The 71,637-nt window shown below is 49.1% G+C and overlaps 3 protein-coding genes across 4 annotated transcripts; 2 read left to right on the top strand and 1 right to left on the bottom strand.

Annotated features, from left to right (window-relative positions):
- Positions 1-29,971: 29,971 nt before the first annotated feature.
- Positions 29,972-32,945, bottom strand: LOC125545467 (SUN domain-containing protein 4). 2 transcript variants are annotated; one of them, XM_048709412.1, is made up of 4 exons: positions 32,488-32,945; positions 30,604-32,111; positions 30,429-30,514; positions 29,972-30,324 (listed from the first exon to the last, which is right to left on the bottom strand). In XM_048709412.1, exons 1-4 carry the CDS (start codon positions 32,681-32,683, stop codon positions 30,093-30,095), a joined length of 2,022 nt encoding a protein of 673 aa, XP_048565369.1. In that variant the 5' UTR covers positions 32,684-32,945; the 3' UTR covers positions 29,972-30,092. The 2 variants fall into 2 exon arrangements, with proteins under 2 accessions (XP_048565369.1, XP_048565371.1); XM_048709414.1 differs by having other exon boundaries at positions 32,497-32,943.
- Positions 32,946-33,900: 955 nt separating this feature from the next.
- Positions 33,901-36,296, top strand: LOC125545466 (splicing regulator RBM11-like). The gene is made up of 4 exons (XM_048709411.1): positions 33,901-34,208; positions 35,125-35,336; positions 35,539-35,743; positions 35,831-36,296. Exons 1-4 carry the CDS (start codon positions 34,175-34,177, stop codon positions 35,995-35,997), a joined length of 618 nt encoding a protein of 205 aa, XP_048565368.1. The 5' UTR covers positions 33,901-34,174; the 3' UTR covers positions 35,998-36,296.
- Positions 36,297-36,450: 154 nt separating this feature from the next.
- On the top strand, positions 36,451-38,864 carry LOC125545465 (phytolongin Phyl1.2-like). The gene is made up of 2 exons (XM_048709410.1): positions 36,451-37,533; positions 37,646-38,864. The coding sequence occupies exon 2, from the start codon at positions 37,861-37,863 to the stop codon at positions 38,578-38,580; it is 720 nt and encodes a 239-aa protein (XP_048565367.1). The 5' UTR covers positions 36,451-37,533; positions 37,646-37,860; the 3' UTR covers positions 38,581-38,864.
- The last annotated feature ends 32,773 nt before the right edge of the window (positions 38,865-71,637 follow it).

Here is a 71,637-nt window from a genome sequence, read left to right as displayed (position 1 = left end):
CCCATTTATCTATCCATGTGTGTGTTTCCGTGTGCCACATATTGCTATTGGTCTACTTGTTTCACTTGCGAATTTGTGAATCTCTTTCAACATTATTGACTCTTGCTAACATTTTTCATAAAAAAATTTGTGCCACTATCCTCACCGAGCTCCACCATAAGCCTTATTTGTGTAGGTGTGAGAAACCGACAAGAATTGGTACCAATTGTGTTATTTCCTTGTCCACATTGGAGTGATCATTGATCGACTTTCAAATTCGGTCAAGGTACATTTGGTATTCGTTCTTCTCTTTCTACCACTCACATTTTTCTCTTGGGGTGATGGATAGGCAAGGCATTTCATCTCCGGTCTTCCACAACAACGACGGCGTGAACAACTACATCACCAAAGCGTCAATCTTCGATCTACAACGACAAATGCAAGGCGCACAATCAAGATTGCGTGAGCGCATCAAGAACCTCTCCATCGACATTCGTCACTCCGAAGCAAGGAAAAGGGACTACATCGACAACAAGCTTTCTGCACAAAAGGAGGAGCAAGATGCAAGGATGGAGGAGATTCAGACCTTGTTGATCAACTGTTCTTCCCCTTCATCATCCTCAAGGCGGTGACGTTCAAGTCACAAGTCTTTGGAGCGCAAAAATGATGCAAGCGCAAGTCGTCCACGTCCACATCTCCATGGCGACCACCATCACGTTCGTGATCCACATCGTCATGAAGGGCAAGTCACCTCCAAGCAACATGTGCAAGACGACGACGAACGACATCTACTACGAGCTCAAGTGCGACAACGCCAACATCATCATGACGATGCTCACCAAGCGCAAATGCACAAGTCCCAACAAGCCCTACTTCACGCCAAGTCCAAACTTCATGAGCACAAGGAAAGACAGTGAGACAAGCACCACCAAGATGGAGATATGGCTACAACAACCACTTCGGCATCTTCGCCTACTTCCCGTGAGTTCGCCCCCATCGACATCTTCAACAATGAGGCGACCACCTACGAGCGAGGGCGACACTTCCATCTTCGGAATCCCCTCAAGGAAGATGGCCGAGCATGGGACATTCCCTTCGGTCATGGAGATGAGCTACGAGGTGCCACATCATATGGTCCTCCTACAACAACAAGACAGTGACAAGACGGTCGAGCTAGGGCCATCCCCTTCGACAACGGCGACGAGCATGAACCTCTTCAACAACATGAAGATGGCGCCCATATTGGACTCATACTCCAAGTCAAGCTACGAGACCGCACATGAGACCTTATCTTTGGTCTTGGAGGAGAGTGATGATGTGCCATCTTCGGCCTTCATCCATGGCTATGACTACGACATGATTGAGCATGGAGACATTTGCACCTACATCCCTCCGACACCCACATATGACGAGATGCCCCAATTACCATGTGAGGAGAGCCACCACCACATGAGTGACATGAGTGACTCCACCCTGCATGACATTGAGAGCATTTCCTATGAGATGATGAGTGTGACCACCACTAGCCCCACACTTGAGAGCATGCCACACATCATATGTGAGGTTGAGAGCCATTTGAGTGACTCCACCAACCATATGAGTGAGATCATCCAAGAGGGAATGAGTGAGCCACAACACTTAGTGAGTGAGGTAGTTGAGACGGCATGTGAGGCCACTATGATTTCTAACGACTTAACCTCTACTCCGAGTGTGTTTTATTCCTTGGTGCTAGGTCTCCTACATGACGACATGCCTATCCTCAACGAGTCCATACCTCTAATGGAGACAACGATGGCCATGGTGGACGATGATGCACCCCCCACATGGTTCCATCAAGATTAAGTTGACCACGACTTGGTCTTCAACACCTCACCTACAACACATGAGCGACCTTCCAAAGGTAACATAGGTGATGGTACTTCTCTTGTCCCACTAGTGGACTATCTTGACATCGATTGCTTGCATGATGTTGATCCACCTATTCCCATGCTTCATGATAGTGCGACTTCTTCATGTCATGACTTACCTATTTATGATGAATATGATGATGAGCATGTTGAATTACCTAGTTGTGAGGCTATGTTCCATAGGATATCATGTGAAAATTCTTTTGGTCACATCATGTTTGACAATCCATTAACCTTGTCATATGCCATGAGTGAGATATCCCATATTGCATCATTTCAATCTCAACATAGTAACTATGCATGCCCCATTCAAATCAATCCCATTTGCACTTATGGCATAGATGACGAGATGATGGTCATTGGCTTTTGTTCTTCATGTGATGATATTGCCATGCTTCCTTTACATGATTTGTGCAATTCATCTACTATGCCATGCCATGATCACATTGTTCCAAATATGCATTGTTTTCGATGTTGTTAATATTCTCCGTGTGATGTTTCCATTAATGATCATGAGGAGACTCCCATAGTTTCCTCATACATATTAAGAGATTTTGATGCATTCCATACATTGCATGATTCTCATAATTGCTTGCACCGTATGCATTCCATGAATAACAATGCTCTACATATTTCTTGTGATGCATTACACAATTTGAGTCTCCATTATGCTATACATAACAACAAACCTATCATGATGGATGGCATGTTTTTATATCACGCATCTCATTTATTTGAGCATTGGCTATTTTGTGCTAACCAACACAAGCACGTGCGCATCATGATGGATGATGTGTACATCTACCACGCACACAGAATTTTCCCTTTGTCTTTGTTTTGTGTAGGTACTCACGTATACTCGTCAACCTCTCAATCCCAAGAGTTGACGAAACGAGCTCTTGAGAGCATAGATGACTTGGGATCCCGTGAACTACCCTTCCCACCGCTCTCTTCGCGCAACAACTACGCACATCTCTCTCACTTGGATCTCACACGGCTATGGGCTATATACCGCTTCTCGCTTCTTGCTCATTTTATCGTGTTCACTTTGCATGCTATGCTTGCTTCTATGCCTTTGCCATGCAATTGTGACCCTTGCTTGCATCTACCCATGATTCACCATTATGCTACTCCTATGTGTATTTGCATGCTTGGTGGAGATCCTTGTTGCTATTGCCATGTTTATCATGTGCCTCAAGCTATTGATGCTATTTTGCTCATATCCTCCTTTCATGCTTGTGCCATGTCATGTGAATTATTCATGCACACTATTTGCACCCATGACATGCTTGCCATGATTCCTTCTAGTATGTTGCATCTTCGCACTACTAGCTTGCTTGACTTGATCACCATGATTGGTTGCTTTGTAGCATCGCCCATGTTCAACTCTTACTTGCTTTCTTGGGTTGATGACATATATGCTCGTGCCTCTCACATGATACATCTTGTTCATTGTCGCTTGCCTCCAATTGTTGCATCTATGATTATTGACCTTGGAGACTTGGACACTTTACTTGTTATGCATGCTTGCTTGATTGCGCCTATTCTATTTGGTTGTTCTCGCATCATATGCCTCCATACTATGAAATGCTCCCTTGTCCTTTCTTATGATGAGCATGATGCATCCACTTGTTGGGTATTTTACCACACGAATGATAGGTTTTGCATCTCCGATAACCTCATTTGTTTTTCCAAGTGTTTGTCATGTTCTTTCATGTTGAAGGATTCACAAGGCGATACCGTCATGACACAATTTAGTCATGTGACGGCGTACACGATGTGCAACACCAACATTTGCAAGAATCTCCTAAAGGTGAACTCCTTCCCTTTGAGCCATCCTCAAATATGCATATTGGATGGGTCACTCTTTCATTGTTGTTTCCTTCTTGTTGTCTACATGGTACATCTCGCGAACGGAGGAGCGACATTGAAGATTGACTCTATGGACCTTCACATTAAGGAGCGCTCGGACTTAGTGGATTCACCATAGGACCACCACTTCTACCACAACATTGAGCTATGGTACAACACCACCCATAACAAATTTGCATCTTATGCATGGATTGACTCACATTATGATTGCCTTGTTGCATCTATTTCCATGTCATCCATGATATATGAGCTGGTGCATTTCCTTAGCAAATTTGTTGTGATCTTTCTTGATGGCATATTCATACATCATGATCATATTGCCTACCATCAATTGCATGATCACATAGTCACATTGAGCACCAATTACCATGTTCATGCTTTTGATACACCGTCCCATTATGACATCATTTTGCACCGTGGTTGCATTGATCATATTCACAACACATTTGTGTGCACAATGAATGCTTTTGCTCCCATGAATGCTTTGCATATCATTCTATATCATCTTACTAAGCTCCATGCGCTTTGCCACGAACAATCTTGCCACACGGACTCATTCTCACATGATGGACACTTTGTGTGCGCTAACCATTGTATTTCCGAGTGTTGTTTGTGTTTGCTCTTTTTGCATGTATACCACTCCGGCGACACCTTGGAGTACTTGGATTGCGCAATGTCTTCAACTCCGTCCAACTACAAGTCCGTCCACAACAACCATTCCCATGGTGATGAGGATCACGATCCGAGGTCGGATCTTTCCCAAGGGAGGGGAGATGATGCGGAGCATCCTACGATCATCCCCATGTACACTACGACGAGACCTCGACCTGGAGCATACGCCTTTGGACACAAGGTGAACTCGTTCCTAAGTCCTTTCCCTTTCCATTCTTCCGATACATGGTTGCTACCTAATGCCAAGACACTACATCTTCTCAGGAATCAAGGACTCAAGGAGAAGTGAGGGAGTCCGGGATTAGGGGGTCTCCGCACAGCCGAACTCTATCCTTCGGCCGGACTATTGGACTATGAAGATACTAAATTGAAGACTTCGTCTCGTGTCCAGATGGGACTCTACTTGGCGTGGAAGGCAAGCTAGGCAGTACGGATATGGATATCTCCTCCTTTGTAACTGACCTTGTGTAACCCTAACCCTCTCCAGTGTCTATATAAACCGGAGGGTTTTAGTCCGTAGGACACAATAACATACAATCATACCATAGGCTAGCTTCTAGGGTTTAGCCTCTTCGATCTCGTGGTAGATCAACTCTTGTAATACTCATATCATCAAGAATAAATCAAGTAGGACGTAGGGTTTTACCTCCATCAAGAGGGCCCGAACCTGGGTAAAACATTGTGTCCCCTGCCTCCCGTTACCATCCGCCTTAGACGCACAGTTCGGGACCCCCTACCCGAGATCCACCGGTTTTGGCACCGACATTGGTGCTTTCATTGAGAGTTCCTCTATGTCGTCGCCGTTAGGCTTGATGGCTCCTACGATCATCGATAGTGATGCAGTCCAGGGTGATACTTTTCTCCCAGGACAGATCTTTGTGTTCGGCGGCTTCGCACTGCGGGCCAACTCGCTTGGCCATCTGGAGCAGATCGAAAGTTACGCCCCTAGCCACCAGGTCAGGTTTGGAAGCTTAAACTACACGGCCGATATCCGTGGAGACTTGATATTCGATGGATTCGAGCCCCTGCCTTGTGCGTCACACGGTCACGATGAGTACGATTTAGCTCTACCATCGGACAGTGTTCAGGAGATCGCACCGGCAGCCGCTCCGACCCTCAATTCGGAGCCAGTTCCGCCGTCCATAGACGGGTGGATGGACCCCGCCACGGAGGCCTTATCCTCAGCGGCGATCGAGCCGAACATCGACCTTACCCTGCACGAGAGTCGTGTTGTCAAACTGCCGGATCCTTCTCCGGCCACGGACTCCAAACCGCCTGCGCCCGTTCCTAGCGAATCCGATTGGGCGCCGATCATGGAGTTTACCTTCGTGGATATTTTTCAGCACTCGCCCTTTGGCGACATACTGAACTCATTAAGGTCTCTCTCCTTGTCAGGAGGATCCTAACCGAACTATGTCCGGCAGGATTGGGATGCGGATGACGAAGAAATTCGCTTCCCACCCACCACCCACTTAGTAGCCACTATCGACGATTTAACCGACATGCTCGACTTTGACTCCGAAGACATCGACGGTATGGACGACGATGCCGGAGACAAAGAGGAACCACTGCCCACAGGGCACTGGACAGCCACCTCATCATACGATATATACATGGTGGACACACCCAAAGAAGGCAATGGCGACAAGAAAGTGGAGGATGACCCCTCCAAGAAGCAACCCAAGCGCCGACGTCAGCAACGCCGCTCTAAGTCCCGCCAAAGCAAAAGTGGTGATACCGGCACAGGAGATAATAGCACTCCGGATAGTGCCGAAGATGGCAATAATCCCCTCCAGCACGATTTAGGGCAGGAGGATGGAGAGGCCAGCCCTCCTGAGAGAGCGACAGATGAGGAGGATGATAATTACATGCCTCCCTCCGAAGACGAGGCAAGCCTCGACGATGATGAATTCGTCGTGCCAGAGGATCCCGTCGAACAAGAGCGCTTCAAGCACCGGCTTATAGCCACGGCAAATAGCCTTCATAAAAAGCAGCAGCAGCTTCAAGCTGATCAAAATCTGCTAGCTGACAGATGGACTGAAGTTCTAGCGGCCGAGGAATATAAACTCGAACGCCCCTCCAAGAGTTACCCAAAATGCAGGTTGCTACCCCGACTGTAGGAAGAAGCGTATGACGCGACTGACCGGCCACCTCATGGCCGCGACAGAGAGGCATTCCAGCCAAAAGCTCAGCTTGCACCCCGACGCCATTCAAATAAAAAGGCATGGGGAAATACGCCAGACCTACGAGACGTATTGGAGGACAAATAAAAACACGCAAGATCGATCTACGGATCGCGGGGGCGCGCCACTACGCGAGACGATAATCGTCACGCCGGATACAGTAAAAGTAAATCCGGCCGGGCCGAGCACAGCGGGCAAGACTCATTGGAGCTGCATCGCGATATAGCCCAGTACAGAGGCGCCGCACACCCCTTATGATTCACAAACGAAGTAATGGATCATCAAATCCCAGAGGGTTTCAAACCCGTAAATATAGAATCATACGACGGCACAACAGATCCTGCGGTATGGATCGAGGATTTCCTCCTGCATATCCACATGGTCGCGGTGATGATCTACACGCCATTAAATACCTCCCACTCAAACTAAAAGGACCAGCTCGGCATTGGCTCAATAGCCTGCCAGCAGAGTCCATTGGCTGTTGGGAAGATCTGGAAGCCGCATTCCTCGACAACTTTCAGGGCACTTATGTGCGACCACCAGATGCCGATGACTTGAGCCACATAATTCAGCAGCCAGAGGAATCAGCCAGGCAATTCTGGACACGGTTCCTAACAAAGAAAAATCAAATCATCGACTGTCCGGATGCAGAGGCCCTAGCAGCTTTCAAGCACAACATCTATGACGAGTGGCTAGCCTGACACCTTGGTCAGGAAAAGCCGAAATATATGGCAGCCCTCACGACACTCATGACCCACTTTTGTGCGGGAGAAGACAGCTGGTTGGCTCGCAGTAATAACATATCAAAGAACCATGGTACTTCGGATACCAAGGACGGCAATAGCAGGTCACATCGCAACAAACATAAGCGCCACATTAACAGCGATAATACTGAGGATACGGCAGTCAATGCCGGATTCAAAGGCTCTAAACCCGGTCAGCGTAAAAAGCCATTCAAACGAAGCACTCCGGGCCCGTCCAGTTTGGACCGTATACTCGATCTCTCGTGTCAAATACACGGCACCTCAGACAAGCCAGCCAACCACACCAACAGGGATTGTTGGGTGTTCAAGCAGGCCGGCAAGTTAATTGCCGAAAACAAAGATAAGGGGCCACATAGCGATGACGAGGAAGAGCCCCGGCAGCCGAACACCGGAGGACAGAAGAGGTTCCCCCCACAAGTGCGGACGATGAACATGATATATGCAACCCACATCCCCAAGAGGGAGCGGAAGCGGGCGCTCAGGGACATGTATGCGTTGGAGCCAGTCGCCCCAAAGTTAAACCCATGGTCCTCCTGTCCAATCACCTTCGATCGCAGGGACCACCCCACTAGTGTCCATCATGGCGGATTTGCCACACTGGTCCTAGACCCAATCATTGATGAATTTCACCTCACTCGAGTCCTTATGGATGGCGGCAGCAGCCTGAACCTGCTTTATCAGGACACAGTGCGCAAAATGGGTATAGACCCCTCAAGGATCAAACCCACAAAAACGACCTTTCAAGGCATCATACCAGGTGTAGAGGCCCATTGCACAGGCTCAGTCACACTGGAAGTGGTCTTCGGATCCCCGGATAACTTCCGAAGCGAAGAGTTGATCTTCGATATAGTCCCGTTCCGCAGTGGTTATCATGCACTGCTCGGGCGAACCGCATTTGCGAGATTCAATGCGGTACCGCATTATGCATACCTCAAGCTCAAGATGCCAGGACCTCGGGGGGTCATTACAGTTAATGGAAACACAGAGCGCTCTCTCCGAACGGAGGAGCACACTGCGGCCCTCGCAACGGAAGCGCAAAGCAGCCTCTTAAGGCAATCCACTAGTTCGGCGTTTAAGGACCCGGACACCTTCAAGCGCGCCCGGAGTAATAGGCAACAAGACCGCCTGGCACGTTCCGAGCTCGCATAGCAATGCGGCCCCCACCCCGGTCCCAGCCAAACGGCGAAATCCGTGCCACGCGTACATAATTACACATTAAAAATACCATGGGCACATGCGGGGAGGGGGGCACGACGGTGGCACGCCCCAAGTCGCGGCTTAAACCGCACTAGGGGCTTCAAACTTTGTTATTTTTCTCTCTTTCAGGACATTAATCTCCGGAAACCTTGTCTGGCAGCATGATTGCCGAACACATGATGCAGCAACCAAGGAGGCAGCAAGCTACATCACACCACGGAACTCCCAGGTGGATTATGATAACGAGTGAAACACTTGCTTTAATATTATTCCTCAGCTTGCCCTTGGAGGGGACATAGTCCTACTTTTTGCTTATCGCACTACCTGTATCATTCTGCTCTAACGAACGTTTTTTAATAAACAATGCATTGCATTAAGGCTTTTATTGCATTCTTATTTATGTATATATATATATATATGTTCATTCGTGACATCCAGCACCCGTACACTCTGGTACGGCCAATACGCTAGGGTCTTAAGCATACCCCATAATACGGCGTGAGAAGTCCGAACACTTTCGACAGTGCAGCAACCCGAACTTATAGCATTATATGCATCAGCTCTGAATCATGTATTGGGTCAATAGTTGGGTTTGCTCGGCTCCCATGTTTTGGTACCTTACGTTCCGCTACATCGGCTAAGGTAGCACTGGGAGAACTACTGCGATTGTGCCCCGGTTCTGCTAGGCTAAGCACCTCAGTAGAGAAAGCTAAAACTGACTGTCATGATAAGGCGAGAGACTGGTCGCTGTTCGAGAGGTTTTCGAGTCCTTAAAGACTTATGCCGCTTAGAGCGAGGAGTCGGCCCTGTCCGGCTTAAGGCGTGCATCGCGCCCCAGATTCGGCCTTCTGAATACTAGGGGCTTCGCCGAAATTTAAAATTATAGAATTCTATGGCTAAGTGAGAGTGATAACGCATTATAGTCTGATTGCCTTGTTCGTTGTGCTGAGCACCTCCCTCGAAGGACCCAAAAATGGGAACAAGAGTGCTCAGGTTTATCCCGAACACCCCAGCACTCGTGGCATGGGGGCAGAAGCCGGCGACTAGCCATCTCTCAGATCTGATAAATAGCCGAACAGAAGGTAATATTTTAAATTCAAAAAAGCGTTGCATAGCGCATATGAACAAGTTTTCATGAATACAGGATTACACGAGTGGGTTTACTCAAATATTGTATCTTTGGTACACTCGTCCGCTACGAGGTGGGCACCCTTCAGGACACCCTCATAGTACATCTCGGGGTGGCGATGCTCCTTGCCCTCCGGCGGCCCTTCCTTGATCAGCTTCATGGCGTCTAGCTTGGCCCATTGCACCTTCACACGGGCGAAAGCCCGGCGTGCACCTTCGATGCAGACGGACCGCTTGACGACTTCCAGCCGTGGGCAGGCATCCACAAGCCGCCTCACCAGGCCGAAGTAGCTGTTCGGAAGGGCGTCGCCATGCCACAGCCAGACTATAAAGCCCTTCATGGCCTGTTCGGCCGCCTTGTGTAGCTCGACTAGCTGCTTTAGCTGGTCGCTCATAGGCACCGGGTGTTCGGTCCCAGTATATTGGGCCCAGAACAACTTCTTCGTTGAGATTCCCTCCTCGGCCTGGTAAAACGTTGCGGCATCCGACACGCTGCAGGGCAAATCTGCGAATGCTCCTGGAGAGCTCCGGATTCAGGTAAGTAACAAGTAATTTACTTTCACATGCTTGCTTTGCATATAGAATGCCTTACCCGCCGCTATCTTCTTCATCGCATCAATCTCCTGGAGGGCCTTTTGGGCTTCGGCCTTGGCACTCTTTGTGCTCTCGAGGGCCGCGGCAAGCTCAGACTCTCGCGTCTTCAAGTCAAGCTCCAACGCCTCGTGCTTCATCACGAAAGCGTGGAGCTCTTGCTGCACCTCGCCCACCCGTGCCTCATGTCTTTTCCGCTTGGTGCGCTCCTTGGCCGCTTTGTTTTTGGCCTCGGATAGCGCTTGCTTCATGGTCGCCACCTCGGTCGTGGCCCCTGGCAAATTTACGATGATCCTGTCATTTTGCAATCGCATTCTTTTTATACATATCCATAGACTAGGTACTACCTACCTTTGTTCTCCTCGAGCTGCCTCTTGGCAAGGCCGAGCTCGTCCTTGGACCCTTTAAGGTCCTGCTTCAGTGCGGCGACTTCCGCAGTCAGTGCTGCAGATGCCAGCAGCGAAGCCTGCATACGCATATTGACATACTTATATTAGACTCCTGCGATATTGTTTGATCCTCTGTTCGGCTTTTCCTTGTGAACACCGAACAGAGCATTAGGGGCTACTGTCTATGCGATAATATTTCTCCTATATTTCAAAAACTTACCTCAAAGCCTGTTAGAAGGCTGGCACAGGCTTCAGTCAGTCCACTCTTGGCGGACTGAACCTTCTGGACCACCACACTCATAATAGTGCGGTGCTCTTCGTCAATGGAAGCGCTGCGAGGCGCTCCCAGCAGATTGTCCGATGCCTCTGGATGGGCAGAGGTCACCGACACAGGTGTCTTGCCCCTCTTGGAAGGAGGCCGCCTGCCTGAGTCCGGAACCACTGGAGGTTCTGGCGCAGTGTTCGGCTTAGGGACGAACTCGGAGCCCTTGGGGGCTTTGCTCCCCCTGCTCCCGGAGTCCGGAAGGTCGCTTTGAGGCGCCTCCGGGATTGTCTCCCTCGACCCAGTGCCTCTTGAGACAACACCTCGGCGTTGTCCGTAGGGCAAGGGGAGGTGGCGGTCGGAAGCGGATCGCTATCCATATCCGACGAGCCCAGGGAGCTGTCCGACGAGGATACGTCGATACGGGTTTGGGGCGGTCTGCACAATCGTAATTCGGTGTTAGGAGAAGCAGTGCGACAAAGGAATGCTATGAGTTACTCTAGTATCCGAATACTTACGACTTCGCCAGGGACCTGGCCCTGAGCAGCCACTCGTCTTCGCCTTCGGCGGCGGTGGTGGAGTAGTCTGGAAGGAGAGTCCTTCCCTTCTTGGACCCTTCGGCCCCCTCAGTAGGCGTGGCCTTCCTTTTCTTGTCTCCCCCGACTGGAGGGGGAACATCTTCATCTTCCTCCTCGTCTTCGGGGGAGGAGTGCGTCGCGGAGTTATCGGACGATGAGTCCGATAACACCTGGTGTCGGGAACTCTTTCGGGTTCCCTTAGCCTCTTGGTCATCTCCGGCACCTTGTAAGGAGCCGGAGTCAGCATCTCCGTCAAGAGAGCGTCCGCAGTGTCTTCGGGCAAAGGGGCCGGACAGTTAATCTGCCCTGACGTCTCCACCCAGTCCTGTCAAAGGCATGGAGCTTAGACCCCGCACATGGTTAAGCTAGGGGAAATAGATATACTACCAGATGTATGGAACTCACCGAATGCGCTCGGGGCTTCGCGCTTAACCCGCGGTCCTCGGTGAGAGAGGGAGGGACCTTTGCGCCCTTGAACAGCACCTTCCAGACGTCCTTGTGTGTCGTGTCGAAGAGCTCGCTCAGAGTCTGGTGCTGGGCCGGGTCGAACTCCCACAAGTTGAAGTCCCGTTGTTGGCACGGGAGGATCCGGCGGACGAGCATGACCTGGACTATGTTGACAAGCTTGAGCTTCTTGCTTGCCATGTTCAGGATACATTTCTGGAGTCCATCCAGCTCCACCGATGAACCCCACAACAAGCCCTTCTCTTTCCAGGAAGTGAGCCGTGTGGGGAATCCGGATCGAAACTTGGGGGCAGCCACCCATTTGGTGTCGCGCGGCTCGGTGATGTAGAACCACGCCGATTGCCACCCCTTTATGGTCTCCACGAAGGAGCCTTCAAGCCATATAACGTTGGGCATCTTGCCCACATGGCTCCACCGCATTCTGCTTGTTGGCCGCCCACCACCTTCGGCTTGATATTGAAGGTCTTTAACCACAGGTCGAAGTGGGGCCGGATGCGGAGGAAAGCCTCACACACGACGATGAACGCCGAAATGTTGAGGACGAAGTTCGGGGCCAGATCATGAAAGTCCAGCCCGTAGTAGAACATGAGACCACGGACGAATGGATGGAGGGGAAACCCCAGTCCGCGGAGGAAGTGGTGGAGGAAAACTACCCTCTCATGAGGTTCAGGGGTAGGAACGATCTGCCCCGCAGCAGGAAGCCGATGCGCTATATTCGCGGCCAAGTATCCGGCTCCGCGCAGCTTCTTGATGTGTCCCTCCGTAATGGAGGAAGCCATCCATTTGCCTCCCGCTCCGGACATGATTGGAGAAGGTTGAGGGGAAGGATGTGGGCTTGGGCGTTGGAGCTCGAGTGCGCAAGAGTGGATGAGCAAGGAGGAAGAAGGCATGGGTAGAAAAAAAGGTTAAACCTTGTCCCTTTATAAGGGCGGCCGAAACTATGCGCCCCCACTAGCCTGGTAAAACTCGCTTATCCCCCAAGTGCCGTAATCGATGGCGCGATTGGGTTACCCACGCCCGTATTGATGAGACTCCCATAATAAGGGGAACACGATCTCTGCTTTGACAAGACATGTCAAGAAACTGCCTCGCGTTGTGTGCGGGGCTAGTTAAAGGAAACAGTTCGAATAATTACCGGGCCATGGCATAATGTCATGTTGCCAAAACGTGTCAGCAGATTAGATTTGTGGAAATATTATTCTCTCTATGGTGGTATGTGGAAATTATTTTGCAGGGTCGGACACTATCCTTGTATTCAAATTCTTCCATGATGTATTCGGAGGAGGAACCCGCCTTGCAATGCCGAAGACAATACTGCGCGCCGGACTCATCTTCATTGAAGCCTGGTTCAGGGGCTACTGATGGAGTCCGGGATTAGGGGGTCTCCGGACAGCCGGACTCTATCCTTCGGCCGGACTATTGGACTATGAAGATACTAAATTGAAGACTTCGTCTCGTGTCCGGATGGGACTTTACTTGGCGTGGAAGGCAAGCTAGGCAGTACGGATATGGATATCTCCTCCTTTGTAACCGACCTTGTGTAACCCTAACCCTCTCCGGAGTCTATATAAACCGGAGGGTTTTAGTCCGTAGGACACAATAACATACAATCATACCATAGGCTAGCTTCTAGGGTTTAGCCTCTCCGATCTCATGGTAGATCAACTCTTGTAATACTCATATCATCAAGAATAAATCAAGCAGGACGTAGGGTTTTACCTCCATTAAGAGGGCCCGAACCTGGGTAAAACATCGTGTCCCCTGCCTCCTGTTACCATCCTCCTTAGACGCACAGTTCGGGACCCCCTACCCGAGATCCGCCGGTTTTGACACCGACAAGAAGGAACAGCCGGCGTCAAGACTTGTGCGGAGTTTCTGCCAGGCCCGGACCTTCCGGCCACATCCTGAAACTTCCGAACCCCAGACCTTCCGGCCAGCCTGGAACCTCCAGCCCTCGTCACTCCAGACGATGCCCGGGCGTGCCAACTCTCTGCTCAGCCCGGAACCTGCCCGGAACCTTGCCCGGACCTTCCGGCCCCCGGACTCCAGCACAGCCTGCATTGCGCCAACTCTCGGCTTACACCGGAACCCACACGGAACTTCCGGAGCCCGTACCTTCCGTCCCTGCCCAGAACTTCCGGCCTGCCTGCGTGCAGAGTCTCAGGGCCGAGGCCCATGTACCTGTTTTGCCCCTCACTTACCCCTTCGTGGCCCTAGACTATATATACTCCTCCACCTCCACCATTTAAGGTTAGCGTTGGTTTAGCTCATTTGAGAGATAGAGCTACGCTCATCCATATCGGATCTACTCCACGAGAGAGACCGCGGCCTCTACGGAGAAGATCCATTTGGATTCAAGCCCCCTTTATAAGGGAAGATCCCCCCGTGGATTCAAGACCTCACGGAGAAGACCAGTTACCGTGTATCGTCCGTTGTTGACTTTGGATCGTGTATATTCTCTTATGTATTCGAGGATCTAGCACATGTGTGACTTATTCTTGTTGGTCTAGTGTTTCTCTTGTGTTCCCTTGTGATTTCCCTCTCTTTCCACCTCGTGTTCTTCGTGTTCTTCGTGGGATCCCACTCCTATCATGAAAGATCGGGCCACTAGGGTTCTACCCTACATCATCTTATGATTGAAGGGAAGCAGCATCAGATTGAGAGTCGCAAGAGGAAGTATGGACAAGGGAAGTACAATTCAGGAGCTCAGCAGAAACCCTGTTTCACCCCGAATCCAAGAGGATTTACCCATAACCATGGAGGCCATAACCACAATGGAGGAATTCCACATAACCACAATGGCTCTAGGAATGGAAGTGGGAATGGAGCAGGAAGCAATCAGAACCGCTCTAATCTAGACACACCCGCCAAGAAGGACCTAAGTCACATTACTTGTTTCAAGTGTGGGAAAACTAGACACTATGCCACCGAGTGCCCTGAAGCGAAGAACGGAAATGGCAATGGAGCTCTGGGAAGAAGCCCAACCCTTTCAACAAGGGACAAGTGAACCACGTGAACGTGGAGGAGGTTGAGGAGCAGCCAGATGCAATTATCGGTAAGTTTTTTGTTAAGTCATTTTCTGCAATAGTTCTTTTTGATACTGGTGCATCGCATCCATATATTTCAAGGGGATTCGTGGATAAATATAAGTTGTCCACTAAAGTACTTAGGACACCTATGTTAGTAAGCTCACCCGGAGCAGAGTATATGGAAAGCAGTGGATGTTTTCAGATGCCATTGACCATAGGTAGGCATGTTTTTCCCTCGGACTTGATAATTTTGGAATCCCAAGGATTGGATGTGATACTCGGTATGGATTGGCTATCGATGTATGGACGAAACATCGATTGCTTCAGTAAGTCAATTCTGCTCACCACACCGGAAGGAAAAAGGATTAAGTATGTATCCAGGTATACTCCTAAGAGTACTCACGTAAATTCCCTCACGGGAGTTGTTCAGGAAGAAGTGCCTGTAGTAAAGGATGACCCAGATGTATTTCCAGAGGAACTACCAAGCATGCCCCCGGATCGAGACATTGAGTTTTTGATAGAGTTATTGCCACGCACCGGACCAATATCAAAGAGACCATACCAGATGCCCTCAAATGATCTGGAGGAGATTAAGAAACAAATTAAGGAGTTATTGGAGAAAGGTTACATTCGACGAAGTTCATCACCATGGGGAGCCCCAGTGCTCTTGGTTGAGAAGAAGGATAAGTCTCTGAGAATGGTTGTTGATTATCGGGCATTGAATGAAGTGACGATCAAGAATAAGTACCCACTGCCGCTGATCAATGATTTGTTTGACCAGCTGCAAGGAGCTAAAGTCTTTTCCAAGGATATCAGCAGCTGAAGATACGAGAAAAGGATATACCAAAAACAGCTTTCACCACGAGGTACGGGTTATATGAGTATACGTTTATGTCATTTGGATTGACTAATGCCCCCGCCTATTTCATGAGCATGATGAACAAGGTATTCATGGAGTTCTTGGATAAGTTTGTCGTGGTGTTCATTGATGATATTTTGGTGTACTCGAAGAATGAAGAGGAACACAAGGAGCATTTGCGTTTAGTTCTCGAGAAGCTCAGAGAACATCAGTTGTATGCCAAATTCAGCAAATGTGATTTTTGGTTGAAGGAATTTGGATTTCTTGGACATGTTATATCAGGAGAAGGTATAGCAGTGGATCCTACCAAGGTTCAGTCAGTCACTGAGTGGTTGGCACCCACCTTAGTTGGAGAGATCCGCAGTTTTCTTGGACTCGCGGGATACTATCGAAGATTCATTGAGAATTTTTCCAAGATCGTGAAGCCTATGACGTCGTTGTTGAAGAAGGACACCAAGTTTCATTGGACGGAGGAATGTGAAGCAAGTTTTCAGGAGTTGAAGAAACGTTTGGTTACAGCCCCAGTGCTGGTTCTGCCGGATATACGTAAGGATTTCCAAGTGTATTGCGACGCATCTCGTTTAGGACTCGGAGGAGTACTTATGCAAGACGGAAGAGTTGTCTCTTATGCCTCACGTCAGCTTCGACCCCATGAGTTGAATTATGCTACCCATGATTTGGAGTTAGCAGCTGTAGTGCATGCACTCAAAACCTGGAGACATTTTCCTATTGGAAACCATTGTGATGTGTACACGAACCATAAGATTTTGAAGTACATTTTCACACAGAAGGAGCTGAACCTCAGGCAGAGGAGATGGTTGGAGCTCATAAAGGATTATGATATTAAGTTGCACTATCATCCAGGCAAGGCCAATGTAGTAGCAGACGCTTTGAGCCGGAAGAGTTATGCCAATACGCTCGTGAGTAGAGAGTTTCCAAAGGAGTTAGCCGAAGATCTCAGGGAGCTTCATTTGGAGATAGTCCCTAGAGGTTTTGTTGCAACAATGGAAGTTCAGTCGACATTATTGGGAAAATTCGAGAAGCTCAGAAGGATGATAAGGAAATTGCTGAGATAAAGGAGAAGATGAGTGAAGGAAAGGCCAAAGGTTTTCGTGAGGATGAGCACGACACCTTGTGGTTTGAGGACCGTGTTTACGTGCCCAATAATGCAGAAATCAGGAAGTTGATACTTCAGGAAGCTCACAACTCGCCATACTCGATACACCCTGGAAACACCAAGATGTATTTGGATTTCAAGGAGCGTTTCTGGTGGACGGGTATGAAGAAGGACATTGCCAAGTATGTAGCCGTGTGTGATGTATGTCAGAGAGTGAAGGTAGAACATCAGAAGCCAGCAGGATTACTACAGCCTATGCCGATACCCGAATGGAAGTGGGACAAGCTTGGCATGGATTTTATCACCGGATTACCCAGGACCCGATCAAGATACGATTCTATTTGGGTAGTAGTGGATCGCTTAACCAAAGTGGCTCACTTTATCCCAGTGAAAACCACCTATACCAGTGTGAAATTAGCCAAGATATATATGACCAGGATCGTATGTCTGCACGGAGTTCCGAGGACCATCGTATCAGATAGAGGAACACTGTTTACTTCAAAGTTTTGGCACCAGCTGCACCAGACCTTGGGCACCAGGCTAGAGTTCAGTATAGCTTTTCATCCGCAGATAGATGGACAGACCGAGAGAGTCAATCAGATTCTAGAGGACATGTTGAGAGCTTGTGCACTAGATTATGGATCTAGCTGGGATGACAATTTGCCCTACGCGGAGTTCTCATACAACAATAGCTACCAAGCCAGTTTGAAGATGGCACCTTTCGAAGCTTTGTACGGACGAAGGTGCAGAACATCGTTGATGTGGGATGAAGTTGGAGACCGTCAGTTGTTTGGACTGGATTTGATTAAAGAGTCAGAAGAAAAGGTTAAGTTGATCCAAGACAGACTAAAGGTAGCTCAGTCTAGACAGAAGAGCTATGCATACTCAAAATGCAAGGAGGTAGTCTATGGAATCGGAGATAGAGCATATCTTGTATGTCACCTCTACGAGGAGTTAAACATTTTGGAGTTAAGGGAAAGTTAGCCCCGAGATTCGTAGGACCATACCGTGTTTTGGAACGCATGGGAGAAGTAGCCTACAAGTTGGAGTTACACGAAGGACTGTCAGGAGTTCATGATGAGTTTCACGTTTCCCGGTTGAAGAAGTGCCATGCAGAAATGGCTGATATTCCTCTGAGAGACACAGTGCCCCTGGAAGCAATTCAGTTGCAAAGTGATCTGACCTACGAGGAGAAACCTGTCAAGATTCTCGAGTTTGCCAACGGAGTTACACGCAGTAAGGTTATCAAGTTTTGCAAAGTTCAGTGGAGCCACCATACCAAGGATGAAGCCACCTGGGAACGAGACGATGATCTACGCAAAGACCACCCACACCTATTTTCTAGCCAACCCAAATCTCGAGGGCGAGATTCATCTTAATCGGGGGTAGGTTTGTAACATCCCAAATTTTTAATTTGGAATGTTATACATAGGTCATCCATGCATATCATATTTTATTGCATTTCGTGTTGCGATCCTAAAAATTCTAAGCAACTCAAGGACCCACGGAGAGAGTTGGGGATTTCACGATTTTCACATTTGAATTTTTATCAAATATTGAAACGGGGATCATTTTCGGTTTTAATTATTTTTCTCTCCGAAAATATTTCATACTAAAATATATGAGAGGAGATAATATGACTTCTCCAAAATAAATGAAATATTGGAGGAAAATATTAAAATCAAATAAATAATTTTATTTGGATTTTATTGCTATTTAATTTGAATTAGAAAAATATGCATTTTTCAAAATTGTATTTTTGGGCCAAGAAAATGTTCACTTTGTTCTAAATATTCTATTTAGACGGTGAAAATTTGTTTTGTTATTTTCAGATTTTTATTTTATTTTCTAAGATTTTTCCGGCGAAATCTGTTTTAAAAAAATAAAAGTCAACGACCAACTGGGCCAAAGGCCCAGCCGAGTCGGGCCGGCCCGCACCGCGCCACAGCCTCCGCCGCCGTGCCCGAGTCCGGCCGGGACACGGGCGAGCCGCCGTCGCCGCCCGGGACTCCTCCCGAGGGCGAGGCCACCCTCCTTAAATAGCGCCGCCCGCACCCCCTGGACCCCAAGTCGTCGCCGCCACCGCCCCTCGCCGCAGCGCCGCCGCCCCCAAGTCGCGCCACCGCCGCCGCAAACCCCGCCGCCTAACGCCGCCGCCCGCCCCTGCTGCCGAGCTGCGCCGCCGCGAACCTCGCGCCTCGCCTCGCCACGCCGCCCGCGCAAGCCCGCCGGAGCCGCCGCCGTTCGCCGGAATCCGACGCCCGGTTTTTTTCGGTTTAGGTAAAACCGATCGGTTTTTCTTTAGAAACCCTAGATGCGGTTTTTTATTTTGTTCGGTTCGGTTTTTCTCGGTTTAGTTGTTTAGCGGACGTTCGTTCATTTTAACGAACGATGTTCGTCAGTTAACCGCACATAGCGAACGTTCGTTCGTTAGCCTGTTCGTCTCGTTTTATTTTCAAGGGTTTTCCCGCGATTATTTTCGATCGCGATTTCTGCCATGATCTTCGTTTTAGTTTATCTTTTCGCTCGTTTATCCAAATCAGGTGAAACAAGCGCCTAGATCTTCGTCTCGAAGCCCTCTTTCTGTTTAACCAACTTGAACAAGATTTTGGTACTGTAAAATTTGACTTTAGTTGAGATTAGTAAGCGGATCTTGTTTCTTTCGTAGTTTGAGTTTCGTTGCTTCGTTTGATTTGATTATTTTTGCAAACCGGAGTTGTTCAGTTGAACTTTCTGGTTAGATCTTTTTATTCGAGTTTTATCCGTGCTTCTAGATGAGTGCTTATATATGCTATTTTTTGTTTGCGATAGAATTTCCAGAGTGCGAAGCATGCTACTACGAGTCTCTAGGATTTGCAGATCATCAGCAAGGCAAGTAACACATTGATCATACCCCTTTACTACCCAGTTTTAATGCATTAGTTACAACCCTCACGCATTGCATGAGTAGGATCTCTTAACACGTGGGTTCTAGGAAGTAGATGATGAGGTAGAACCTATTACCTGTTTTATTATCAAACCCTTGGGAGTTACTTCTGCGCTATGCTTATATTGCCATGCTATGCTCGTAGACGTGGATTGGGTTTGAGTGTATCCATGACAGATGTGAGTTGTTAATTAATGGTTCAACTTAAGGTGGCAACTTTAATACACATCTGGGTGGATTGCTTGTGGACACCTGAAGAATCCAGTGTTGTCCTAGGATATCCCAGAGCACCTGTGTGATCATCCTACGGTCCGCCATCCAGGCTCAAAGGGATCATAAGATTATTCATGCTAGAAACTTTTGTGTGCAGTCACAAGCCATTATGGGCTCTGGCATAGTTGAGTATGTTGTGTGACCTCTTTAGGTGGTAGGCTAGCAGATGTAGAGGGAAAGTAGGTGTAACTGTCTACCCAGAGTAAAGAGTTAATGCTTCTGAAAGACTATGTCTTGGTCGTCCGTTTCTCAAACACCATGTAGTGCGAGAAATCCAACGAAGAAGATCGAGTCTTGTGAGGAAAAGTGCGCAAACCTCTGCAGAGTGTACAAACTAATCATGGTTAGCCGTGTCCCCGGTTATGGACATCTTGAGTATCTGGTACTTGAATTATTGGTTTGATCTCATCACTCTAAAAATTAATTTTTTGGGATGTTAATGATTACCTTAATTGGGATTGAGTTGGAGGAACCTTCTCAATGATGTTTTAACTACCATGATAGTTAAATAAAATATATTCCTTTGTTGTAGGGAGAAATTGGCTTTTCACAAAAATATTATAACCATAGAGCCTCCACCAGCCATATATGCATGTAGTGATAGCATTTATCTGTTCATTGCTCTACTGTGTTATATTGCCAGCATATTCCATGTGCTGACCCGTTACAGGCTGCAACATATCATGTTGCAGACTTTTCAGACGAGAAGTAAGGTGCGCTAGGTCGTTGCCATGCACTCAGCTATGCCGTTGGAGTTGATGGACTCACTTTATCTTCCAAGCTTTCCGTTGTTATCTCATTTAGATGGCCTTAAGCCATATTTATTGTAATAAGTTCTCTCTTGAGACATTCGATGTAATAAGTGTGTGATTGCTACTCTGTTATAAATCCTTCGAGTACTGTGTGTGTCAGCATTACCGATCCAGGAATGATACTGAAGTACAGAGACTTGACCGTCTGAGGTCGGGTCGCTACAACCTTGTTTGCAAAAAAATGTTCAAAAATTTATAATTTTATTGACGTTTTTGCAAAATGTTCTGAAATTTTTTAAAAAATAAAATTGCAAAAAATATTTGTGTTTTCAAATACTTATGAAGTTTTAAAAAAATGTTCATGAATTTGAAACTTATTTGCACGTTTAAAAACTGTTTGGAAATTAAAATTTGTTTAGAAAAATTCAAAATTTCAAAAATATTCCTATTTTCAGAATAATTTTCACGTTTTAAAAAACTATTCTCATTTTTGAAAGTTTGCTATAGTTTTTTTACGGTGCTACAGCAGGGTTATGCTCACCTGAACCATTTTATCAAATGAATAGAGTACATCTCTACTACTATAGTACAGGAAATTTTAAATGCCATCTATCCTGACACAGAGGCACTTCGTAGTCGTTGATTTTTATTAAGTAACATGATTGTATCAGAGAACATAAAATTAGACTAGGAATATTTTGATTTACCTTATACTTTAAATAGATCATGTATTTCTATATACATGTCCATAAAGATCAAGCAATACACCAACTATTGCATCAAATCCCTCTATCCCTTCTAACATGGTATCTATGACAAGTCGATTCTAAATCCTAGTCGCCGCCGCTTCCGCACTTGCGCGCCGCCTTTAGGGTGGTCGACCTTCATGACCGCCGCCCGTACCTAGGGTTCGTTCGCCGATCGTGTTGGCCGGCTGCCTTAAAGAGTCTTTTTTTCGAGCCCTTGCTCTGAGTTTTTCGCTCTTCTGCCGGTTTTTTTGATCGACGTTTTTTCTTTTTATCTTTCAATCTAATCTTGATCGATTTGCGTCGCCCATCACCGCCGTTGACCCCGTACGCCTCTATCAAACACCGACGTGATCGATCGGCTTCTTCATCGACCCGATGGCCACGCACGTCATCCACGCGTCTGCCCGCCAGTCGCCCCGACCCGGCGGCCTCACGCGTCGTTCGTGTGTCTGCCCGCCTGTCGCCCCGACCAGGCGGCCACGTGTCATGCGGCGGTCCTTCCCCGCCACCGTTCGCGCGATGGCCCGCCCGTCGATCTACGCCGACCGTCACCGCCTGCTCCGATCGGAACTCCTGCATCACCCCAACCCGGCGGCCTCGCGCCATGCGGCGGCCAATCATAGCCTCCCTGCCGCCCGCCGTCGTCGGCTTCATCTCGGACTCCGTCGCCACCCCGCCTCCTCCGAGCGGCGTCCTCGACCTCGCGCGCAATTGGATTGATCACCCGCCCGCCACCGCGATCCGCCTCAGCTACGCAGTGTGACCGACCTGGCCCGTCGGTTGCGCACGCCTTTGCAGGCCTCGTGAAGATCGTCCCCGAGTTCAGCACGCCTATCCACCGATCGAGCATCGGGTTGCCGCTGTGTCGCCCCGTCGGGCCGCAGCGCCGCTGCCCCGTGGTTCTCCCGCGCCCACGGCTGCGTCGACCCACATGCTGCCGCTGCGTCACCCCTTTGGGCCATAGTGCTGCGGCCCACGGTCTACCGCTGCCTCAAGTACGTCCGTTTCAGGCCGTCTCCATGGCAGCACCGACCCTCGCGCTACCGCTGCGTCGCTCCATCGAGCCGTAGCGAGCATGGCACGCGGTCTCTGCCGCCTCCCGAGCCCATCCTCGCGGCTGCACCGACTCGCGCTCTGCCGTTGCATCGCCCCTTCGGGCCGCAGCGCCACGGCCTGTGGTCCCAGCCGCCGCCACGAGGTCTTCCCGCCGCTGCCCCGACCTGCCCGCCGCCACTGCGTCACCCCTTCGGGCCGTAGCATCGCGGCCCACGGTCCACTCCGCCCACACGCGTCGACCTCCCGTGGTATGCGCCGCGCCATCTTCCTTGGCGTGGGAACGCCACCGTCCGCGCCGGTCTTCATCACGCTGACGGGTTCTTCGCCTCCTCCGAGCATCGCCGCCGCGCTCCTAACCTAGCCGCCGCCGCTGCTCTTCTTCGGTCGCCGCCGCGACTACCCCCGTAGCCGCCGCCGCTGCCCGTCCAACCCCTTCGTCTTCGTCCAACACTTGCTCGTCACCAGCGTCGCCGTCATCTACCCCGACCACTTCGTCTACTCCGACAACCGCGGGCGACATCGGCCCCGCGCCGATTGGCGCTGCAACCGTCGTCGAGTCCTTCTATGCTGGCTTCTCCGAATTTTTTGACATGGCATACAGCTCGTGCAGGTCCCAGCCTATGCATGTCCAGTGCTGGCAACACTGAAGCGTGCCTTCGTCCACGACGTGTCCCCGGGCCTGGCAAGCCTGGTGCGGCACTTCGTCAACTTCGTCTTCGTCCGTCTACGCATGCCCGGTGCTGGCACCACTGGTGCGTGCCTTCGTCTACGATATGTCCCCGGGCTTGGCAACCCCGGCACGATGCGTCGTCAACAACGCCTTTCCCCGGCGCACCACTACTACGCCCATGACTAACTCGGCGCCTCTTTGCGCCCGTGGCTCCACGGCGACTTCCTCGACACCGGCTACCCCGACTCGACATCGACCACGACGTCCGTCGTACGGCTACCTCGACCACGGCTCCACCACCCACGCTCTCGGCTATCTCGACAAACGGCACAAAGGACTACCGCCTTGCTTGAGCAACCTCATCGGTTTCCACTCTAGCCACGACTCCGCGATGCGTCGACCGTTACGACTGTGGGGGGTGTCGTCGGCTTGCCTTCGGATTCTTCTCCAGTCTCACCGTCTGCGTCGCTACCGTTGTGACTGCGGGGGATGTCGAGTAACATGATTGTATTAGGAAATATAGGTTGGACTAAGAATATTCTGCCTTGTCTTGTACTCCAAGTCGATCATATACTCCTATATAGATACCCATGAGGCTCTAGCAATACATCAACTATCGCACCAAATCCCTCTATCCCTTCTAACAATTTCTTCTATGGAGTGAATCCATATCGTTTATCATAGCAAACTCAATTGATCCAACTGCTGTAGTTACGGGGATTCGCTCCATCCAGTCGCGCGCCAAAATGAGTTGGACGGATTTTTTTTTGGAATATCGGGACACTGCACGGGTACCTGCACACCTATCCTCACGTGATGGTGACTATAAAATTTCCCATTCAAGATCTTCTGTGACTGGCTTTTGTAATATGTATCGTGTAAACATATATTTTTATGAAGGAACAAAGACCTTATTTGCAGTTTGGCCAGGACATCACGTGCGCTGCACGTGCCTCCTACTAGTTTACATAGGGGGAGACTTGGGGGTAAGGTTGAGAGTACAAAGCAGTTGGGTTATAATCTCATAGATAAGTAGAACAACATGGTACACCAATCGTGAAGAAGATTCATAGCATGCTCATTGGAGCATCTGTTGGACCAAAGCATGATGTCGCCCGCAGTCAAGCGGGCAATGAGGTGGATAGGTTGAAGGTCCTCCCCTAAAAGTTTTTCCATTTCTTCTTTTCTAAATATTTCAGACAATATCAATGACAACCGTTGATTGAGGTCTGTTTGTGAGGTCTGGTCCCCAAAGATGTTGAAAGTCCGTCGGGAGCGTAGCAAAAAGAGAGCTCAGTTCTTTCCAAAGAGGACGAAGATAGCAACATTGAAGGAAGAGGTGACTTCTTGTTTTTGAAGCCAGGCAGAACGGGCAACAGTTGGAGTCAGTTAAACCCCTGTTGAAGCGTCTTTCATTGGTGAAGAGTCGATTTTTGCAGGCGAGCCAAAGAAAAATTCTGCATTTGTTGGGTGCATAATTTTTCCAAATGGACGGTGGGAAGGAGTCGATTTGTCGATCCAAATAGCCTTGTATGCCGAGTTGCAAGTCATTGTTTGTCGTCATATGTCCCATTTGTTTGTCATGTACCTGCACATTCAAGGAGACAGTCACCAGCATAGAGCGAAGGTTTTCCGGTTCAAATTGAGGGGCATGATAAAGATGGGGTGCCCAAGTCTAGATTCATAGTAGGAATGCTTTGCACCTGGGCAATGGCAGTCGAGGGTCTGAGAGTATGAGAGAAAAGAGCAAGGAAAATTGTTGCGAGATTTTGAGTGGAGCATTGGACCCAAAGGTCGAGCCAAAAGGCGGTGGTCGTACCACTGCCGATGTGCACCTTAGTCATGGATCGGAAAGAAAAAAATCTAGCCATTTGGCAATGTCATGCCAAACATTGGATTCAAAAGGGTGTGGAGCGTCAAGGTCCTCGTTATCAGACCATCCATACTTGGCAGCAAGGAGAGAGACACTCCCAATATCAAAAGTTGAGTGAAGTATATTTAGGTGGGAAAGGAGTAGGCAAGAGTTCAAATGATGCAGAGAAGAAAAAACCTAGAACCCCTCAAGAGAACCGTGCACACACAAATTCCCAAGACACTTTCAATGTCTGCCCAAAACTTTATCCTGACGAACCGCCCAAAAAAGGCCCTAAAAAGTTTATCAATTTCCTGGACAATGCCCACAGGCCATAGGCAGCAAGAGAGCGTTCATGACATAGATAATTAAGGCTCTAGGCACTGCAAGAACCAACATTGCGCGACCAGCAAGGGTTAGAAGCACCCCTCACCAACCCGCAAGAAGACGATAAGAAGAAATTTTTTAGGTCTTGTTTGTGAGTTGATAGAGGTAGGCCGAGGTAGGATTGAGGGAACGATGCGATCACGGATACAAAATAGTTGCAAGTTGAGATGTGAGTTCTGGGTCAACATGAATAGGAGCGAAAGTGTTTTGTGGGAATTAATCACCAATCCAATGGCTTTCGAGAATTCAAGATATATTATAGCATTTGAAGTTTGCTATAGTACAGTGGCCGCTACTTTTCTTTCAAAAGCCGACAAAAAAACATTGGAAAAAAAATCGCTACAGTTCCCCATCTAGAGAATCAGGCTTCTACAGTTTTTGCGAATGGACCGGCCCAGTGAGGGCACATAGCACCCTATAAGAGCTCCCAGGCAAATCCTATTACCCCTAAAAAAGGCAAATCCTATTCGGCGCTTGACGCATCATTTTTTTATGGAAAATACTTCAAATCAGGCGGTTGGCGGTTGATTTTACTGGACCCGTCCGCCACACGCTAAGCCGTCGGATCGCCTAATTATGATTTCTGTTGGGCGTGCACTGGTCCCTGATTTCTCTTGCACACCTGTCCTTGTCCCACCTTTTGCACGTGAGTGGTCCCCATGGCCTATGGTATGATTCCTTTGTATGCTAGTGTACTTGCTGCCATGCACAATAAAATTTACTCCGTGCATCGCTACCTGGATAACGTGTGCTGCTTCCTCCATAGCAAGATGCAAGACTTGTTTTGGATGACAAGCCGGCAAGCCAGCTACGTGATGCTGCCACCACATCTGCAAGGACGGCGTCCCGCACGCCACAAGCTGCTATAAGGTCGGACCACCGAGTGCTAAATGGTTAGCATGATATGCAACAAAGCCGGTTTCGCAACATGCATCACGCTGCAAAGGGGTTTCACAACATGGGTCATGCTGGAAAGAGACTTCGCAACATGTGTCACACTGCAAAGGGGTTTCACAACATGCGTCACGCTGGAAAGGTGTTTCGCAACATGCACCATTTTGCAAAGAGACTTCACAATATGTGTCACGCCGCAAAGGGGTTTCGCAACATGCGTCACGCTGGAAAGGTGTTTCGCAACATGCACCATTTTGCAAAGAGACTTCACAACACGTGTCATGCCGCAAAGGGGTTTCGCAACATGCGTCATGTTGCAAAGGGGTTCCGCAACGTGCATCATATTGCAAGGAGACTTCACAACATGCACCATGTTTTAAAAAGGGAGCCATGATGGGATGCTCGATGGCTTCATAACATGTGGTGTGTTGCAAAGGGGCTTAACAACATGTGTCGTCTTGCAATCCCGTGAGCTCACAGACCCATATCTCTGCAACAAGGATGATGTTTCAAAAACAAGCCTCTGCAACATATTTTAGAAACATGCTTCTGCAACAACGCCAATGTTTCAGAAACACCGGTGACATTGCAAACACGCCTTTGCAAATGATGTTTCAGAAACTCGGCTCCGCAACAATGACGATGTCTCAGAAACGCCAATGACATTGCAATCTGGGCACATGTTGATCGCACATGATGGCTTGCCGCACCGTACGATCATGTTTAATCGGACGATAACGCATGCGGATGATGTCCTGCACGCATCAGCCGATGGAATGCAAGTGTTTTCCTTTTGTGTGTGTTTCCATCTCTTTACTGGGAGCAACTAATGAACTGAGGTAGCTACGTCCGTGCACTTCTTGCTCAAAATCTAAGGTAGTTGAGCAGCACATACACCGTAGGTTGGCTAAGCAGCATGAAAGGAACATGGTGTGGGCTACTAGCACAACAGTAGAGGGAGCGGTACATGGATTAGTACAAAAGGAAAAACAATCGCGGTCCACCAATACGTCAGCATGAAAGTGACATGTGCATGCAGTCCTTCACGGTTAAATCGAACGGTGGTCGAGCCGGCTGATCCCACGCGCGGATCAGCCGGTTGATGGCTAGCACTGCCCTTTTTTTATTTACTATTTTGTCAACCTGGCGCACACCCCCTCCATCCTAGGCTCGGCCCATTTTTTCCTTCTCGTTGGCATGTCCATTTCGATTGGGGAAGCTTCTAGATGCTTCCAATTCTATTTTCTTTTTTCCTTTTTTGGATTTTTCTTTTCCCTTTTTTCGTTTTTATTTTCTTTTTTTGTCAAGATTTTTTGAGAAGTTTGTAATCTAATTTTAAAATTCATGGACTCTTTTTAAACAATGAACGTTTTTCAATGCGTAAACTTCTTACAAATTCATGAACCTTTTTTCAAAATCTTATAAGTTTTCCAAATTCGTGAATGTTTTCTGAATCAAAGAACTTTTTCCAGTTTGGTCACATGCGGTAATGGTCGTAGCAGATCCCAAGTGGTCTGCTCCTAAGCCCGGCTGGGTTAAGTTGTGTACTGATGGTTCATTTGCTGTTGATGGATCGGCCGCTGCCGGAATGGTGTTAAGAGACGACAAGGGAGCCATCATCTTCTCTTCTTGTAGGCAGTTATTTTCTTGCTGGGATGCACTTGAAGCTGAATTATGTGCATGCATGGAAAGTTTATCTTTCTCCATCCAGAGAAGTGAGTTATCAGTGCAGATCGACATGGATTCTATAATTGCAGTGAAATTAATCCAGGCTTCAGAGGTTGACAGATCGGTATATTCGTCCATCATCAAGGAGATTAGATATCTTATTACTCTACGTGAAAATTATATTACTCATGTAAGTCGTAGCCAAAATAAAGTTAGCCACCTAACAAAACCGCAACAAGCTTTGCGCCTCGCTCCAGAGCCCTGGATGGATTACACATGCACAGCTGCACGCAACACGATCACACAGATCTCCAAAGCTGGCATGGTAATCACAATCCACTGCTTGGGGCAACACAATACCAAGACTCGGAAACTTGGAATAAGCAGATGGGAGATTGGATTGGAACGACCAGCTGGTATTCGAAGATCCTTTGGACTTAGATGAAATGGACTAATAGAGACATTCCCACAGAGCAGCTAACTAGTCAGGATTCAGATTTGGTGTAGCATAGTTTGGATCAGTGATATCATGACCTGAGCAGGCATCCTTCACCTCGGAACTTCCCGTATTATTACAAACAGTCAAAGTTCACGTGGATGCTGCTTTCTGTCTTGGATACTGGTATTGGCGCAACCGGAGCAATTATCCGAGATGCGGCGGGCATGTTCATTGCGGCCTGCAGTGTTATGCTCCCTCGGCAATTGACGCGACATCAGCGGAAGCAAAGACAATATCTTCTGAGGGCGAGCCCCGGACAATGTTGCAAATGACGATTACGGAGTAGTTAACTACTAGCATGCTTTACAGAATATATAAGCGACTACATCAAAGTTACTCCCTCCGTTCCGAATTACTTGTCACAGTTATGGATGTATCTAGATGTATTTTAGTTCCAGATACATTCATTTCTGCGACGAGTAATTTGGAACGGAGGGAGTAGAAATGATCAAAGTAATGAAGACGCTGACATAGGAGAATGCCGCGTGAAACTGTGGATATCCATCCAGCAAGAAACTACGAGCTGCCATTGCCTAGCTAACCAGATGTCGCAGACAAAAGTATTTTTCAATGCCATCCTTCTATGAATCTATCCATGAAATAAAATGTCAACTATCATGAATAGCTTGTTCAAACAGAAATACACAGAAATTCCAACCGAGAAGCTGGACATGGAAGCAATAGAAGAACTTGCAAAAAAATACTCTCTCAACTGCTAAGAACAGCTGTACATATGTGGCTGTGCAGGGAGCATATACCTTTGATGAGCCATTGACTTGAGTTTTGAAACTACCAATAGAAGTTAGAGTACCAATGGTGCCTTCCATTGTGGAAAGTGGAAACAAATGGACAACTGCCTTGTAAGCAACACAATGTGGAGGCCACGTGCACCACCGCTGGACAGGACGCCCACCCAAAAATAAAGAACACCCACTGCACAGGATTCATGGCGAGACATAGGGAAATGCTATATTCAGTACATTTCTCTCCCTGGCAATCATACAAGGAAGCACATGGGACCATGCCACGGTTAACCTTCCATGATTGCCGGCTCCAGCTGGGTGCACATGGTTTCCAGGTAGTCTTGCTTCTACATTCCACTGGAGTGGACCATGGAGGCATGGACCAGAGCAGAGATAATCTAGTTCTAGACTTTACTACTTCTAGTCTGCTGCACCTTTAAAATGACTCCAGTTTCACAGGTGCACACTTTGCTCCTTTCCTTTTCCCTCCAAATTTTAGATCAATGATGAGGCTAGATAATCTGTACTGAGATTTTATTTTCTATGATCTCAGAGATGTGATCTTTTTTGAATCAGATACCTCATGGAATTACATTATGCAGCCGCGATTATATGGAGATGAGTACACACATCACTGTATTACCAAAATGGAGGCCACAATGCAGCTGCTCAGCAGCAGCACAAGCCATCCGGATTTTACCCTATCCAACTTTTCACAATCATATAATCTACAAATATTGAATATCATACCTATGGACAATTTAGCTATGGCTAGGCATCCAAAAATAAAACACAGGAATATAACAACAAAGCTCCTATTCTCCAGGTCAACCTGCTTATCCCTAAATCGCTCATACTCAGATCTGCACACAACAGCATGATTCACAAGGTTAGAATCGTATCAAGCAATATCATGCTTTCTTAATGTGCATGCAAATCCATGGAACTAAAGAATAACAATACAAACCTGAGTATGACATTATCCAGGACAAGTTGGTCTAACTGCGAGGAGGCAACTGACTTCCATGAAAGGATACTTTCAATATCTCTCGCCTGAAAACAGGAAATGCATAATAAGATAAGGTACAGAAATTAAGGGTAACAATAGCAGAAACAAAACACAAGTGCAGAAAGTTGCATACAAAGTCATTTTTGCTGCTCTGAAGCTCCTTCAACTCCAATTTTATCTTCTCCAAGAGCGCATCTTTGCTATCAATATCAGAATCGAAATCCTTAAAAATTTGTCCATATCTGCTGTTGAGTTCCTCTAGGTACCGCTCCAATACAGAAAAGCTCACATCAAGAGACTGGACTTTCTGCATCAGTATCTTGAGAACTGTATCTCCAGGAATTCTGCCAGCCTGAAGTGTCCTTGTCTCTACAATCTGATCATGAACACCATTCCTTGATGAATCTCCATTTGGCTTATCATCTTCTACCTCAAATTCATCTTCATCAAGGGGTTCCTGTGAGGAGTCTTTTCCACCACTAGGCTCCTTCAAAGGTGGTTGCTCAATTGGCTCCTTCGATTTGTCATCAGATTCAGCATTTCTATTCTCAACTGGAATCAAGTTCTCGAGCATCTTTTCCACAGCATCCATTCCGTACACCTCAAGCATACTCAGTGTACAATAGCTTGCAGAACCATAATGGCTTAGCAAATTGAACTTCAAGTACCTCGCCCACTTTGGCTCGGGAAATGTGAAACTCTGAGCATGCTTCGCATTTGCGACAGTGAATCTCCCAAGTGTTTCCCAGTTTTCTGTGGGATAAATAAGACTGCTCAGCATTTCAAATTCTTTTAAATTAGAAGAGTAATGCTCAAAATTTGCAATTGCAATGGTATCTACCAAGGTTTCTTCAGAAAGCTCTATGATGACATATTTTCCCTCCACGGAACAAGGATTGCGGAGATACTTATCCTTATCTTTGTCTAGAATGTTGGAAGCGCCTTTGGCCTCCTTGTTATAATCCAGAACCTTTGCCCCTTTAGCTGCCGAAGCATAATTGTACAACTGACCACTAGGTTCCCTTCGGTGAATCACATGGCCAGTTTGACTAGAGGCATCCTTTCCCCTTTCAGCAATTGCTCTCGTCTTAAATTCATCAAGACCCGGAGGAACAACTCGTGCCAACCTTGCTGGTTTGGGAACATCTTCAACATCCACCTTCTCCGCTGGATGAACTACAGAGGCGATGTTTGTCAGATGAGGACTCTCACCCTGACCTCCTGACTGCTCAATTTGATCATCATTTGTTTGAGCTTCTTCCGCACCCTGACCTACTGACAGGTCAATTTGATCATCCTTGGTCAGAGCACCTTCCTCACCCTGACCTTCTGACAGGTCAATTTTACCATCCTTGGTTACAGTTTGTTCTTCGCCCTGACCTTCTGACAGATCAATTTGATCATCCTTGGTTACAGCTTCCATGTCATCACTTCCAGCATCATCCTTGGAACACACTTCATCTTCCTGCAGAACTGTCTCTTCTGAAAGCAAGACACTTTCATCAAGTTTAACACATGTGTCACCAGACACCGCCAAATTCTCCTCGTGCTCCTGGTGTACAACATCAGGACCAACAGAACCTTCATTCATTGTAGGCCCAGGCCCAGCAATGGGAATGGCAACAATCGGGTCTCCACCATCTGCAGAAATCAGACGAAGAAAATGTGATCTCAGTCAACACGGAACCAAGTTTATTTAAAAACTGATGACAGGAGCGTTCAGTAAATCTCGGACACAGAACACAAACGTGGAAATTTCGGCAACGCATCTAACAACCAGCAACCTGTTCGGTGATCAGAGAGAGCGCAACAACCGCATACGGATTATTACGGATCTAAGCCTAACGGGGGTTCGATCGCGCCTGCACGGCACCACCGACAGCCACGGACAATCCACCAAACACCTACCGATCGCCGCACCACGCAACCACCGCGCAGCACGGCACAGGATTCATTCATCATCAAGGCGAGCGGAACTTCAGAGTTTCAGGGACGGAGGAGAGAAGAAGGCCCGGACCGTGCGTACCGCGTTGACCGTCGCCGTGGCCGACGAGCGAGTTGAGGATGAGGAGCGCGGCCCAGGACGCGACGACGAGCGAGGCGGAGAAGCCGTACAGCCGCCGCCGCCTCATCCCGGCGGCCGCGCCCGCGCCCTGCTCGTGCGCCTTGGCCGCCGCCTTCCTCTTCATGAGGTCTCTCCGCGACTTCTGCATTTCTCCCCGCCTCGCATCTGCGCGCCCCGCGGCACCCTTGGTCCGGCGCGGGGGAAGCGAGGGCGACGAACGGAATCCGAGGGGGGGGGGGGGGGGGGGGGGGGGGGGGGGGGGGAGGCGCGCGCGCGCTCAGAACCGCGGCCGCGGGTCGGCGCGGGCGGGGGACGGGGCCGGGCGGCGGTGGGGCGAGCTGCGGGGGAGGGTGGGGGCTGCCTTTTGAAACGGCCGGAGCTCCATCGGGGGGAGGGATGGAAGGCAGGTGGAGAGGGGGGAGGGGGAGGAGGAGGAGGTGGAGGCCAGGGAGGCGCCCCTGGGTTTTGTATCGCGAGATCTCCTTGTCGGCTTACAGCGTTTGGCACGGCGATTCATGCCGCGTCGACATGTCCAGCCTGTTCGCCTCGCGATGAGGTGGCCCTTTTGTTCCCTTGCGACGTGGAACGGCAGAAACCCCGCTGCCTGCCGTTGTCACCGTCAGAACTCAAAAGGTTCGGTTTCAAACTGCGAAATTCCTAAATCAGGGAGAAATCACGGGGTAGAAAGCCATGCTTCCATGCGGGAAATGTGGGGAAACGGCCAAATTTTACGGGTCAATGATAATGATTTGTAGTGTCCATTGCAACAGTTTCATGTCGACCACCCTATAGGATTATTATTAGCAAGTACTGTCCTTTTTTTTCATGCCGACCATACTGAACAAACATCGTTAAAAGTCTGAAATAAATTTAAAAAAATATATACATCAATGAGAACTTGCATTCCTGTGAGCTGGTTTCACCGGAAAGTACCTAATCATCCGAGGGCTTAGTGTCAGGCCTAAATGATAATGTCTTTCATTGTCCATTGCGACACTTGTACTATTTCCATGCCGACCACCCTGAAAGGAGCATTATTTTTTTCTCAAACAAGATTATCATCAACCACTCTGTACTCTACGGGTGGTTGGCTTCAGGATTGCCGATGAGGCATGGCGCGTCATTAGTGCTAGGTATACTTGTACTAGTATAGTGTCATCGCCTTGTCGACATGCAGCTGGACGGTACGACGTCAACCGAAACGTGACGTGGCCGACATACACGTCACAGTTTGGTTCGGCCGGTACTCTCGCGTGCACGACACGCGCGCCGGCCAATCGCAGGCTTCCGCGTGGCCCTGCCACGTAGTCCACATACCCCGGTGTCTACCGCGTATCCGTCTCTTCCTCTTCGGCTGTCGACTCGCCTTTCCTCGTCGGTCTTGGAGTCGGAGACCGAGCCGATTCCCGAATCTCGAGGCGGCGCCAGACAAATAGCCACCGCCCAACGGCCCAGGTGCGAACCGGCCCGACTAGAGAGACCCTGCGTCCTCCTTCCTGCGCCGCAATTCGCCCGAGCGACTTCGCGCGACTCCTTTCGCTCCCTCCTCCTCCTCCGGATTGCGGCGCGACGGCGGCCGTGAGCGCGCGGTGCTCCTCCTCCTCCTCCTCCACGCCCTCGCGCCCAGATCCGGCCCCCAATGGCGAGGAACCCGGCCTGCAGCGTCTACGTAGGTGAGCCCCCTTCGCGTCGCGCTCCCCTCCTGCGGTCCTGCCCGCGTAACCGCCGCGTCCCGTTTGGTTCGGATTGAATTAGATGCGTGCCCTAATTTCTAGGGGTTTGGTCGATGTGCGTCTCGGTGGTCGATTGATTAGTCGCGCTAGGGTTATAGTGCGTGCGGGGAGAAGTGTAGATTAGAACGGTGCAATTGCGATTCATCCCCTTTTGCGCTTTCAGGCTTGTTTAGTGCCTGCTATGTCTGAAGTATCACAATGTTATCCTGGTGCCACCGGTTGGTATTAGTAAAACAATTCTTCTGTGAGGGTGTTATCTGTTGTTGTACTTGTGGTTGTCGTTTGTTACATGTCAGCATGCGATGGTTATATAGTTCTAATTTGCCGGCCAAATGATTCCTGGTGAGCCATGACACTGCCATCTGTAGGTCGAGTTGCTAGTTATGTTGGTTGATAAAAAAAAACAGTAAACAACCTCGAAGGTTTGTTTCATGTTGCTGCAGTGTGCTCTGCAGGCATTGCAGTATAATTATCCTTAATGGTTGTGTTTTGGACAAAGAGCATTTCGAGTTTTGCACATGTATTTGGGGAATTACCTGACATGGAGACAAATTGACTCTTGCATTACCTGGAATAATAATCGCATAGCTGGGTCTGTTTGGGTAGCGCTCTTTTATCACTGTCTAGTTTTCTCGGTCACTTTCATAGGTTGTTACACTGTTGTTACACTCTGTTTGCTGTTCTGAGGCATCACTGATTCACTGTATGCATATCGTGTTCTCTCTGGGCAATCCTAGTGTTCGGTCCTTTTTCTATGATTTATGTAACATCCCTGTACACATCTTACTACAGTCTGTTGTATTACTTAAGCAATGTTTTGTGTTGTATTAATTCTATGACCTGTTTTTCTCAACAGGCAACTTGGATGAGAAGGTCCCTGAAAGAGTCTTGTATGAGATTCTTATTCAGGCCGGTCATGTAGTAGACCTACACATACCATGTGACAAAGAAACTGGGCGTCCCAAAGGTTTTGCTTTTGCTGAGTATGAGACAGAGGCAGTTGCTCAGTATGCTGTTAGACTTTTTTCAGGACTTGTTAGGCTTAATGGTAAAACACTTAAATTTGCGGTATGTTTCTTCTTTTGTAATCTTCAATATAGATATGCTACATCTGTACGATCATTACCTTGCAAATTAACACTGGTTACAAATTGCAACTTGATTGGAACACACTAATTGTTGCCCTTACTTCTTATAACCGTGTATACATATGTGTGTTCTGTATTAATATAAGCAAGGTCTAATCCCTAAATTCGTTCAATTTTGACAGCTTTCCGGACAAGACAAGCCGTCATCAAATGGCAATAATCCAGTAATGCCTAAACTCAACCCTATACCATTACCAAAGCAGCCTCAGTTTGTGCATTCTAGTGATACACTTGTGTCGCATAAACCAGCATATCCGGTGGTAAATGGTGGGATTCCACATAATGGTTTTTCACAAGGCTATCATCCTTACAATGTTCACCCTCAAGGTGAGGCTATTTCCTAGGTCTGTTTATACATATTCCAGGATACATGACTTGGTCTCATTGTGTTCTATTGTTTTCTCCTTTCACCAGCATTACCACCTCGACCCGTGCATGGGCACCGAGAGTTTGTCCATGGTACGTATGGTTACAACAGTCATGTATATGGTTCTGTTCTGAATGCTAGCTATGGAGGTTATGTTGTGAATGCTGTTGGTCATGGAGCTATGAGGCAACCAATTATTTACCCATCCTACTAGGCAGTAGGCACCAAAGAGTGGGAGCGGGTATACAAAGTATGCAGGTTAAATGTAGCTTCTTAGTTCCTTGAATTCTCAGTAGCATCTTGTTTGTAACCTTGCACTTCATTTCCATGCATGTATATAGGGCTGGTATATCCGTTTTATCAACAGTAAGTTGGCAACAGAAGGCTCTGCCCAGTACATTGTACACCCTTTGTACTTGTCTAGACGATAGCCTGCTAGATCTGTTCTCTTCCTTGGAAAATAAAGAAATGCAATAGCGGGGGCTGTTGCACCCCTGCTGACTCACGTATTAATGATCATATGCGTGGATGATTTGAGTTATTCCTAAAGTGCCTTGCTATGTACTCGAATGATCATTGCTGTTACTTACCCAGCAGATGTTGATGTCTCGGCTCCGAGGCCCCATATAATCATAAGTTCAAGTAAACTGTCCTATGTTTGTGTCCCTGCCTATCATCACAGAATTTAACCTCCATCAGGGACAACTAAATTTCTGGAATGCAATAGCACCTTGTTGTATTACTTGGCTCTATAGCTTTGTTGTTTGTGATTTCTGTGCTTAGGTGTCATTGCTTGGCTGGTATATCCGTTTTATCGACGGTAAATTGGCAACTGAAGGCTCTGCCCAGTACATCTCCTTCCTTTTCTTTAATCCCTGTCTAACAGATAGCTTGGTAGATCTTTTCTTTTCCTGGGAATCAAAGAAATGCAACATTGCTGGCCGTTTTCATGGCCTCTGGCTCGCGGATTAATGATCATATCAATGGATGATTTGAGTTATTATTCTTAAAGCTCCTTGTTGTGCACTCGAATGATCATTGCTCTTGCCCAGATTTCTCAGCTCTGGAGCCACGTATAATTATGAAGTCAAGTAACTTCCTGTGTTTGTGGCCCTGCTTATCAACACAGTTGAATCCCCATCATGGACAACTAAGTTTCTGGAATGTAGGCTTACCCACCAACCCTATATTGTTATTGTATTATACTCCCTCCGTTCCAAATTACTCGTCGTGGTTTTAGTTCAAATTGAACTAAAACCACAACGAGTAATTTGAAACGGAGGGAGTATATACTTGGCTCAATAGCTTCGTTGTTTTGTGATTTCTGTGCTAAGGTGTCATTGCTGGTTTTTGTCTTTTAGCCTAGAAACTTTGCTGTTAGGTGAAGGATAAAATATGTTGCGTGGTGTGTTGACAAGTTTGTTCTTTTTCCTACTAGTGATGTTCCACCTATCCTCTTATGTGTAATACTACTAACAGGTGACTTGTTCAGATTTGTCACTGTCCAGACCACCTAAAAACTAGCCTCTATGTTACTCTTGTGAAAGCACTAAATTTGACTCGTGAACGTTTTGACTCACCTAACCCCAAAGTATCTTATCATCGGACGAAAATTCTACAGCAAAAATACTTTTCTTCTCAAATCGCAACAGCAGACCCCTTAAAGCCTTCTCCAAGGCCGAAAACCACACTTGAAGGCATGCATCATTTTGCATCAAGATGGCGCGCTTCTCATTGCTTCCCTCCTCAAGTAAGTTAACTCTAATGCTCTACGTCTAGGGCTTCTTTCCTTGTCTGCTTGTTTATCCTTTAGCCACAACCGCCGTACAAGGCACATATCCTCTCTGCCTTTTCTGCTGCAGCTCCAACATTATATGAAAACCGAAATCATCTCTGCATAAAGACTGCTACTGCAGCAGCTTTACTCTGCGCCGTTTGTCTCCAAAACTTTTGCATCTCTCATCTGTGATACCAGCACATGTTGGTTTGAAGCTGCCCCTTGGCATTCCAAGGTCACAACCTCCACAGCCAGCCACGTACATGTAGTCTCTCCTCGACGCAAATCTTCCGAGTTTGCATGATCTCTCGCCGATCAAACCCGAGCGGCTTCGTCGTCTCAAGACTGGAGGCCATGAAGGAGGCCGCCGCCGGCGCCAGCGAAGGTGACGGCCTGGAGTCCAGCGTCTTCTTCTGCGTGGCCGTGACGTCCAGGGGCAAGGACAGGCTATCGTACTTCCGCTCCAGCGAGGTTGGCGAGGACGCGGAGGCGTCCCGTGCGCTGGCGGCGCTCTGCCTCGACCACGCGCCGGAGCACCACCAATGGCACCACCACACCTACGACGGCAGGCGCACGTTCGCGGTCCTTGCAGCTGACGACGGCCGCACGTACCTCGCCGTCGCGGAGCCCACGCCGGGCAGCACCGAGGTCGTCCGCTTCCTGGAGCGCGTCCGTGACACGTGCGGTTCCGCGCCGAGGAGGAGGCTGCGCGACGAAGCAGTGTCCGGCCTCGTGCGGCAGTTCGTGCAGACGCTGCAGGCCGGGACGAGCTCCTCCGCGGCTGCAAACTCGGTGATGCTCCCCGGCGACGGTTCATGGAGCGAGCACACGTCCGACAAGGACGAGGAGGCGCTGCCGGAGGAAGGCGCGCCACGCAGGCGGCCAGCACGGCCCTCCTGGAGGCGCACGTGGTGGCGGCGCCACGCCATGGCCGTGATCGGCGTGGACGTGGTGCTGTGCCTGGTGCTGTTCGGCGTGTGGATGGCGGTGTGCCATGGGTTCAGCTGCGTGCAGCGATGAAGCACATCATCTGAGATCGTGATTACGTGCATGTGCATACCGTCCACGAAGGCTTCTACGTCGTCTTTCTTATTGTACTTCACCAGCTAGCTAGCGACTAGCTAGATCCATCTAGGGAAGAAACTAAGCTCCGAGCTTAGCTTGTTGCTGCTCGACGATTAATTTAATTACCTCATGCTGAGAAACATATCGAGATATCTCATGCTTCGTTCATCGTCATGTGTAAAATCGTGGAAGTGGTCATCTTCATGTCCAAATAACAAATGGCAGAAGATTGTTGTGAATTGTCAGCTCATCTTTGGAACGATGCCGTGTCTTTCAGCGGGTCGCGGCATCTGTCGGCATGCAGCCGGCCTGTCACAAGTTTGTGCTATGCTACCGAAATTTGTTCAGGACTTTCAGGTGCACCAGAAAACAGTGCTCAATAGCGTACTGCTGCAGCTGTTCAAGTCCTCGGGAGGCAGCTTTCAAGCATCTGGCTCTGCTGCTTACGCACGTCTGCAGACGGCAACTCCATGAAATCTCTCTTGTCATGACAATGGCGCGATGCTTGTGATAATCCAGTAGAGAACAGCGTGAATTGCTTTTTTTTTTTGCTGAGGTATTTAGGGTGATTGTGTACTTTGTTTTTTGGGCCAGTGCTAGCCGCAAAGTACACAATGCAATGTATTTGGGCCATTTGCAGACCCATTGGGCCCAGGTACCGATAGTATCCGGCATGCGAGTCTATGGAGCGATTATACATGAAATAGCAGAACATAGGTCAAATTTTCATACTTGTAATATTGGTCATGAGTTTAGGAGCTTGAATGTCGAGGCTTACAAGCTTGCGAAGCATGCTTTATCCCTACCAGCTGGCCGGCATGTTTGGCTAGGTCAGCCGGATGGACTCTCTTTCATCCGTGTAAACATTGTGACGGAGTAATAAAAGCTTCGAAGTTTGTCTAAAAAAATGCGAGTTGTTGGCCTGGGGTAGTTGACGAATGATTCCAAAGAAAAAGGTAGTAGTTGATGAATGGCAATCAATCGAGACCGCCTACGAAAAAATAACTGACCCCTTTTTTACATAAACAATGCAAAAGAAAAAATAACCCTACCAACCTATGACTTTGACGGAAGATCTGCGTCAACTTTGTTGCTGTACCAGTACGAGCATCTCTTTTCCTCCAAAAAGAAACAATAAAAAAGTTAGAAAATGCGGCAACTTTCGCAGCTCGTTGCTGTCGAATTTGAACGAAACATATTTTTAAGAGAGAAGATCAGAATCTGAATTAAACGGGGCCATTCTAGGTGGGATTGAGCTGTGGCTTCTCTTGGGTAATCGGTGCATGGGTCCGGTGCTGGGAAACTAGGAACCCAAGGGCCTCATTTGGTTTGAAGGATTTTCATAAGAAAAACATAAAAACAAGAATCCCAGAGAAAAAATTCCTATAGATGCATTCGGTTTGTAGGAAATGCGTATAGGAATTTCATAGGAATACTATTCATTTCCTATGTTTTTGAAGAAAACTACACATTCACTTCAAGCTCATTTTACGCGTAGGAATGTGGCAAGTGAATTCATTAGGATGCCATCCTATCAAATTCCTATACTACTCATAATTCTTACGTTTTGGTTTCGTTCAAACCGAACGAGCCCTAGAATGAATAATCTTGCTGGGACATGGCGATCATATCAAGGTTAAGCAACTTGCTACTACCTAATGGACTTGTTCACCGCATACCTGGTGCTGCACCGGCTGGGATGCCAAGTAAAATCTTGCATTTGAAATGGGAAACTACATCAAGTACCCCCGCTGACACTGAGCAAGGCAAAGCTCCCTCTCTCTGGTAAAGAGCGGGCACGGCAACCCTTTGCCCGGCCATGGATCACGTGCAGTCATGATGATGATGGCCATCAAAACCAACAGTCGCGCTCGGTCACGAAGCTGCAGGCTGCCGGATGCGGCAGCGTGCGTCATGAATCGCTTTGCTACGCGTCAGAATAACGGTCTCGGGTCTCCTCCCCCAGATCTGTTGCCGTGGACTGTACCTGCTGGACTGGGCGCTAGCTGTGACTGCGACCGTCAGTATTCTATTGCTGGATCCATGGCGCTGTGTCGCTCAAGCTTTCCGCTGCCATGTTCTTCTCCTGCAACCTGCCGGTGGTGGTGGCGGTGGCGGTGGTGCGTCCGGTGATAGTGCTAGCTGTCGCCTCCCCCTCCGGTCAAACAAGCCTGGATCCCTCCCCATCCTTACAGTTGGAACCAGCTGCCACCGACTATTTTATACCGATGCCAGGCCCAGCCCCAGAGCGAGGTGAAAGCGCCGGAGGTTGTGTGTGAGAATGTTTGGTCTGGAACTGCAAAGCGGGCGGGACGGTTGATTGCTGGTAACACGGACGGTGGCCATGTTTCTCGGTTTCATTCAGATGATGCAAGAGTCTGGCTAAGAGTAAGGAGATCGTGCATGGTTAGGCTGGACGGATCATGCACGGCGTGGAGACGGAATCGTCAATTATGGATCCACGTCGTTGTCCTTGTGGACGCGCCCAGTTGCCTATATCTGTAGATTCTCGCCGTACGCTGTCCTCTAGCATAAAACGGGAACTGAACGAGGCGTCTTGTGCGCCGGCGTGGGAATCAATCAGAGCGAGATTACGGAACGGAAATACTGGTCACACCAGGGTGTAAACCCAGTCGGCATGTGAACGTGATCAGCTGGTAGTACTTGACTAATCAACAGCGTTAAGAATAGAATAGTTGCTTATTGATTAAGCTAATTAGGATTAAGTTAATTATTAGATAGGTTGCTTGGTTCTTAAGTAACCATGTACTTCCTTGGCTCTGAAGGTAACTATGTAATTCCTTGGCTCTCAAATAATTATGTGTTTACTTGACCGTCAAACACCATGTGTACTTCCGCCTGGGTATAAATACCCCACTTCTATCATCAATAAAGACTGATGGATTATCATTTGCTCCTCTCTCTCGTTTTACTTTCACACGTTATCAGCACTTTGCACTAACCGAGAGCGATTAGGCCAACGACAGGAAAAGACGGGCAGCGCAGCGGCGCTCGCGCATCTAGGCATCGCGCAACTCTCGGCCGTGGGCTGCACCGGCGCTATCCGGCGTTTTTGCGGTGAAGCAGCAAACCCCAACGCGGATGGCGACATCAGTCGCGGTGGCGCTCGCGTCTGCCGTTTGCGCCTGTACGCGCAGCGTCGACTCGCATCCTCGCGACCTCGAACTCAAGGCGTGGCCCTCGATGGCGCTCGGCGAGACATCGGCAGAGAAAAAGACGAACAAATAGAAAGAAGGAACATGAGAATTGGCACCCACGATCGATGGATTGAAAATCCAAACCAAGAAACGGAAGCACCCACATGGTATTTCTTTAGTTCGTCATGTTCATACCTCTAAATTACTTTGGACGCGGAACTGCGCGCTTGTTCATATAGTGCAACGGTCCAAGCAGCCATGGCCTTCGGCCTCGACATGGATGCGCTTCCACGCGTGATGGGCGGCTCCCCCGGAGCGACCAGCCATGACGCGGTTCCTCTCCTGTACCAGGCTGCGGCGCGAAGAGCTTCTACCGGCAAGGCGGCACCCTCCGGCCGGCGATGCCTCCAGGCGCGGTCGCGGAGGCCGTCAATGTCCGGCTCGCCGTAGGCGGCGTGCCGTCGTTCTGCAATCGGCGGCGACGGCTGGGTGAATCCCTAGCCGCACAGGAGAATTGGGGATTCTTATCCTCTTCGCTATTGTTTGATTAAGTCCTCAGACTTTATCTTGACTACGTATAAGTCCCTGTAAATTATGATACGGCCCTCAGGCTTACTATTTTCAGGATTTTAAACTTCAGGTTACTATTATTCACTTTTTAAGTCTCGGTTTTTTCAACACACGTTCAGACTAGACCATAGGTCCTATCCAAATGACATAAAAAATAATTATACATCAATTTGCATCATGTAAAGATACCTTTTGAAGCTCACATTTCTTCACATATTACATGAATGTGTATAATTTTGTATTTACATGTATTACCTCAGTAATACTATTGCAAACAGAATATTTTGCTTATATCAAAGATCTTATTCCTACGGAATTTAAGACATCATCTATGTTTTTACCCCTAGCATTACATGCGATTTGTGACAACAACTACGATTTTGCAATAGAAATCAATTTTCTTGCAAATCTGAATGAAATTCTAATAAGAATTATAAATTGTCATACTTAATATGACAAGCTCAAAGTTTATTTGTGAATCACAAGATAATGATGACATCTACTGCACAATTTGCAGATTATTCATCAATACTGTGAGGTCTACGTCTTGTCATTTTAACAAGATGACTACCTTCAATGTGCTCTTCCAAATATATTAATGTAACTACCCAAAATTTATTCGAGAATCACAAGGTATTGGTGGCATCTACTGTGAACTTTTGCAGATTATCCACTACTATTGTGAGGTCTGCATCATGTCATCCTGACATCTGACTACCTTCAAAGTGATTTTCTTAAATATAGCATAGCATAAGGTAATAGAGATATGAACATCTATTGACAAAAGTCAGATTATGTTTTCTATTACTGTGAGATCTACACCATATTGGTCATATTGGTGATTATCTTCAAAGTGTTATCCTATATAAATTGAGGTCTGCACATATGGTTAAAAAGCATCACATATGGTTAAAAAGCATCAGCTATTGCAAGATTTGCTCTTCTGAAACAATTGTTGTTGTTCACTAAAATGATTTACTATCATAGTAAATTCATGTATGATCATTAGATAGTGCATGTATTATCTACCAAATATCAGTTATCCAAGCCTCATTCTGCTTGAATAAGTCTTAGAGAATTACGCAAATATATGCATACCCCGATAATTACCTTCTATTACATTGGTTAAATACATGGCAGTTGAGCCTATGATATGTCATTATTTCTAATAGTAGTGTCGCCCATCAATCAAGATGGATACCATAATTTATAGCAACAAATAAGTGTCTCAACACTGTTGCAAGGTCCACATCTTATTGTGGTTATACTGTCATAGTGACTAACCAATGATAAACATGAAAAGTTTGTGTGTTTTGGCAGTGACTCCGAAGTCACATATTTTCTCAAGAGTGAAGTCCAAAACATTAGCAATGATTTCATCACATGTGTTGTATTGAAGGATACACTCAGGTTCACCAAGGATCAGCTTGGCCATATGATTGTTCTCAAACAAATCATTTTATCCATAGATATTAAATAAAATAAATGCATGAGTATTTTCATGTAACGCATGCTTGACATTTCCAAATGCAACAAATTCATGATTAGGTGGGAGTATTTATTTTAAGATGATTCATGACATCAGTCATTCCACGTGTGGCATTTCTGCCACCATAACCCCACGTTGGAAAAATGACATGGCTATTCTAGCCAAATATGTACATATGCATTTTATATGTCATAAACATCACATAGTTCTCAAACTAAGTACATAATGGATGAATATTTATTCATCTCAAATATTTTCCTTTAGAGAAAAATGTTACTATGAGCACACAACAGATGATCACCCATTTGTCTACCACTGCTCACAATTCTGTCACTTAATCAACTTCAAGTTGAAATCTTGTGATCAATGTTGGAAATATTCCCTAGAGGCAATAATAAAAGTATTATTATTATATTTCTTTGATCATGATAATTGTCTTTATTCATGCTATAACTGTATTATCCGGAAATCGTAATACACGTGTGAATACATAGACCATAATATGTCCCTAGTAAGCCTCTAGTTGACTAGCTCGTTGATCAACAGATAGTCATGGTTTCCTGGCTATGGACATTGGATGTCATTGATAACGGGATCACATCATTAGGAGAATGATGTGATGGACAAGACCTAATCCTAAGCATAGCACAAGATCGTGTAGTTCGTTTGCTAGAGCTTTTCCAATGTAAAGTATCTTTTCCTTTGACCATGAGATCGTGTAACTCCCGGATACCGTAAGAATGCTTTGGGTGTATCAAACGTCACAATGTAACTGGGTGACTATAAAGGTGCATTACAGGTATTTCCGAAAGTGTCTGTTGGGTTGACACGGATCGAGACTGGGATTTGTCACTCCATATAACGGAGAGGTATCACTGGGCCCACTCGGTAATGCGTCATCATTATGAGCTCAAGGTGACCAAGTGGTTGATCACGGGATCATGCATTACGGTACGAGTAAAGTGACTTGCCGGTAACGAGACTGAACAAGGTATTGGGATACCGACGATCGAGTCTCGGGCAAGTAACATACCGATTGACAAAGGGAATTGTATACGGGGTTGATTAATCCTCGACATCGTGGTTCATCCGATGAGATCATCGCGGAGCATGTGGGAGCCATCATGGGTATCCAGATCCCGCTGTTGGTTATTGACCGGAGAGTCGTCTCGGTCATGTCTGCATGTGCCGGGGTTTCTGATCCACGGGCACCTATGGGACCGGCGGACCGGGTCCCTTTTGGTTCGGCGGGGGGCGGAGGTCGCGCAAAGAGCAGATCGAGGCGAAGCACGCGAGCGATTTACCCAGGTTCGGGCCGCACGGATGCGTAAAACCCTACTCCTGCTTTGTGGATTGGTATTGATTTCTAGCTCGGGAGCGAGATCGAGCGTGAGTGTGTGGAATTGCTGAACCCCTCTCTACGTTGCCCCGGGCCTTCTTTTATATGCTCAAGGGGTTACCGACATAGGGCAACGGAGGGCAAAAATGGAAAAAGGGGTGCCGTGGGTAGGCACAGCTAGGTGCTGTAGTAGGCACAGCTAGCTGCTACAGTGTTATCATACCTAACCCTAACGGCAGGGGACAAGGGCATTAAATGCCCGTTTGTGTCGCCTAGACAACACCGAAAGGGACCGCTAGGGACGCCACCGTCTTGCCACGATGGTTGTCTTGTCAGCGCCTGCGTGCCACCGCACGCCCCTAGCTGCACAGCCTCCTGCCACGTGCGCTTGGGAGGGGCCCCGGAGTGACACGTGGGTGGATGTGCTGGAGCGCGGGCGTGGAGTGGGGGCTTGCCGCGGCAAGCGCCTTGCCGCGGCCGTCGACTTGTCGCTTCCGGGAGCTTGTCGCTCACCGGGCCTTGCCGGGGCGCGTAGCGCGCCGCGGCAAGTTCCTTGGAATGCCTTGCATGGCCTTCCCGGCAAGCACCTCCTACCGGGGCCTTGGGATGCTTCTGATGGCCTTCCCGGCAAGCTCCTCTTGCCGGGGTCTTGCCTTCTTCCCGGCAAGCTCCTCTTGCCGGGGTCTTGTCTTGAGTACTTTGTTCTTGAATGGTCTTCAAAGGGACCACGGAGGATCTTGGCGGTGACCTGGCAGGCCTTGCCGCGGGACGCTGCGACTGCCCGTGCACAAGTTCGGGGTACTAAGGGTACCCCTACTTTAGTACACCGACAGGAGCCCCCGGGCCTGGGCCTGACACGGTGCCGAGCGCTGTTGGGCCAGGCCCAAAACAGTGCACGGGCACGCGCGGCCTAGGTTACGCCGAATCTTCCTCCGCATCCATCGCGCACGCCCGGAACGGCACGCGTCAAACGCGGCGTCGTGGGTGACGTGGGCGGCGCGGGCGCGCGGGGCTGAGCCCCGCGAGCGTGCGTCAAGCCATGATGAAGGGGAACGGCCCACGCCCTCTTCTCCAAGCAGAGATAGGCGTGGGGGCATGGCGCATTTACTGGACGGGGCCGGCGTGTGGTTTTCGAAGCGCCCACTCCTCGAGATTACGGGGTAGGGCGAGGCCGCCCCATCCGTCGCCTCAGTTCTGCATCTCCGCCACGCGGCTCCCATGCACTTGGGATCGCGGACGGCGGGAGCGGGAACCTGGGCCGTTGCAAGCAGAGGGGGCGGGTCGGCCCGCCTCCCTGCTCTTCTCGTGCCTTGATTCGCCGAGCGGGGCGGCTGGGCTCCCACTTCGCTCCTTTATAAGGAGCGGGAAGGAAGCACCGAAGCCTGCACCCTCTCGTCTCCTCCTTTCTTCAGCTTCTGCTCCCCTTTCTCTCATTCGCCATGGAGAAAGGGAATCCTGGGCCTTCATCGGTGGCGGCGAGGGTCGCCGCCAGACAGCGCACCCTCCCCTTTTCCTCGCTCGTGGTGGCAGAGCCAGCCGTAAGGGGAAGAGGGAGGGGGCGAGGTCGTGGACGAGGTCGAGGACGAGGTCAAGGCGCTCGGGGAAGGGGGGGACGGGGCGACGCGCCAGCTTCGCCCCCGCCGGCGGCTCCTCCCCCCGCGGCGGTCCATATAGGGGACAACCCTTGCGAGTTCTTCGTCAAGCTGCGCCGGGCGCCTCGTCGTCGCCTCCGGCTTCCGGCTCCGTTCGCGAACGCGATGGAGTCGGTCCCGCCCGAAACTCTGAGATTACACATGAGGGGCTGTGGGATCAGCGGCACGCGAGTCCGCGTGGTGTTCCCAGCCCCTAGTGTGATGTATCTCGATCGAGGGTGGAAGACGTTCGCCCGCATCCACAGCTTGACGGGGGGACTCACCCTCCATTTTAAGCTGGTGGAGGGCGATCTCCTCTCCGTCAAAGTCTTCGGGTGCTTTGGCACCCGGGCGAAGTGCTGCGTGGACAACTCCTCCGATAGCGAAGGCTCCTCCTCGAGCGAGAGTGACGAGGAGGAGAGCGGCAGTGATGGTGAGGGTGGCGGGCGGCAGGACGGCGGCTCTGACTAGGTGTCGGGCGCCGTCTCGTGCGGCACCGGCGACCCTATCATCCGCGGCGCCGGCTTCTTGAACTCCCCGGGGGCGTCTCCTTGGGCGGCTGGCGTAGGGAGGCCGCGGAAGGGGAAGAGGGCTGGCGACAAGGCCGTCAGGTCGGAGTACGAGGGCGTGGTGCCCTCGACAGCGTGCTGACGTCCTGCCGCCCCTCCTTCGCACCCTTCTCCCGGCGTCGCCATCACCGCCCGGCCCCCGGGATGTTCTCTTGGTGTCTTCTGGCACCTGTAGCTCGCCCCGGCGCCCCTTCCCCCTTTTCGCCTCCTTGATCTACCTCCTGAAGAGAGGGACAGGAAAGGGATTACGGGCACCTTATCTTTTTAATTGTAAGCCTTCGGGCCTTAGCTGTATCTAAAACTTGTAATCCTCTCTTTCATGTTTTTCATCCTCTATGGATTGTACCTGTACGGGATGTTTTTTAATGAAAAGGGGATGTTTGCCGGGTTATTTGCCTCGCGGGTCGAACCCACGCCAAGGAGCAACTCCTTAGTATCCCTCGGACAGACATTCCCGGCAACAGGCCCTGCCGCCTTCCCACGTCGCTTCGACCGCTCTCACGCCTTTGACGGAGGCGGGAACGAGGTGGGTGCGGCCTCCTCGTTTCATCCCTTTGCTGTCGCGGCTACGACCAAACTTGGCCCCGGGAACGCACTCCAGGGCCTAGAGTCGGGGGAGCACGGCAGTTTATGGGAAGAAACGCGGTTTCACATTCCCCAGTCCATAAGAGGATGCATGAAGAGGGATGAAAGACTTATCTGATTTGCAGCCCCCGGCAATTCTGGCTTGCCGGGGGTGATATCTTGGCATCCGCAGCCCCCGGTGTTCTTGCCGGGGCCCAGGTGCCAGCGCGCCCTTCTTCTCCTTTTCGTCTCCAGGTGGTCTGGCCAGGACGTGCGAGCCCTGCGAACGAAGGAAAAGCAAAGGGACGGACACTCGACCTCTAAGCTAGGGGTTAGCCGCTGTTAGGGACTATCGACCCTAACCAAGGACGAGACTCAGACTCAACCTAGCATGCATGCTATAGCCCCCGGGGTATGCAGCGCTTCATTTTCTGGTGCTCAGGGTCTGCGCCTGGCTCTGTACAGAGGTTTACATGCAACAGCGGCAAGACTCGTACAGAAAGGTGGTTGCCGGACGGGGTCCGACAACCGCGCCTTACGGGTAAAACTTACGAAGATGCTCGATGTTCCAGGAGTTGCTCACTGGGAGGCCATCTTCGGTCTCAAGGCGGACAGCGCCAGGCCTTGTGACTCGTTTCTCCCGGTAAGGGCCTTCCCACTTCGGCGTCAACTTGTTGGAATTCTTGGCCGACTGAACGCGCCGAAGAACAAGGTCACCTTCCTCGAGACTCCTGGCATTGACTCTGCGGCTGTGGTAGCGACGCAGAGTTTGCTGGTAGCGAGCAGCTCGCACAGCAGCCTGGAGACGATCTTCCTCAAGGAGCAGCGCGTCATCTTGCCGCAGCCGCTCTTGCTCAAGCTCATCGTAAGCGAGCACTCGAGGTGACCCGTATACGAGTTCCGTGGGGGTAACTGCCTCTGCTCCATAGACTAGAGCAAAGGGTGTCTGTCCGGTGGCTCGATTTGGCGTCGTTCTGATCGACCAAAGAACCACCGGTAGCTCCTCGATCCAGTTTCTTCCGCACTTGTGCAGCCTGTCGAAAGTTCTGGTCTTGAGCCCGCGCAGCACCTCAGCATTTGCCCTCTCCGCTTGACCGTTGCTCCTTGGGTGAGCAACAGAAGCGAAGCAGACTTTGGCGCCGAGATCTTGGATGTACTGCATGAAGGCGTGGCTCGTGAACTGTGTGCCGTTGTCGATGATTATCCGGTTAGGGATCCCGAAGCGGCAAACAATCGACCTGAAGAACTTGACGGCTGACTGTCCGGTCACCTTCCTCACTGGTTCCACTTCTGGCCACTTTGTGAACTTGTCGATTGCGACGTACAAGTACTCAAAGCCCCCGACAGCTCGGGGGAAGGGGCCGAGGATGTCGAGCCCCCAGACCAAAAATGGCCAGGATAAAGGGATCGTCTGGAGAGCTTGAGCTGGCTGGTGTATCTGCTTGGAATGGAACTGGCACGCTTCACACTTGGTTACTTGTGCAGTTGCATCCTGGAGGGCTGTTGGCCAGAAGAAACCTTGCCGGAATGCTTTGCCGACGAGTGCTCTTGCGCCAATGTGGTGACCACATATGCCTCCGTGTATCTCTGCCAACAGCTTATGTCCGTCTTCCCGGGGAATGCACCTCAATTTCACATCGTTGAGTCTTCTTCTGTACAGCGTCTTGTCGACGAACTGGTACATACTTGACTGCCGGGCTACTCTTTCGGCTTCTTCTTGCTCTTCGGGAAGTTCTCCTGTCTGAAGGAAACGGACAATCTGCTGCGCCCATGTTGGAGCCTGTGGCTCGACAACAAGGACTAAAGGCAACTCTGCTGCTGCGGGAACGTCCGCTTCTACGGCGAGAAGCTGTGTCTCTGCCGGAGCTTGACGTTCCGCGACAAGCTTGCCGGGAGCTTCAGCTTCAACGGAACAAACCCTAGGGCTTGCCAGAGCATCTGGCTCACCGGCGCTCTTGGCGTTGATCTTGGAGGTTGCTGCGGGAATATCTGCTTCTACGGCGAGAAGCTGTGTCTCTGCCGGAGCGTGACATCCCGCGACAAACTTGCCGGGAGCTTCTGCTTCAACGGAACAAACCCTGGGGTTTGCCGGAGCATCTCGCTCCTTAGCGCCTTCGGTGTTGATCTTGGAGACCTTCTCGGCGGCGGCTTCGGGAAGCTCTGCCGGCAGGTAGTCACCAGGAATCAACTTCCTCTTCTTGCTTTGTCCAGTTGATGGTGTTACGGACGGTTGAGTCAGCTTGAGCACAAAGGTCCCTGGTTCCACAGGTAACTTAAGTGTGGCGCACTTTGACAGGCCATCAGCAATGGCGTTCTGAGTTCTCGGAACGTGCTACATTTGCAGGCCGTCAAAGCGCTCTTCTAGCTTTCTCACTTCGTCGACGTAAGCTTCCATCAACGGACTCTGATAATTCTTGCTACTTGGCGGACGACAAGCTGTGAGTCACCCCTGACAATGAGCTTCTTAATCCCAAGGTCTGCCGCGATCCTGAGACCGGCAAGCAATCCCTCATACTCTGCAGTATTGTTTGTTGCTTGCTCCTTGGGAAAGTGCATCTGGACTATGTACTTGAGGTGCTCTCCGGTGGGCGCGATAAGCAGCACACCAGCGCCGGCGCCTTGCAGCGAGAAAGCACCATCAAAGTACATCAGCCACTCTTTGCTCGCTTCTTTGTCGGGGATGCTCGTCTCCGGGATTTCTTCGTCCGGAGTTGGCGTCCATTCCGCTATGAATTCTGCCAATGCTCTGCTCTGGATAGTTGAAGTGCTTTCAAACTTGAGACCAAAGCTTGACAGTTCCAGTGCCCACTCAACAATCCTGCCTGTCGCTTCAGGATTCTGCAGTATCCTCTTCAGCGGAAAGCGAGTGACCACTGTGATCTCATGTGCTTGGAAGTAATGGCGCAGCTTTCTCGAGGCCATGAGAAGGCCGAAAAGCAGTTTCTGCACACCAGAGTACCTTGACCTAGCCCCCTGCAAGAGGGAACTGACAAAGTAAACTGGGCGCTGCACCGTTTTCTTCCGTATCTCCTCGTGTATCAGCGCGGGTTCATCTTTGTCGGGACCAGAGCTTGTCGGGGAAGCGCCCTGCTTGTCGCTGGATGCGCTTGCCGCGGTTGCTGGCTCATCATCCGCCTCCCTCTCTGCCACTAACGCAGCACTAACCACTTGTTGGTTGCCGCTATGTACAGCAGCAACTTCTCTTGTGGCTTAGCGTGCGACAAGTATTGGAGGGGAGGACAGGTATCTCTTCAGGTCTTGCAGCGCAGCCTCCGCTTCCGGAGTCCATTTCATTGGACCTGCCTTTTTCAATAATTTGAAAAACGGCAGGGCGCGCTCAGCAGACCGAGAGATAAACCTGCTGAGAGCAGCCACGCAACCGGCAAGTTTCTGTACATCCTTGACGCGCTTTGGTGCTTCAATCTGCTCAATGGCCTTGATCTTGTCGGGATTGGCTTCAATTCCCCGCTGAGACACGAAGAACCCGAGAAGCTTGCCGGAGGGAACTCCAAACACACACTTCTCTGGGTTGAGCTTGAGGCTGATCTTGCGCAGATTTGCAAAAGTCTCGTCCAAGTCTTGGATCAGGGTTGCTCTGTCCTTGCTCTTGACCACTATATCATCCATGTAGGCTTCCACATTTCTGTGTATTTGTGGCTCAAGAGCAATATGGACTACTCTTGCAAATGTCGAACCAGCATTCTTTAATCCAAAAGGCATCCGTACGAAGCAGTACGTGCCACATGGAGTAATAAATGCGGTCTTCTCTTCATCCTCCTCTGCCATGAAGATCTGATGATACCCGGAGTACGCATCAAGAAACGAAAGCAAATCACATCCATGTGGAGTCAACAATCTGGTCAATGCGCGGCAAAGGAAATGGGTCTTTGGGACAAGCTTTGTTAACATCGGTGAAATCGATGCAAAGCCTCCATTTCCCGTTTGCCTTGCGCACGACTACAGGATTGGCCAACCACGTGGGATGGAGCACTCCTTTGACGAGGCCTGCCGCTTCCAGTTTCTTGATTTCCTCCGCAATGAATTCTTGGCGCTCCAACGCCTGCTTCTGGACTTTCTGCTTGACGGGCCGCGCATGAGGACAGACGGCAAGGTGGTGCTCAATCACTTTCCTGGGAACACCGGGGATGTCAGACGGTTGCCATGCAAACACGTCGACGTTCGCCCGCAGGAAAGCAACGAGCGCGCTTTCCTATTTAGGGTCAAGCGTGGCACTGATGGTGAAGGTACCACCAGCGCCATCCTCCTTGGCGGACACCTTCTTCGTCTCTGGCGGAGCCGCCATCGTCTTCTTGTGCTTGCCGGTGAAGCTCGATGGTGCGTCCTCGACGGCAGCGCAGCACTCCAAAGAGGCGCGCTTGCCGGAGTGGGCACCAGAGCTTTTGCCGGACTTGGTCTTCTTGCCGGTGGAGCTCGATGGTGCGTCTTCGACGGCAGTGCAGCACTCCGAAGAGGTACGCTTGCCGGAGTGGGCATCAGAGCTCTTGCCGGACTCGGTCTTCTTGCCGGTGGAGCTCGATGGTGCGTCCTCGACGGCAGCGCAACACTCCGAAGAGGTACGCTTGCCGGAGTGGGCATCAGAGCTCTTGCCGGACTTGGCCTTCTTGGTCCCGGGAGCTTCAGCGGCAAGTGGATCGCGGTCTGCCGTGGCTGCTGCTTCCCGGTAGATCTTGTCGGCACAGATAAGAGCGTCCTTCTGGTCGCCAGGGACAGAAATGACGCTTATCGGGCCTGGCAACTTCAGCACGTTATACGCGTAGTGAGAGGCCTCCATGAACTTGGCGAGTGCTGGACGGCCAAGTATCCCGTTGTAAGGCAACGGGATATCGGCAACGTCGAACGTGACCCTCTCAGTCCTGAAGTTTAACTCGCTGCCGAACGTTACCGGCAGCGTGACCTTCCCCTTCGGCTTGCTCCTTCCCGGGTTGATTCCTTGGAATGTGCCGGTCTCTTCGAGCTCGCCGTCAGGGATCTGGAGTTTTCGGAGCACAGCGGAGGAGATCAGGTTTAAGCCGGCCCCGCCGTCAACTAGCATCTTGGTGACCTTGAGGTTGCGGATAGTTGGTGAAACCAACATCGGCAGACACCTGACCGCGGTTGTGCGATCAGGGTGGTCCTCAATGTCAAAGATGATAGGCGTGCTGGACCACTTCAGAAGCTTGCGCGATTCGATGGGTGGTTCCGCTGCATTGACTTCCCGCACCCACTGTTTGAGTTGGCGGTGCGAGGTATGCAGGGAAGCACCCCCGTCAACGCACAAGACCTCTGTGGCTTTCTGAAACTCCTGCTCACTGGTCTCAACGTCATCCATGTCTTCATCCTCACCGTCGTCTCCGTCGTTGTCGTGACCGCGGGGAGGTCTGTCTCCTTGCCGCTGCTTGGCTTTGCCGCGGCGTCCTTCCTGGCCGGTGCGCTTCTGGCCAGGTTTCTCGGCACCCCCTTGGGCTCTCTCCTTGTCGCGCCGCTCGTACTCAGCCCTCTGTTGCTGGACGAGCTGCCCGACCTTCTTGCAGCTCTGGAGGTCATGGCCCTTGGTGCGGTGAATCTTACAGTATTGCTTGCCGGAGCCGTCCCGCTTGTCGGCGACCGCCACAGCCTGACAGTTGGTGCACGCGGCAACTTCCTTGCCGGATCTACCAACTGTAGCCCTCGTGGCGTCACCTTCATTGCCGGACTGCTCAACGACCAGCACCTCGTTGTTCTGCTTCTTCCTATTGTTGCGCCGCCGGCTTCTCTTTGCCGGGGCGGCATCCTCACTGTCAGATCCTCCTGCTCCAGTGCTTTCTCCAGGGAATTTCCTCCCCTCCTCAGCGCGCGCACACCTATCGGCCAGGGCATAAAGCTCGCTGACGTCCCGAATCTTGCACATCGCCAACTCCTCCCGCATCCTGCGGTTACGCACGTTCTGATGGAACGCGCTGATTACCGCGGCCGGGTGGATATTTGGGATGTTGTGGTGAACACGGCTGAACCTCTGGATGTACTGGCGCAGGGGCTCTCCTTCCTTCTGGACGAGCAGATGAAGATCGCTCTCTTGGCCATGAGGTTTGTGGCCGCCTGTGAAGGCGCCAACAAACTGATGGCACAGCTCGGCCCAGGAGGATATGGAGTTGTCCGGCAAGTGCATGAGCCAGGACCTGACGTTGGGCTTAAGCACCAGAGGGAAGTAGTTGGCAAGGATCTTGTCGTCTCGTCCCCCAGCAGCCTGCACCGCGATGGTGTAGATGCTGAGGAACTCCGACGGATGCAACTTGCCGTCGTACTTCTCTGGTACATCTGGCTTGAAGTTCTTCGTACTGGGCCACTGGACTTGCCGCAGCTCACGAGTGAACGCAGGGCATCCTACCGGGTACGGCAAGTCGCCTGGTTCCCCTGGCGCATGCATGTCGACAGAGGGCCCAGCGCGCTGGTCTGACTGACGTCGCGCTTCTCTCCGGCGCTCGATGCGTGTACGAGCGTCTTCCCGCTGCCGTTCTTGAAGAACTTGTCGTTGGTCGCGACGAGCTCGCGGATCTGACGACGCGGTGGAGTCGCTGTCGTGGCGGATCCGGCGGGTCGGCGATCTTGGCCTTCGGGGTGGGGAGTGCACAGTGGTTGCACCCCCACCAGTCTTGTCTCCACCGGTTTGCGCCTGGCTGACTCGCTGCGGCTGCAACGTGCTCGGCTGCCGAGGAGTGTTGCCGTTGGCGAAGCTGATGAGACTCTGGATGGTGGCCCTCCAGTCGTCGATCTTGTCCGCCGCTGGAGGGTAGTCTAGGAGCAGCTGAGCTCGTGCCAGAGCTTCCGCTGCGGTGGCGGGCGGCGGTAGCGAACGGTGCGAGGAGCGGGATACGCTCGGACTCCTAACCACGTTAGAAGGAGCAGTATCCCGTCCAGGCGACCGCGTCTCGCTCGCGCCGGCTTGTTGACGCGCATGGTGGTCCTGGGCGCTCCGGGATCCACCAGCTCGATCTTGATCCAGCGAGCGCATGGTACCGTGAGTACCATGACGCTGCCGGTCCCGCGCCTCCTGAGATGGGCGCGGTGCATGCACGGACGCCGAGGTCTTGGAGTGCGCCCGGTCGTTGTGGGAGCCGGCCACGCCGCCGATGGGCAGTGTAGCCTTGCCCTGGGACCTGGCAGCACCAAGAGTTCCCTCGTCGATGCGTGCCCTTCCGCCGGCGCCTGCCCCACCATCCGTTTGCTCCGGCGGTGGGTGGCTCGGCGCGGACGGAGCAGCTGCCTCCGAAACCTTCTTCTTCGGTGGCATGTTGATGAAGAAGATGAAGATCTAGCTCGTAAGAACGCCGGATCTGATGTTGATGAGGATGAAGAAGATCTGGCTCGCAAGGACGCCGGATCTGATTCACACAACGTCGACGCCCCCTACCTGGCGCGCCAGAGATGCCGGGGTTTCTGATCCACGGGCACCTATGGGACCGGCGGACCGGGTCCCTTTTGGTTCGGCGTGGGGCGGAGGTCGCGCAAAGAGTAGATCGAGGCGAAGCACGCGAGCGATTTACCCAGGTTCGGGCCGCACGGATGCGTAAAACCCTACTCCTGCTTTGTGGATTGGTATTGATTTCTAGCTCAGGAGCGAGATCGAGCGTGAGTGTGTGGAATTGCTGAACCCCTCTCTACGTTGCCCCGGGCCTCCTTTTATATGCTCAAGGGGTTACCGACATAGGGCAACGGAGGGCAAAAGTGGAAAAAGGGGTGCCGTGGGTAGGCACAGCTAGGTGATGTAGTAGGCACAGCTAGCTGCTACAGTGTTATCATACCTAACCCTGATGGCAGGGGACAAGGGCATTAAATGCCCGTCTGTGTCGCCTAGACAGCACCGAAAGGGACCGCTAGGGACGCCACCGTCTTGCCACGATGGTTGTCTTGTCAGCGCCTGCGTGCCACCGCACGCCCCTAGCTGCACAGCCTCCTGCCACGTGCGCTTGGGAGGGGCCCCGGAGCGACACGTGGGTGGATGTGCTGGAGCACGGGCGTGGAGTGGGGGCTTGCCGCGGCAAGCGCCTTGCCGCGGCCGTCGACTTGTCGCTTCCGGGAGCTTGTCGCTCACCGGGCCTTGCCGCGGCGCGTAGCGCGCCGCGGCAAGTTCCTTGGAATGCCTTGGATGGCCTTCCCGGCATGCGCCTCCTGCCGGGGCCTTGGGATGCTTCTGATGGCCTTCCCGGCAAGCTCCTCTTGCCGGGGTCTTGCCTTCTTCCCGGCAAGCTCCTCTTGCCGGGGTCTTGTCTTGAGTACTTTGTTCTTGAATGGTCTTCAAAGGGAAGTGCGCCCGGTCGTTGTGGGAGCCGGCCACGCCGCCGATGGGCAGTGTAGCCTTGCCCTGGGACCTGGCAGCACCAAGAGTTCCCTCGTCGATGCGTGCCCTTCCGCCGCGCCTGCCCCACCATCCGTTTGCTCCGGCGGTGGGTGGCTCGGCGCGGACGGAGCAGCTGCCTCCGAAACTTGGTGTTGATGAAGAAGATGAGCTAGTCTCGTGAAGATACGCCGGTATATGTTGGAGGATGAAGAAGATCTTATATGTCACAGAGACAACCGTGATCTGATTCATGTCTCGACGCTACCTCTCAAGATTGCTCACTTTCTGGTATCCACGGTATGGTAGATTACGTTGAGACTTATATTCATCGATTACGTCGGAGGTCAAAGAGCTTGATCGGCGTAACACGACGACTTTTACCCAGGTTCGGGCCGCACGGATGCGTAAAACCCTACTCCTGCTTTGTGGATTGGTATTGATTTCTAGCTCGGGAGCGAGATCGAGCGTGAGTGTGTGGAATTGCTGAACCTCCCTCTACGTTGCTCCGGGCCTCCTTTTATATGCTCAAGGGGTTACCGACATAGGGCAACGGAGGGCAAAAGTGGAAAAGGGTGCCGTGGGTAGGCACAGCTAGGTGCTGTAGTAGGCACAACTAGCGGCTACAGTGTTATCATACCTAACCCTGACGGCAGGGGACAAGGGCATTAAATGCCCGTCTGTGTCGCCTAGACAGCACCGAAAGGGACCGCTAGGGACGCCACCGTCTTGCCACGATGGTTGTCTTGTCAGCGCCTGCGTGCCACCGCACGCCCCTAGCTGCACAGCCTCCTGCCACGTGCGCTTGGGAGGGGCCCCGGAGCGACACGTGGGTGGATGTGCTGGAGCGCGGGCGTGGAGTGGGGGCTTGACGCGGCAAGCGCCTTGCTGCGGCCGTCGACTTGTCGCTTCCGGGAGCTTGTCGCTCACCGGGCCTTGTCGGGGCGCGTAGCACGCCGCGGCAAGTTCCTTGAAATGCCTAGGACGGCCTTCCCGGCAAACGCCTCTTGCCGGCCTTGTAGCTTCTGATCGCCTTCCCGCCATAGATTGCTCCTTTTGGGGGTGTGCCTCTATCCGGCAAGATCCATCTTGCACACTCCTTGTCTTGAGGTTCTTGATGGGCTCTTAGGTAGGATCTTGCTGACCTAGGGCTCTTGTGAGCACGCTAGCCCGTGCAACAATGTACTAAGGGTACCCCTACTTCACCGACAGGCTCTTTGGTCTACACACTTAATTTGACGCTTTATGAAGTTGTGTATGCTAGATAGCCGAATGGATCTTAGTCATTGAGATACTCAGAGGAGTTCGCCGAATGTATCTAGGTGATATATTCGCTGTTCATCTCTCGGACAAGTTCGGGTTAGTCTATCGGTACTGCTTACCTGCCGGAGTCCATTTACTTGTTCGCACCTGTCCCGGGGGGCACATGGGCTGTAGGGGGTGCGCCTTGGCCTATATGGGCCAAGGGCACCAGCCCCTATAGGCCCATGCGCCTAGGGTTTCCATGGGGGAGTAGTCCCACTAGTGGAAGGCACCCCTAAGTGCCTTGGGGGGGAGGGAAACCTCCCCTGGCCGCCGCACCTAGGAGATTGGATCTCCTAGGCTGCGCACCACCCCCCCTTGGCCCTCCTATATATAGTTGAGGAGAGGGAGGACTTCATATCTCAGCCTTTGGTGCTTCCCTCTCTCCCCGTTACGTCTCTCCCTCGTAGTATAGGCGAAGCCCTGCTACTGTGACGCCCTGCATCCACCACCACGCCGTCGTGCTGCTGGATCTTCATCAACCTCTCCTCCCCCCTTGCTGGATCAAGAAAGGAGGAGACGTCATCCGTTCCGTACGTGTGTTGAACGCGGAGGCACCGTCCGTTCGGTGCTTGATCATCGGTGATTTGAATCACGTCGTGTTCGACTACATCATCCCCGTTCTTTGAACGCTTCCGCTCGCCATCTACAAGGTACGTAGATGCATCTAATCACTCGTTGCTAGATGAACCCCTAGATGGATCTTGGTGAAACCGTAGGAAAATTTTTGTTTTCTGCTACGTTCCCCAACAGTGGTATCAGAGTTAGGTCTATGCGTAGTTCTCTTGCACGAGTAGAACACAAAGTAGTTGTGGGCGTTGATTTTGTTCAATATGCTTGCCGTTACTAGTCTTATCTTGATTCAGCGGCATCGTGGGATGAAGCGGCCCGGACCGACCTTACACGTACTCTTACGTGAGACAGGTTCCACCGACTGACATGCACTAGTTGCATAAGGTGGCTAGCGGGTGTCTGTCTCTCCTACTTTAGTCGGATCGGATTCGATGAAAAGGGTCCTTATGAAGGGTAAATAGCAATTGGCATATCACGTTGTGGTCTTTGCGTAGGTAAGAAACGTTCTTGCTAGAAACCCATAGCAGCCACGTAAAACATGCAAACAACAATTAGAGGACGTCTAACTTGTTTTTGCAGGGTATGCTATGTGATGTGATATGGTCAAAAGGATGTGATGAATGATATATGTGATGTATGAGATTGATCATGTTCTTGTAATAGGAATCACGACTTACATGTCGATGAGTATGACGATCTACAAGGATGATCATGGAGCCCCAAGATGGAGATCAAAGGAGCTATGTGATATTGGCCATATCATGTCACTATTATTATTTGATTACATGTGATGTTTATCATGTTTTGCATCTTGTTTACTTAGAACGACGGTAGTGAATAAGATGATCCCTTACAACAATTTCAAGAAGTGTTCTCCCCTAATTGTGCACCGTTGCTACAGTTCGTCGTTTCGAAGCATCACGTGTTAATCGGGTGTGATAGATCCTTACGTTCACATACAACGGGTGTAAGACAGTTTTACACATGCAAAAACACTTAGGGTTAACTTGACGAGCCTAGCATGTACAGACATGGCCTCGGAACACAGAGACCGAAAGGTCGAACACGAGTCGTATGGAAGATACGATCAACATGAAGATGTTCACCGGTGATGACTAGTCCGTCTCACGTGTTAATCGGACACGGCCTAGTCGACTCGGATCGTGTAGCACTTAGATGACTAGAGGGATGTCTAATCTGAGTGGGAGTTCATTAATAATTTGATTAGATGAACTTAATTATCATGAACTTAGTCTAAAATCTTTACAATATGTCCTGTAGATCAAATGGCCAACGTTGTATTCAATTTCAACGCGTTCCTAGAGAAAACCAAGCTGAAAGACGATGGCATCAACTATACGGACTGGGTCCGGAACCTGAGGATCATCCTCATAGCTGCCAAGAAAGATTATGTCCTACAAGCACCGCTAGGTGATCCACCCGTCCCACAGAACCAAGACGCTATGAACGCTTGGCAGACACGTACTGATGACTACTCCCTCGTTCAGTGCGGCATGCTTTACAGCTTAGAGCCGGGGCTCCAAAAGCGTTTTGAGAGACATGGAGCATATGAGATGTTCGAAGAGCTAAAAATGGTTTTTCAAGCTCATGCCCGGATCGAGAGATATGAAGTCTCCGATAAGTTCTTCAGCTGTAAGATGGAGGAAAATAGTTCTGTCAGTGAGCACATACTCACTATGTCTGGGTTACATAACCGCTTGACTCGGCTGGGAGTTAATCTCCCGGATGACGCGGTCATTGACAGAATCCTCCAGTCGCTTCCAACAAGCTACAAGAGCTTTGTGATGAACTTCAATATGCAGGGGATGGTAAAGACCATTCCTGAAGTATTTGCTATGCTGAAATCAGCAGAGGTAGAAGTCAAGAAGGAACATCAAGTGTTGATGATGAATAAAACCACTAAGTTCAAGAAGGGCAAGGGTAAAAAGAACTTCAAGAAGACGGCAAGGAAGTTGCTGCGCCCGGCAAGCAAGCTGTCGGGAAGAAGTCAAAGAATGGACCCAAGCCTGAGACAGAGTGCTTTTATTGCAAAGGGAAGGGTCACTGGAAGCGGAACTGCCCCAAATACTTAGCGGATAAGAAGGCTGGCAACACCAAAGGTATATTTGATATACATGTAATTGATGTGTACCTTACCAGTACTCGTAGTAACTCCTGGGTATTTGATATCGGTGTCGTTGCTCATATTTGTAACTCACCGCAGGAGCTGCGGAATAAACGGAAACTGGCGAAGGACGAGGTGACGATGCGCGTCGGGAATGGTTCCAAGGTCGATGTGATCGCCGTCGGCACGCTACCTCTACATTTACCTACGGGATTAGTTATAAACCTCAATAATTGTTATTTAGTGCCATGTTTGAGCATGAACATTGTATCAGGATCTCGTTTAATACGAGATGGCTACTCATTTAAATCCGAGAATAATGGTTGTTCTATTTATATGAGAGATATGTTTTATGGTCATGCTCCGATAGTCAATGGTTTATTCTTAATGAATCTCGAGCGTATTACTACACATGTTCATAGTGTGAGTACCAAAAGATATAAGGTTGATAATGATAGTCCCACATACTTGTGGCACTGCCGCCTTGGTCACATAGGTGTCAAACGCATGAAGAAGCTCCATGCAGATGGACTTTTAGAGTCTCTTGATTATGAATCATTTGACACGTGCAAACCATGCCTCATGGGAAAAATGACCAAGACTCCGTTCTCAGGAACAATGGAGCGAGCAATCAACTTATTGGAAATCATACATACTGATGTGTGCGGTCCAATGAGTGTTGAGGCTCGTGGTGGCTATCGTTATGTTCTTACCCTCACTGATGACTTGAGTAGATATGGGTATGTCCACTTAATGAAACACAAGTCTGAAACCTTTGAAAAGTTCAAGGAATTTCAGAGTGAGGTTGAAAATCAACGTGACAGGAAAATCAAGTTTCTACGATCAGATCGTGGAGGAGAATACTTGAGTCACAAATTTGGCACACACTTAAGAAAATGTGGAATAGTTTCACAACTCACGCCGCCTGGAACACCTCAGCGTAACGGTGTGTCCGAACGTCGTAATCGCACTCTATTAGATATGGTGCGATCTATGATGTCTCTTACCGATTTACCGCTATGTTTTTGGGGCTATGCTTTAGAGACTGCCGCATTCACTTTAAATAGGGCTCCGTCGAAATCCGTTGAGACGACACCGTATGAATTATGGTTTGGGAAGAAACCTAAGCTGTCATTTCTAAAAGTTTGGGGATGCGATGCTTATGTCAAGAAACTTCAACCTGAAAAGCTCGAACCCAAGTCGGAAAAATGCGTCTTCATAGGATACCCTAAAGAAACTTATGGGTATACCTTCTACCTCAGATCCGAAGGCAAGATCTTTGTTGCCAGGAATGGATCCTTTCTAGAGAAAGAGTTTCTCTCGAAAGAAGTAAGTGGGAGGAAAGTAGAACTTGATGAAGTATTACCTCTTGAACCGGAAAATGGCGCAACTCAAGAAAAAGTTCCTGAGGCGCCTGCACCGACTAGAGAGGAAGTTATTGATGATGATCAAGATACCTCTGATCAAGCTCCTACTGAAATTCGAAGGTCCACAAGGACACGTTCCGCACCAGAGTGGTACGGCAACCCTGTCTTGGAAGTCATGTTGTTAGACAATGGTGAACCTTCGAACTATGAAGAAGCGATGGCGGGCCCGGATTCCAACAAATGGCTAGAAGCCATGAAATCCGAGATAGGATCCATGTATGAAAACGAAGTATGGACTTTGACTGACTTGCCCGTTGAACGGCGAGCCATAGAAAATAAATGGATATTTAAGAAGAAGACATACGCGGATGGTAATGTGACCATCTATAAAGCTCGGCTTGTCGCTAAGGGTTATCGACAAGTTCAAGGAATTGACTACGATGAGACTTTCTCACCGGTAGCGAAGCTAAAGTCCGTCCGAATCATGTTAGCAATTGCCGCATTCTACGATTATGAAATATGGCAAATGGACGTCAAAACGGCATTCCTTAATGGTTTCCTTAAGGAAGAATTGTATATGATGCAGCCGGAAGGTTTTGTCGATCCTAAGAATGCTAACAAGGTGTGCAAGCTCCAACGCTCGATTTATGGGCTGGTGCAAGCATCTCGGAGTTGGAACATTCGCTTTGATGAGATGATCAAAGCGTTTGGGTTTACGCAGACTTATGGAGAAGCCTGCGTTTACAAGAAAGTGAGTGGGAGCTCTGTAGCATTTCTCATACTATATGTAGATGACATACTTTTGATGGGAAATGATATAGAACTCTTGGACAACATCAAGGCCTACTTGAATAAAAGTTTTTCAATGAAGGACCTTGGAGAAGCTGCTTATATATTAGGCATCAAGATCTACAGAGATAGATCAAGACGCCTCATAGGTCTTTCACAAAGCACATATCTTGATAAGATTTTGAAGAAGTTCAAAATGGATCAGTCCAAGAAAGGGTTCTTGCCTGTTTTGCAAGGTATGAAATTGAGCTCGGCTCAATGTCCGACCACGGCAGAAGAGATAGAAGAGATGAGTGTCATCCCCTATGCCTCAGCCATAGGTTCTATTATGTATGCCATGCTGTGTACCAGACCTGATGTAAACCTTGCCGTAAGTTTGGTAGGAAGGTACCAAAGTAATCCCGGCAAGGAACACTGGACAGCGGTCAAGAATATCCTGAAGTACCTGAAAAGGACTAAGGAAATGTTTCTCGTTTATGGAGGTGACGAAGAGCTCGTCGTAAAGGGTTACGTCGACGCTAGCTTCGACACAGATCTGGATGACTCTAAGTCACAAACCGGATATGTGTATATGTTGAATGGTGGAGCAGTGAGCTGGTGCAGCTGCAAATAGAGCGTCGTGGCGGGATCTACATGTGAAGCGGAGTACATGGCAGCCTCGGAGGCAGCACATGAAGCAATATGGGTGAAGGAGTTCATCACCGACCTAGGAGTCATACCCAATGCGCCGGGGCCAATCAAACTCTTTTGTGACAACACTGGAGCTATTGCACTTGCCAAGGAGCCCAGGTTTCACAAGAAGACAAGGCACATCAAGCGTCGCTTCAACTCCATTCGTGAAAATGTTCAAGATGGAGACATAGAGATTTGTAAAGTACATACGGACCTGAATATAGCAGATCCGTTGACTAAACCTCTCCCTAGGGCAAAACATGATCAACACCAGAATTCCATGGGTGTTCGATTCATCACAATGTAACTAGATTATTGACTCTAGTGCAAGTGGGAGACTGTTGGAAATATGCCCTAGAGGCAATAATAAAAGTATCATTATTATATTTCTTTGATCATAATAATTGTCTTTATTCATGCTATAATTGTATTATCCGGAAATCATAATACACGTGTGAATACATAGACCATAATATGTCCCTAGTAAGCCTCTAGTTGACTAGCTCGTTGATCAACAGATAGTCATGGTTTCCTGGCTATGGACATTGGATGTCATTGATAACGGGATCACATCATTAGGAGAATGATGTGATGGACAAGACCTAATCCTAAGCATAGCACAAGATCGTGTAGTTCGTTTGCTAGAGCTTTTCCAATGTCAAGTATCTTTTCCTTTGACCATGAGATCGTGTAACTCCCGGATACCGTAAGAATGCTTTGGGTGTATCAAACGTCACAACGTAACTGGGTGACTATAAAGGTGCATTACAGGTATTTCCGAAAGTGTCTGTTGGGTTGACACGGATCGAGATTGGGATTTGTCACTCCATATAACGGAGAGGTATCACTGGGCCCACTCGGTAATGCGTCATCATTATGAGCTCAAGGTGACCAAGTGGTTGATCACGGGATCATGCATTACGGTACGAGTAAAGTGACTTGCCGGTAACGAGATTGAACAAGGTATTGGGATACCGACGATCGAGTCTCGGGCAAGTAACATACCGATTGACAAAGGGAATTGTATACGGGGTTGATTAATCCTCGACATCGTGGTTCATCCGATGAGATCATCGTGGAGCATGTGGGAGCCATCATGGGTATCCAGATCCCGCTGTTGGTTATTGACCGGAGAGTCGTCTCGGTCATGTCTGCTTGTCTCCCGAACCCGTAGGGTCTACACACTTAAGGTTCGGTGACGCTAGGGTTATGAAGATATGAATATGCAGTAACCCGAATGTTGTTCGGAGTCCCGGATGAGATCCCGGACGTCACGAGGAGTTCCGGAATGGTCCGGAGGTAAAGAATTATATATAGGAAGTGCTGTTTCGGCCATCGGGACAAGTTTCGGGGTTATCGGTATTGTACCGGGACCACCGGAGGGGTCCCGGGGGCCCACCGGGTGGGGCCACCTGTCCCGGGGGGCCACATGGGCTGTAGGGGGTGCGCCTTGGCCTTCATGGGCCAAGGGCACCAGCCCTACTAGGCCCATGCGCCTAGGGTTTCCACCACGGAGGAGTCCAAGTGGTGGAAGGCACCCCGAGGTGCCTTGGGGGGGAGGGAATCCTTCCCCTGGCCGCCGCACCAAGGAGATTAGATCTCCTGGGCTGGCGCACCACCCCCCCTTGGTCCTCCTATATATAGTTGAGGAGAGGAGGGATTTCATACCTCAGCCTTTGGTGCTTCCTCTCTCCCCGTTACGTCTCTCTCTCGTAGTATAGGCGAAGCCCTGCTACTGTGACGCCCTGCATCCACCACCACGCCGTCGTGCTACTGGATCTTCATCAACCTCTCTTCCCCCCTTGCTGGATCAAGAAAGGAGGAGACGTCATCCGTTCCGTACGTGTGTTGAACGCGGAGGCACCGTCCGTTCGGTGCTTGATCATCGGTGATTTGAATCACGTCGTGTTCGACTACATCATCCCCGTTCTTTGAACGCTTCCGCTCGCGATCTACAAGGTACGTAGATGCATCTAATCACTCGTTGCTAGATGAACTCCTAGATGGATCTTGGTGAAACGAGTAGGAATTTTTTTGTTTTCTGCCTACGTTCCCCAACAGATCAAATATTTCCATATGCAGATCTAGTCGAGATGCCTTAATACACTTTATGTCCTCTTATGATGGTACTATAATTTTACATGATGAAGAAACATAGAATTTCTTAAAATCATCAGATTCACCCAACAGGTGATATACCATTATTTGAAATATTTGCTGGTACTGAGAATACTATGCAAGACAATGGTCACAAACTAGAACCATGAGGAATACGAAGTAAAGTGGAGGATAATAGACAACCAAAGACAAAATTACCTCTTAATAGGGAATATATCGTTTTCAAACTATCACAAAGACAACTCTCAAGTTTGTCAAATGTGTGGTTATATAACTATTGTACCTATGATTACCAAACCCTCAAACATATGGTCGAACCACACCACAAAGTTATTAAAAGGCCAATAAGTTCAATGGGATAAATTTGAAAATTTGCAAATAACAACCAGATTCTGGTAAAGGATTGTTCTCAGAATCTTCATCAGAAGGAGGACCACAATCTAGTGCAAAAAATGGAGGATAAACTCATTTGCACTCAAGAATATTGGAGACCTCGGGTAATCTCCTAATTATCCCAACATATTATTAGCATATACTTGTACTACTGCATGTAGTAAAATTTCCAATATCATATCCATTGGATACAATATTCGATAAATTTGTATGTATGTTTCAATTCGTACTCAATATTGTTGCGTACACAATGATTTTCTAAGTATTAATGAATTAAATATTATGCTTGATAGCCTTAGCCATCTTGGTTTGGAGATGATTAGAAAATTATTTGACAATTCTGTTGGTCACAACTTAACAAGTTGCAAAATATTCCCCATATCATCAAATTATATGTGCACCACATGTGCCATAGGGGAAATCTGTTTTAAGGAACTCTCACCTTAAAATTCTAAATGAGCCAATTATTCTTTCTTGAACACATTCAAAAGATATATGTGGAATGTTGAACCATTATCTGGGGTAATTTAGACACTTCATGGTACTCATATACACACTCATAAAATGTTTTAAGTGTGTGTTATCATACACAACCATGATCTTACCCGATAAATTGCTTAACTTATCAAAGTAAGAGCAAATTCTCCTGAACAAAGGATAAAACCATTTGAATGGACAATGTCATTGAACTCATTTCACGAGAATTTTCTGATTGCATTTAGTACCCTATGTACATACCCAGAATGGTTTAACTAAATTTCTTATCAAAGGTAGTAAATGAATTACATGACCACTTTTAAAGAATTGTAAAATTTACCAGCCTGTTGTTGGACACATACGGCCTTACACACCGTAAGTATGATCTAAATCATACCAACTACATATCATACTACTTCCCCCTTGTAGTAACTATGTGGAAATCAACAAAGTATTTCCCATCTGCGATAATTCGGTTACATACCGATATCACCACTCCAGCGTACATCAATGGGCACTCACAGAAAATTAGGGATCTATGTGAGGAATATCAATTTATCCGTCAATCAAAATTATTCATAGCCCGTATACTGATTGCATCAGCAATAAGGATATTTTCCGGCATTAGGGGGAGATAAGTACCACAAAGAATGCCGAGAAATAAATTAGAAATGTTATTGACATTCAATCCTTATATCCACATACTCAAAGAATCTGAACTAGAAAGTTTAGAGAATCATATATTTGCAATACATTGAAAATCTACCACATACATTTACTGATGACAAGGTGTCACTAAATTCTAATTCCTGCATTAAAGTATCAGAAAGAGTGGAGGTACCTGATAAACCACTCTTCTCCCCAAATGAGAGCAATAGGAGGAGAAAATCTGATAAGACGAGATATAACTTCTCATATACTTCCGCGGAAACAGAGGAAATCGAATCCTCAACCAGTAAATGTAATTCAACATCAAGTTGAAAGACACCTCACTGGATGCTCATAATCCAAAGCCCGACATAAATGTGCACACATGTTTTGGTGCCGGGACATCGAAACACCTTGACTCCATTTGTTGAAGGAAATTACAAGGAGTTAAAATGGAACAAATATTTTATCCACAAACTTCAATGATTCCATCAGAATCATATAAACTAAAGACTACATTTGTCGACATATATTTCTTCTCAATATTGCTAAAACCTTTTGGGCCCTGAACCAAAATCCATGGTAGAGTGCCTCTTGCATTCATATTGGTTCATATAAAAGGAAGCAAGTAATGAAGAATAGCACTCGCTATGCAAACGAGTGGTATTTACCGCAGTAATACCTACTCCTCATAAGTATCTTCCGTATGGAATATTAAAAACTTCTCATTCATAAACAAAGTCAATGAGGTGGTGAGGAAGCGAGCCTTGTAGCAAAAGGGTTCATGCAGAGACCCGACATCGATTATGATGTAACATACCCTCTTGGTATGAGTGGAATTATGTTTCGATACTAAATATCATTGGCAATAAAAATATAATATTATCCATGCAGTTAATGGATGCAGTGACTACATACTCATACGAGTCACTCATTTCGGAAATCTCTATTGAAGTCCCTGAAGGGCTTATACTTCCGAATCCAAAAGTAAATCGCAACAAGTTTTGTGTAATACTTCATAAGTCACTCTATGACTTGAAATAGTCGGAAATCATATGGTACTACCGACTAAATGAGTTCCTTCTTCAAAAGGAACTCATATGGAAGTCTTCATATGGAAGTCTTCAAAAGGAACTCATATAGCCTTCATATGGAAGTCATCTAAATGGGTTTTAATGGCTATTTCCAGCTATCATTCTGACATAATTGCTTTATCTAAAAGCATTGCAAAATATGCATAGTTTAGCAGAATGATTAACCACGCTCAAATCATATGGTTGAGATTCATCAGAATCACATAACTTGATTTATCAAGACGCTACCACTTGTGTTACTCAAAGACTACATGTTATATGAAGAGCTACATCGTAAAGTACATTGCTCGAAAATTACTTATCCTCACGAATTATAGAAAGTGAGTAAACTATATGAAAACAACATACTTTGAAAACCCTACAGATTATTCATAATGTTATGATCATATAAATGGAATTTGTATTACACATTCTCCATGTTTGCAAAGTTCAGGGGGAGTAATTTCCCAAAATCTATAACTTATTAACAATCCTAAGATTGCATATATTGTACTCTTTTTTCCCTTCATGAGTTTTCCCTAATGGTTTCTCATAAAGGTTTTTAACGAGACACTATAAACACAAGTGCCTGTATATGTCATACATTTTCTCCTTATATTTTTTCCCAATGGGTTTTAAAGGAGTTTTCAATGGCATATCATATCACACTTTTTTCCCTTATGAGTTTTCTATCAAAGTTTCTCATAATGGGTTTTAATGAGGCAATATCTTATCAAAGATTATATGCCATACTTTCTATTTTCCCTATCGGGGTTTTTAAAAAAAGTACTCAAGATATATTAATTGTTCTCTAAACTCATCGATGATTTTTCACCTTCTTCAAAGGTTTTTCTCATCTGAGTTATCAAGAAACAATAATCATTATATGTTGCATCATTTTCTCCTTATTATTTTTCCTACTGGGTTTAAAAGAGTTTTAGCAACATATCTGCACTATTCTCCTCATATTTTTCCCACGGGGTTTTTGGAGGAGACATTCAAGATTGTTCAAAGAATTTGTCAAGATGATGGATGTACCAAAGAAGAGGCGTTGTACAAGGGGGAGTGTTAAGAATAGAATAGTTGCTTATTAATTAAGCTAATTAGGATTAAGTTAATTGTTAGATAGGTTGCTTTGCTCTCAAGGCAACTATGTAATTCCTTTGCTCTCAAGTAACTATGTGTTTACTTGACCGCCAAACACCATGTGTACTTCCGCTTGGGTATAAATAGCCCACTTCTATCATCAATAAAGACTGATGGATTATCATTTGCTCCTCTCTCTCGTTTTACTTTCACAAACAGGGCGACGTACGGCAGACGTACATAGCGATGTACAAATGGCAGTACAGAAGAAGAAAAAATGTATCGGTTAACTAACTAGCCACGCGCCGGCGGCGGTTCTGGCGCCGCGCGTACGGGAGAAGGGAACGGTATCCGTTTCGGGTTTCTGGCCTTGGTCGCATGCCGAGAGCCGAGGGATCAGGGGTAGTGCGGCCTACACTAGAGCACTGCACCACCTACTGGCAGCGGTACTGGACCGTAGGAATGGGCGGCGGCCCCAGGATCTGGGGGCGCTTTTACCGCCTCGAGATCTGCCCTGCCCCCGGTGCAGTGGCTCGCCGCGTGGTAGAGCCCACCTCCGCACTGCCGCCGAGCCCAACCACGGTTTGCTGCGGCCAGCCACCGGCACCGGCGGCTCGTCGCAAACCACGGGCTGCCTCAGCGCCTCGTCTCCTGATGATATCGCTGGAAACATAATCACTCATGGCGCAGCCGCCGGCAGCAGCGCAGGTGGCGGTCGCAAACAATCTGCGCGGCTGGGCTCGGCGGCGATGCAAGCAGGATCCACTCGACTCCGCTGCACGCGGGGACGTGGGTGGACCACGCGTACGTGCCGCGGGAGGCGGCCGCGCGGGGATGCCGGCAGTGGACGGTGGCTTTCCGGGCGCGAACAACTGGCGTCGGGCCCCGCTTTACAGCTGGGGCGGGGGGGACACCGGACCGCGCTCTGTGGCGTCACGTGGGACAGCCTCGCCTCTCGTCTCTGCGCTCGGTTGGGTTGTGTTGGTGTGCGTGCGTCCTCTCCGGAACGCGCCGATTATTTCCCGAATTATTGCGTCGCCAGGCCCGCCGGCAGATTGTGAGAGCGCAACAGTAGTTTAGTTTAGGGTAGTATTGCTTGTGGCGATGGTGCTAGTCCGAGTGTGGTACGACGGGTGTGGTTTGATTATCAGAGTCTGGACTTTGGAGCAGGGTCGATTCGGATCGGTCTCCCCAGTTTCCAAGGATGATTTTTGTTATTTCTTGAATTTTCTTTTTATTTGGCAAGGAATTTCTTGAATTTTCATCGATCATAGCATCTCTAACTGTACCCCAGAATACACACCCCTCCCCCTCCCCCCAAATTTGTCCGGGAGGACGGTATGGACACTGTCCGAACAAAACCAACTTATCCAATCGAATTCTTCAAATTAAACTTATTTTTCCATGACTGTCCAACACTTTCAGAATGCGTTCACCACGTCGGATACATCCTGCCCCCCCCCTCCCCATTGCCTAAGTCGATCAACTCCCTCCTCGCACAAGTTTTCACATCCCCGTGTCTGCGCCGCCACCTTCCTCCATCGACATAGCCGTCAACACCCGCTCTACCGTCTGTCCCCCAGCATGGACCTTGAGTTCACAGAGTACGTGGGTCCCAACCGTTGCTGTGGGAAACATAGAGAGCGTCAACCTGCGTGCCCGACGGCGCCCTTGAAGGTGGAGAAGGAGGCTGCTGCGAAGGAGGTCATCGATTTGGAGTAGGTCGCTTCGGCTCCGGTGTCGTTCGCCACTCGCACACACATTTACACCCTTGGCCACCGACACACACCATGACGCTCCGGCTTTGCAATGGCTCGACAGACCGGATGGTTTCACGCAGGACCAAGATGCCTCACTGGACCCGGAGTACAAGTCATCATATCTCCGACGTTCACGGATGACATCGTCAAGCTTAAGCTGCGAACATGCCCACGTACTATTGCAGGATATGCCTTAACAAAACTCTCACATGTTTTTTGCCCCATATGCATTTTTGGGGTTGATTTTCATATGGTAGTTTAATTACGATGCATGTTTAGAACTCCTTCATCATGGACATGATCGATGATTGGCAAGATCCTCTAAATTGGGATGTGGATGATCAAAATTCACCTTTGTTTGACGCCGGGCAATCTTCGGGCAGTATAAAAAGAAGGCAATGAAGGGGGGGGGGAATGGCTACTCAAGGAAAGAAGATATCTTGATATGTCAAGCTTGGTTGAACACGAGTATGGATCCAATATGGGAAACTAAGCAAAAGGGCTCGAAATATTGGGAAACTATCCGTACATGGTTCTATGAATACAAGGCACTACACACAACCACATCAATCCATAGTGACCACGATGAAAGCTCTCTCCAACATAGGGGGACACCATCAAATAGTCTATGCATAAGGTTTTGTCGTGCCTATGCTTAAGCGGTAAATAGGAACCACTACAGCCAACAACCATTTAAGTTTCATTTTCATAACATTGACCATCATCTTTCTTGCCTGTTTTTACATTATTGACGTGTGATTTTTGCTAGATGGGGTTTGTGACCATTTTGAACCATCGACTTGAGAACAAGCCATTCCTGATGGATAATTGTTGATGGAGTTGAATGGGTGAAAATGGAATCATGCCCTTCATCATTTTTTGATGTTGATGACAATATAAATACAAAGACTAGTTATGTTTGCTAAGTTAATACTAATGTTTCAGTCCCCATTGCAACTATGTGTGTGGATCATGGTTTGGATAGTTGGTGCAATCTT

This window comes from Triticum urartu, chromosome 3, assembly GCF_003073215.2.
Source record: "Triticum urartu cultivar G1812 chromosome 3, Tu2.1, whole genome shotgun sequence".
NCBI lineage: Eukaryota > Viridiplantae > Streptophyta > Magnoliopsida > Poales > Poaceae > Triticum > Triticum urartu.
This window is presented reverse-complemented; position numbering and strand designations above follow the sequence as displayed.

What these genes read in the sequence shown, in the direction of transcription:
- LOC125545467 (XM_048709412.1), bottom strand. Translation starts at nt 32,683, where the DNA reads ATGCAGAAGTCGCGGAGAGACCTCATGAAGAGGAAGGCGGCGGCCAAG. An exon ending in CGGTCAACGCGGTACGCACG is followed by an intron (nt 32,112 to 32,487) that starts GTCCGGGCCTTC and finishes TGATTTCTGCAG; the next exon opens with ATGGTGGAGACCCGATTGTT. An exon ending in CTGGATAATGTCATACTCAG is followed by an intron (nt 30,325 to 30,428) that starts GTTTGTATTGTT and finishes TGTTGTGTGCAG; the next exon opens with ATCTGAGTATGAGCGATTTA.
- LOC125545466 (XM_048709411.1), top strand. Translation starts at nt 34,175, where the DNA reads ATGGCGAGGAACCCGGCCTGCAGCGTCTACGTAG. An exon ending in GGCCTGCAGCGTCTACGTAG is followed by an intron (nt 34,209 to 35,124) that starts GTGAGCCCCCTT and finishes TTTTCTCAACAG; the next exon opens with GCAACTTGGATGAGAAGGTC. An exon ending in TTACAATGTTCACCCTCAAG is followed by an intron (nt 35,744 to 35,830) that starts GTGAGGCTATTT and finishes TCCTTTCACCAG; the next exon opens with CATTACCACCTCGACCCGTG.
- LOC125545465 (XM_048709410.1), top strand. Translation starts at nt 37,861, where the DNA reads ATGATCTCTCGCCGATCAAACCCGAGCGGCTTCGTCGTCTCAAGACTG.